General features: G+C 42.6%; 5 protein-coding genes across 14 annotated transcripts in view; 1 reads left to right on the plus strand and 4 right to left on the minus strand.

Annotated features, from left to right (window-relative positions):
- The window catches only part of LOC121569427 (choline transporter-like protein 2), an 18,434-nt gene extending 12,474 nt beyond the window's left edge, over positions 1-5,960 (minus strand). For both annotated transcript variants that reach the window (XM_041880375.2, XM_041880374.2), the window contains exon 1: positions 5,797-5,960. In XM_041880375.2, the coding sequence (XP_041736309.1) occupies positions 5,797-5,830 (34 nt within the window). In that variant the 5' untranslated portion in view covers positions 5,831-5,960. The remainder of the gene's footprint in view (positions 1-5,796) is intronic.
- Positions 5,961-15,034: 9,074 nt separating this feature from the next.
- Positions 15,035-32,281, plus strand: LOC121569429 (glutaryl-CoA dehydrogenase, mitochondrial-like). Of its 4 annotated transcripts, none has more exons than XM_041880377.2 (13): positions 15,035-15,143; positions 16,300-16,326; positions 17,320-17,439; positions 19,101-19,136; positions 19,259-19,399; positions 19,584-19,646; positions 20,783-20,953; positions 21,060-21,189; positions 29,961-30,177; positions 30,294-30,397; positions 30,550-30,675; positions 30,845-31,005; positions 31,278-32,281. In XM_041880377.2, the coding sequence occupies exons 3-13, from the start codon at positions 17,337-17,339 to the stop codon at positions 31,349-31,351; spliced, it is 1,326 nt and encodes a 441-aa protein (XP_041736311.2). In that variant the 5' UTR covers positions 15,035-15,143; positions 16,300-16,326; positions 17,320-17,336; the 3' UTR covers positions 31,352-32,281. The 4 variants fall into 4 exon arrangements, with proteins under 4 accessions (XP_041736311.2, XP_041736315.2, XP_041736313.2 ...); XM_041880379.2 differs by lacking the exon at positions 15,035-15,143 and adding an exon at positions 15,177-15,194; XM_041880381.2 differs by lacking the exon at positions 16,300-16,326.
- A 718-nt stretch (positions 32,282-32,999) lies between these two features.
- Positions 33,000-34,552, minus strand: LOC121570507 (synaptonemal complex central element protein 2). The gene is made up of 5 exons (XM_041881968.1): positions 34,456-34,552; positions 34,057-34,143; positions 33,822-33,910; positions 33,528-33,744; positions 33,000-33,381 (listed from the first exon to the last, which is right to left on the minus strand). Exons 2-5 carry the CDS (start codon positions 34,138-34,140, stop codon positions 33,187-33,189), a joined length of 585 nt encoding a protein of 194 aa, XP_041737902.1. The 5' UTR covers positions 34,141-34,143; positions 34,456-34,552; the 3' UTR covers positions 33,000-33,186.
- Positions 34,553-43,736: 9,184 nt separating this feature from the next.
- LOC121569430 (phenylalanine--tRNA ligase alpha subunit-like) lies at positions 43,737-53,257 on the minus strand. 2 transcript variants are annotated; one of them, XM_041880383.2, is made up of 13 exons: positions 53,062-53,257; positions 52,051-52,188; positions 51,761-51,859; positions 51,414-51,532; positions 48,711-48,803; positions 47,989-48,117; positions 47,767-47,882; positions 47,488-47,572; positions 47,287-47,386; positions 46,988-47,150; positions 46,209-46,286; positions 45,930-46,044; positions 43,737-44,459 (listed from the first exon to the last, which is right to left on the minus strand). In XM_041880383.2, the coding sequence occupies exons 1-13, from the start codon at positions 53,206-53,208 to the stop codon at positions 44,354-44,356; spliced, it is 1,488 nt and encodes a 495-aa protein (XP_041736317.1). In that variant the 5' UTR covers positions 53,209-53,257; the 3' UTR covers positions 43,737-44,353. The 2 variants fall into 2 exon arrangements, with proteins under 2 accessions (XP_041736317.1, XP_041736316.1); XM_041880382.2 differs by having other exon boundaries at positions 46,988-47,156.
- Positions 53,258-59,882: 6,625 nt separating this feature from the next.
- Positions 59,883-70,759, minus strand: part of LOC121569431 (interleukin enhancer-binding factor 3 homolog) — a 20,185-nt gene continuing 9,308 nt past the window's right edge. For 4 of the 5 annotated variants that reach the window (XM_041880385.2, XM_041880384.2, XM_041880387.2 and 1 more), the window contains exons 6-19: positions 69,963-70,054; positions 67,573-67,668; positions 67,214-67,325; positions 66,998-67,095; positions 66,795-66,906; positions 66,497-66,610; positions 66,129-66,334; positions 65,819-65,992; positions 65,556-65,693; positions 64,914-65,054; positions 64,668-64,788; positions 63,080-63,130; positions 60,777-61,175; positions 59,883-60,682 (exon numbers count right to left, since the gene is read on the minus strand). In XM_041880385.2, the coding sequence (XP_041736319.1) occupies positions 60,552-60,682; positions 60,777-61,175; positions 63,080-63,130; positions 64,668-64,788; positions 64,914-65,054; positions 65,556-65,693; positions 65,819-65,992; positions 66,129-66,334; positions 66,497-66,610; positions 66,795-66,906; positions 66,998-67,095; positions 67,214-67,325; positions 67,573-67,668; positions 69,963-70,054 (1,985 nt within the window). In that variant the 3' untranslated portion in view covers positions 59,883-60,551. Of the gene's footprint in view, positions 60,683-60,776; positions 61,176-61,349; positions 62,190-63,079; positions 63,131-64,667; positions 64,789-64,913; positions 65,055-65,555; positions 65,694-65,818; positions 65,993-66,128; positions 66,335-66,496; positions 66,611-66,794; positions 66,907-66,997; positions 67,096-67,213; positions 67,326-67,572; positions 67,669-69,962; positions 70,055-70,759 lie in introns of those variants that run through there. The other variant, XM_041880389.2, reaches the window with a different exon arrangement.

Below are 70,759 nucleotides of genomic sequence, written 5' to 3' on the forward strand. Positions count from 1 at the left end.
CTGGCGACTGCAAGATGTAAAGGCCTGTCAATGCAGGCCTACAATATTATACTCGGTGTGCAACACATTGCATCCGGAGGACACTGATCAAATTCTGATCGGAGTAACCTAATGTTAGATATTGTGATTTTTGCGTGATTGTTTTTTACTTGTCCATTCGGAGAACTTAATCTATATTCTTCTTGTCCGACAATTGTTTTTCCTAGATTCCTAACGATCCAACCATTATGAAACTTCTATTTGATCAAATAAGCCTCACGTAGCAAATTTGTAATTACATTTGGTCACACTTTATTTGGATAGAGCATCTACAGATGGACTATCAAAATAAAGTGTAACCTTACATTTTTTGTTGACCAAATTCAACACTCATTGACCTCCATAAGAAAATACCTCACTTCGTGGGCTTATTTTCATGGACATATTTTGGGCTGAGTAAAACCTCTCACTTCGCCTATTCCTCTCTGTTATATCCAGGTGTGTCCTCTCAGAGCTATTGCATGTCATATTCATAGGTCTTTTCTCCCCTCTTGTGGGAACATGACTGTATTACATTGGGTGGTTTCACCTAGCCTGGCTGGACATCCACATATCCATAACCACATCCTGTTGTGCCATTTCCTCTGCTTAAACTAGGTTTGCACGCTAGGGGGATATTAGACTATTTTTATTTTAAAACTTTTAGCAGTGAGCAATGAAAAGCAATCTCTATAACAATTCAAATTAGTTTGCCTTTGTCTGAACCCAACGGGATGCTGTGTATGCTGATGATACAGACAGATTATGGGGAAATTGAGTATGTTTCATGATGAGCTGGAAAATGGCTATTGATGAGAAGCTTCTGTTGGAATCCCCCCGTACTCTTTCCAGGCAGTGTTGTCACTTGTTTTGGCCAATGGGATAGCCTATGTCATTCTGGTAAGGGCCAATTTTCCATTCATTACAAGTTAGTGAGAGAAAGAAAAGGCTCCCTCTGTCTTCATTTTCTGTAAAACCCTACTGGCCCCATTATTACAAGCACAGTAGCAGACTGTTTACAAGCTACCAGCACAAAATAGCAAATCAGCAACAGTCTCAACATCTCGATGGGTTATGCACAGGGAGGATATTTCACCCTGCAAGAGTTGGATCTCCACTGAATACAAATAGGAGTATGACATACATTCCCACATTTCAGTGTCACATTTTCTCTACAACAACTTTAAAGCTTGAGAAAATATATACAAAAAACAACAGTACATTAGGAACAAGAGCACAACGTGGTATGCTGTTGGGGAAGCAAGGTGAGTGGGAGTGTGCTGTCATAGGCCCAGTCAGCTTTAATCCATTAATGCATCTTTTCTTAAAGGGGTGCCTATGGCCTCAGCTTCAGGACAAATGTTATTTGCTACATCAGTTGTTGTAATAACTTTATTAGGGTACGCTACTGTAGCTAGATGTTTCCCAAGAATCTGCACAAAGAAATTGATGTATCACTGTTTCTCTTGTGGAAAGAAAGCTCATTGTATAGTGTACTACACAAGGTCCAAGGCAGTTTTGCTTCTGGTTTTCCTGACCTTCAGGTATTTGCTTTGGAACTTTTCTAGTGTTTCCTGAGTCGAGTTTCCCCTCATTAGTATCCGTCTTCCCTAGCCTCTCCTCCTCTCATAGTGAAAACGTCCATAAATAAAGTCAACCTTCCATGACATTCTTTATCTGTCCACCATGCCTGTATTACAGAATATAAAGTACTCTTGCTCATTTATGCAATAGATTATGACTATCATGCTGAATGTGTGTATGCACATATCCGGAGAGAACAGAAATAATGTATTTTGTTTGGGACTGGTGAACAGCACTGCACTTAAACAGTATGCACTTATCCAATGTGCACTTCTCCTGAGTCGACTACCATATACCCCTGAGAAAAGAGAAGCATGATGTCCTATCAACACAGTAGGCTATAGTAGCAGCTTCCCCTCCTCAGTCTGTCTCTCATTACAGTAAGTGCAGTAGTAGAGTGTTGATGGGTGCAGTATTTGTGACCGTTTCCCTCATAGTGAGTTTTCAACACTCTTTGTTGTTCTCTCCATTGTGCTCATAGCAGAGATAGATGCCAGAGCCTCAGCACCAACCCATTAGACAACGTCAATTAGATTACTTGGCTACGTTTTGATAACATTGACAAAGGAATCACGATTACATTCTCAAAAAGTCTGCTAAATGAATCTCATTTTCCAAAATAGTGCTCTATTTTTGTAACCCTTACTCATTGCTCTGGCTCAGCTACGGAAATCTACAAAACAATGCAGAATTCCAAAGAGTATAGGTTTTTTTCACCTTCCAAACATCCAGAAGTGACAGACCAGACAGGCTGTGGGAGGGCAGCCAAGTCCAACAGCCATGACTAGCAGTCTGAAAGAGGAAGGCCATGGCACACAAATAGATGGGGGTTCCTGATGGTCCCAGCAAGGGTAGTCCTATAACTTCTCTTCTCCTCAGGCCCCATGACCCTAATAACTTACCCTAATAACTTACTCTAACACTCAGGCTGTCTGCTGTCTGACTGGAACAAAAACGTAACTGCTGCTGGGTTAATAAGTCACATGAGTCTGTTTGGACCAGACTGTGATCAAGCAGATTAAACAATAATGGGGTCTAGCAGGGGAAACATTTCTCCTTCCCTAGGGGCATGCCACTAGGCACGGACGTCAATTCAACGTCTATTCCATGTTGATTCAACATAATTTCATTTAAATGACATGGAAACAACGTTGATTCAACCAGTGTGTGCCCAGTGGGATGCCTGTTCATTCAATACAGTTGTTGAGTAAAGTGACAATGTGGGAAGTGGTAACACGATGACAGCTGTTGTAATAGAAAACAGCTGGACTGGGCCTCAAATTTAAATGTTCATGAATAGCACAAAACTACATTATTGCTACACTCTTAGAAAAAAAAGGTGCCATCTAGAACCTAAAATGGTTATTCAGCTGTCCCCATACAAGAACCCTTTGAAGAACCCTTTTTGGTCCAAGGTAGAACCCTTTTGAGTTCCATGTAGAACCCTTTACACAGAGGGTTCTACATGGAACCCAAAATAATTCTACCTGGAATTAAAAAGGGTTCTACCTGGAACCAGAAAGGGTTATCCTATGGGGACAGCCAAAGAACCCTTTCGGAAACCCTTTTTTCTAAGAGTGTAGCTAGACCTTGCCAGAGCTTGAAATAAAGATCAGAGAGACTCTGGATCAAGTTTCAAACCACTCTCCTAAATATGTCTTATAATTACACATAATCTAAGACTGCACAGGGCTGTAGGATGTCTCTGATCCTGTCAGTGTCCCTGTTATTGAGGTTTCCTGATATACGTTGGCCTGAAATTACTCCATTATGTAAATTGGGCATGGCTTTGTTAGATCGCAGCCTAAATCCCACTGTGTATTTCTGAGGCAGTCCTATTGTACCATGAAAACCTCAATTAGAACCGTATGAATGCATCTACAACATTCGCACATGGGAGAGTCAGGGTCAAAGGAATGTTGAGCAATGCTGGAGGAGATATTGAAAACAATTTCTTCATAAACACAAAAACGATACAATCTAAAACCAAGTGAGGGCTGTTCCTTTCTGCACTGTGGTAGCCTGTGTCAAACTCCCCATAGTTATGTTTTTTGTCCTTCGCCTTCTTATGTGAAACCCTGACAGATTTCCATGAAATGCAGAAAGACTTCATTCGACTGCAAAACACACGCACAAGGAGCTTACAATGAAGAAGAAAAATGAAGGGCCTCTATAAGTCCTCTGTCTACCAATCATCACCCTCTTTATAACCACACAAACACATCATTCCTGATTATCACTAAATATGTTTCCTACTGCTCAGATTCCAATACATCTGCACCTCCATCATTGTTTTCATTTAAGAGTACTACACTGAATTTGACAGTCATTTGGGAGAGTCATTTGAGTCACAATATAGTGCTAGAAGTCATTAACCCTACAGCTTTTCACAGAATGTCTTCAACTGTATTTCCTGCCAAGTCACCGCTTACTATTCCCACAATGCAGTTTGTTGCTCAACTGTCTTTTCACCCCATCAAAATCTTGCTCTGGTGTTGACCTGACTGCTTGTTTGTATGAGGGTTATAACACATTCCTAAATCCTGTATAGAGGGAAGAGGCAAACAGTGCTGTATACAAAATAGTAGCCTATACTGAAGGTTGTAAAATGAGTATGCATTGTGCCAGGAAGAGTGGAAAAAGTCTCAGATAATGAAAGAGAGGGTTTTAAATAATAAATGAGTCATCATAAGACAGGCAGAGGGAGGAAAAGGCTGTGTGTGGAAGAAATAAGAAAAACAGCTTTCATATAGCTGGAGAGGGGAGACAGCTAACAAGTCAACCATCAAACTCGCCTTATTCCTCCTCCATGTTTTTCACAGGGCCCTGCAAACCCCACATAAAACCAAAACACAAACAGTGAAAACAAGAAAATCTGTCTGTGTTTCTACATCTTGTGGACAGAGTTGACCCTGAAAACAATATTTTAGCTTACAACAAAGGGTTCCAGATGTTGGTGATGCTGCAGGGAAGTCTCAATTTGGAGTGAATCTCATCATTTCTTTCTTCTACTGGTTTTCACCATGCTATGCTGTACTAGAATTTCAATGCTATAACTGCAGGTGGCAGTAGCATACCCTGCCATATGACTGGGTGTGCCACTACTAACACATTTTGGAGGTATATATTTTAAGTCCAAATTACAACTATGGAGTCAGACTCTATCATTTTGACAGAGGTTGGCCTACTCCAGCAGATTCTTGCTCTTTTTAGGCAGCATAAATTAAAGTATTATGAGAACATATCTTCAATGAAAACCCTTTCCTTTACATGAACAACAATTGTTTGGATCCATTAACCTACCAACACCTTTATATTGCAGGGAATAGCAGGTTTTTGTTGACAATAGCTGAAACAATACACACAGTATCTTCTCTAAATTCAGATTCAGACCTACCATGAGGCATTTATTTATTAACTAATCTATATTTGGATGGTGGTCATATTTCTGTCACAAAGCTGGTAAGTCATTCTCTAGAGAGCCATACCAGGCTGAGGAATGTAGCATCTGGACATGCAAAGGCTGAGTAGGGACACTAATATTTTCAGTTAATCAGTAGTAAGCATGTAGTTTGCTATTAGGGTTAAACTGTAAAGTCTAAATCTGAGAATTGAAAGAAACTTAAAATCCCACCGTCTATTTGAGAATCATATTGTATGATAATTTGAGATAGGCTACAGTATTTGCATTTGCATACAAGTGTGCATTTATTGTATGGAATGTTGTAGGCCCTTATACCACTAATTTCTCAGCAGTCTCATTGTTTGGCACAGGGATGAGACCTGGGCGTGGGAGTGTGCGAGAGGCAACAACAACATAGGCTAATCGAATGCAATCTGTAGGCTAGCCCAAAACAGAAGCATATACCAACAGTCCCGATTATGCATGGGAATGATGGCTCAAATTGTGAGAGTCAATTTCCATTCGTCTATTCTCTGAAAGGGAGACAGGCAAAAAGTTGATTGAGTTAGGCTACTTCAATGGGGTAAATGAAATATGCAGTAGCCAAATGCTGAGTTAAATTGTTACGTGCATCCAGCACACACCAATAAAATGTTGCACTCCACGATCCAGTCCTCTTGATATATGAAATCGAAACTATATGGGGCTGGTCGGCTTGCTATCCCAGGACAGTGAAAGCGCTGTTAAAGAGATATGGTAACCTATATAAACTAAACAAGCTAACAACTTACCATACTTCGGTTTCTCACCCTCCAGTTCCATCATGAATTAGTGAGTCCACTTGTAAACTAAAATTGTAAGACTACATATATCATAATTTCCAGTCCAAATGGATAGCCTACCGATAAGGTTACTGCGCTGAAGTCCACTCCAACTCTGAACCAAACTCATAACATTTAGCGAGACGTTCCTTGGTTTAAAAAGTTGACCAACGAATGCCAACAAACTTTGAATGACGGGCAAATAGACGAATCACTGGACGTGGGTGGGAGCACGATGACACACTGCAATTATAACGGTAAATCAACGTGACCATATCACATACAGTATAGCCTATGTATTTATTTTCATATGCAGATCACAGGGACATGTTTTATACAGTATGATACAGTGTGTCAAGAAGAGAAGCTGCAAGATTTCCTAAAATATTAAATACCAGTCAGGACTGGAGTAGAAAAGCCGCTGTGAAAAGGGACTAGGAGTACGATACAGGTTAAGCCTACTTGCTCAGTAATTTGTTTTCTAATTTATCTGATTAATTGACCTACACAAAAAAAGTTGTAAGAACTGTGTTGGACGTGCAGTCAAGCTAAAATATTATTTTCAAAAGAAAGAAGAAAGCTGGGATTGGTGCCTATCTATCCAACTGGTAAAAAATTGAAGTGTGGAAAATGCATGGGGCCACAGGTCCATATGCAGTGGTGTAAAGTACATAAGTAAAAATACTTTAAAGTACTACTTAAGTAGTATCTTTACTTTACTTTACTATTGATAGATTAATTATTAATGACTAATTATTACACCCTGAAACTGTGTATAATGTGTTAGAAATGTGTGAGTGTAGGACCAGTAAAGGCTATGGCATTGAGCCACTATTTAGCAATGTGAGTAAGAGTTAGGCCAGACAACAAAGACAACTGAGAAACTAAGATAAAGAGGCCTCCCAATTTAGGGAGGGGAGAAACTGTTATGAAAACATGGTGCAGAATATTGTGAGAACGGCAATAACTGAGTAAAGCAGGGAGTAGGATATGTGTGTGTGTGTGTGTATGTATGTGTGTATGCATGTGTGTATATGTGTGTGTGTGTGTGTGAACTGAAGGTCAGTAGAGCAGTTTTAGAGTGGAAAACTACAGCCCACCTACAGAGGGGAGGGATTTATTTTTGTATGACGTATGAGTATAAAAGATGGACTCTGAAATTGTGATGGCAGAATTCTCAATAAATAAATATCTCTGACTATGCAGACCGGGACTCTGTCCGTTACTTAAATCCCAAAAGACTTACAACCTTTTGGGAGACGCACAGAGAAACTGAAATAGTTTGTTAAATAATTCACATAACAGCTTGGTCCTTCTGAGCCGGACTCCAATACCCTGTTTCTGTCATTCCAGGTAACTCTGAAAACCGTCGACGGGCGAATGATACATTCGGAAATAGAAAGTCCTGCACTTTGACATTAAGGGTTAAAACAGGCCAGAGGACACCTGATTAATGACAGAGACGGTGACGGAATCCAAACCTACATTGAATCTCGGCTGCAAGGATAAGGTCAGTAGTCTTTATCCATTACTTGGTGAAATTGATTTGAGAACTTGCTAAAATATTGAAAAGTAGCAAATTGATCAATGCGTAGCCATTTTAAGTGAAATGTAGGGGACTGTCAGGAATTATCAAGATTACATTGTGAGGATAGACTCCTCCGTAGAGTAGGAGATAATTCTGGGGGACTAGTCAACCTGTTGGTGGGTCCGTAATGATTCACGGTAATAGGCCATTACCAAAAGAAACTACCCGGTGTTGGAACTATTAAAAGTACACCTATGGGATGGAACCTGTAAGAGATGATTGAACAGTCAACAAATAATCCGAGTTAAACAAATACAAAAAGTACACCAGAAGGAATTAAAATAGCATGTGTGAGAAATAGAATATTAGTAAAGTCAAAAGTCACAAACAATTGTCAGTTCTGGAGCCTTATAAACTCCAGGTTACCGATATAACACCAATAATCATGTATGGTTGTATACGTGTGAGACCTAATGTTTGCTCAAAAGTCACATCCTATGAATAATTCCAGGTGGTTGTATAGAGGAGGGAGAACCCATTCCTGTTGTATGAGACTGTCAGGAATTATCAAGATTACATTGTGGGGATAAAATCCTCCGTAAAGTATGAGATAACTCTGGGGGACTAGTCAAGATTACATATACAGGAAGGGGTGATTCAAGGTGTTGTTGTGTGAAGCTATTTTGAATTACTTGTTAAATTGACTTGTTATATAGAAGAGGTGGCTAAGGGATTTTTAACAGTACCAACCATGGGGGGCAAATCCTCACAAGAGGTCCCAGAATTTACTGGGGACGAGAAATACTTGATGTAATTAAAATGGAATCCAGGGATAGATGAAATCTCCATTATGTAACCAGGTGGAGGGAGAGGTATGGTTTTGAGGGACGTCTAGATGCAGATAAACTCAAATCCATGCTTAAACAGATACATAAGGTGTGTAAAGGAGAAAGAAGCAGTGAGAGAGAGAGAGAGTAGGAGGGGGCCAGTACCCACTGTAAGCCTTACCTAATCTATTGGCAGGGAATGAAAGGGGCCCCAGCAACCTTAGATGTATACAGTAATAATAATAATATGCCATTTAGCAGACAGGCCATGAACACAGAGGACGTGGCCAGAGCGGTAGAAGGAATGACCCACCCCAAAACAGGAATAGTAAGGTTTGGGCTGCCGTTAGAGGGCAGTGGGTTTCAGGGGATGCCCAGAGGACACTTTTGCCATGGGCCGATCACGGAGAGTATGTTGGGAAAATAACTGAATTGTGTAATAGCCTCAGAGAGACATGCAATCCATCATGAGCAGAATAACAGACAGGACAGAGCCAAGAAAGAAGAGGAAGATGCAGAGTAACTAATTGCCACTCTGGGAGAGATGGCGGGTAGAACTAGAAACTTAGGAGAGAGAGGAGATAAGGCAGGAAAGAGTGAAGGCCACGGGGGGGGAATAGGGGCTTTAACTGTAACAAGGGAGGGCACTTCGCCAAAGAATGTGAGGCCCCGTGTAAATACTGTGGCAAGATAGGCCATAACTTTTCCCGCTGCAAACATAAAGGAGAGGGCAAGAAGGGAAACCGGGGAGAGAAAAGAGAGAAAAGAGAGAAGAGCGAGAGAGAAGTCCATCCCCCAGCTTTGAGCGTGAGGAAGAGGAAGATAAGGCGTGACTAGTCCTTGAGGGAGAAATAGTAGACTCTAGTGAGGGGAAGACTAAGGAACCCTTTGATCCAAATTGTGAGGTGTTTGAATTGGCTACTATTGACTTAGCACTTCAACAGGAACAGAAACCTTATTTGACATTGACAGTAATGGGTAAGAAAATTAAATTCCTTTGTGATACGGGAGCCTGCAGGACAGCAATCTGTGCAACAGACAAGCCAGATGGAGTCAGGATTGATGGGGAGAAAATCATAGTGCGATCTGCCTCTGGTCATCAATTTATTGAAAGGTTATCAGCCCCAATAACCCTAAAACATGACCAATCAGGAGGAGAGGCAACCATACCCATCCTGATATCTAAGCTGTGTCCGGTAAATTTACTAGGACGTGATGTAATGACTAAATTGAATGTGGCTGTCATTTCCACTGAGAGGGGAATGAAAGTACACATAGTCAGAGACAATATGGTGGTCTGTGGGGAAGGGGAGCCATGTTATTGGTATAGGCAAGATTTGTTAAGGCGGGGAATAACTGATATTCCCCGAACCTTGATGGAACTTGCTGATGATGTAGTACCAGGCCCCACTAAAATGTCCCCCGATGACCTACACTGTACTCTCTGGTATAGCAAACACCCAGGTCCAGATGCAATCTATGAGGAAGCATTATTTACAACCACAGAAAGGACTATAGCCTTGAAATGGTTTCACTATGACAACACCCACGCAGCAGTGGAGGTGGAACTAGGGCCCCAAAGTTCAGGGAAAGATGGAGCCCATATGTGTCCCTAGCAAAGGAGCCAGCAGAGTACTGGAAAGACATGGGCCAGTGGGTATCCAAGGGTAAGAGGATCACTGATTGGGTCAATATTGTGAGTGGCGATCAACACAGCCCATCCAGATAGTACATTTAGATGAGAATGGCAGATGCTGAGGAGAGGAATACCTGTTGACAGAACAACAGGAGTCAGACTTAAAATAAGTTCCAGAGCATTTGTGGTCCCGGGGTCCAGCAGACGTAGGATTAATAAAAGGGGTAATTCCAGTACAGGTGATACCCAAATCTAATCATAGGCCATATCAGAAGCAATACCCTATGAAATCAGAAGCAATAAAAGGTTTGCAGTTTACCAAGAGCAGATTGGGAGGGACCTTGAGGGAGGGCCAATTCCCGGGGAGATAGTGAGGCCAGAAACAAAGGTGCAGTGTCCTGGAAATCACAGTCTGTTTAGTTTTTTTCAGTTCTGCTGGGAGTACATTTGATGATGGGGTTTTGTGTTGAATTAGAGACAGTGAGACTATTAGTCAATACCTAGGAGAGAAGAGAGGTTACGGTAGCAAAGACAGACAAGAAGGAAATGGTAATAGTGGAGACAGGAGTGAGTGGAAGTGTTACAATTGTGACAAAACGGGACATTTTGCTAGAGAATGTGAGGAACCGTGTAGTTACTGTGCAAGGAAAGGGCACCAGTTAAGAAACTGTAGGCTGTTTGGTTGTTGTTTTTTAATTGGGGTTTTCAAATAAAAAACAACACACCTAGTATAATGTTTATAAAGGGTTGTTGTTTCAATTTTGGGGGGTTTTCAGCAGGTCAAGGGTGATAGGTCTTGGAGGAGCACGCACAGTGACTTTTATGGAGTTTTTCGGTTTGGGCTGAGTTTGGGGTATATATGATTTCTTATGAGAATGAATGTCATGAGGACTTAATGAACACTTGGGATAAGTAACATGTATTAAATATTTAGAATAATGGTAATGTTTGGTATACTATGGGATGGAATTTCAATTGCCTCTGAACTCTGTTTTAACTTTCTGGTGTTAATTAATCATCCACACTGGTAAATTCTAAAGGCATGAGAGGAGGACTTTAAGATAGTTTATTTTACCAATAAATAAAAATAAGGGATGGCAATTGGATGATAAATTACCAATATTACCTAAGTGATTGTTTAGATAGGTGGTAATATTGACACATGGGCAGTGACATGTGTCAAAAGGAGGGATGGATGGTAGAACAGATTAGACAACACTTTGTTGCACATGGGATTACTAATTATTTAAAAAAATAAAAATAAAAATAAAAAACTTTTGTTCAAGATGTGTTATCTGTGCTCAAAATAATCACCAGGGCAGACAAAGGGCACCTCAGGGTGAGTATCCTCCGGCTAAGTACCCTTTCCAGCAATTGGAAATGGATTTTATATAGTTATCACGGAGTGAAGGAAAGAAATTTAGAGTAACCCCAGATAAAGATGGGTTATCCCCCTTTGAGAAAGTGTTTGGAAGACCTTACAGAATGCCACAGTTGGCAGGACCAGACAGGCAGACATAGAACTAGAGAGCACCCTAGCAGAACACGTGAGAAGATAATTTATTAACCACACCCGTATGTCAGAGGTTCTGTGCCCCACAGGTGAACTAAAGGAGAAGGTGACCCACTCTATCTAACCAGGAGACTGGTGAGCATCCAGTCCCTAAAAGAAGAAAAACTGGAAGCAGGCCTGTTGGGAAGGGCCCTACCAAGTCCTATTGGTTACTGCCTTTGCCAGCAGAATAGCTGAGAGATCCATCTGGGTGCATGTCACACACTGCAAAAAGGTAAACCCAGTTACACCTGACGAATAAACACAGAGTTAGGAGAAAGAACTAATCACCACTAGGGCTCGGGGGTTGGCTCCTTAACGAAGATTCCCTTACCCTGTCTGATCATCCCTGTGTGAGTTCGATAGAAGGTGAAGCAATGGGTTGGCCTCTGGCGTCTGACATGTTCTCAGGGCGAGGGTGGGGATTCACAGGTCTCCTGACGGTAGGTAGCTGTCTGATTGTGGGGGCCATATTCCTAACACACTCAAACCCTCCTGATCCGCCAGAAGTAGTAGTTAACCTAACAACAAGTTGATAAAATAATACCTTAACACAGTCTATGAAGGCATAGGAGACAACTAGACGTAGGGAAAGGGGGAAGTACTAGGGACTGTAGGGAAGGACATCACCATATGTATGTCACCATGTATATCCTGGGACTATGTAGTTGCTCATACCAAGCGGGGGGATATGTCAATCTCCATACACAGTTTAAGGACAGGTGTAGTATTGTGAAAGTAGGGAATTACCAGAAATGGCAGTGCGACCCATATAAGGGTAGGTACTGTCTGAAAGTCTGAATTACGCTAAAACAGGTTACAGACCTGAACAAGTGAGATATCCTCTTCAACTGGGGCACCCTATATTGTAAACCTCTCTGAGGGAGGTAGTCAGACCGGGGCTGTGGTGAAGGAGTCTTGTAGTAACTTGCACTATCTGTATCCCCCGATAACAAAGTCACCCCGACCTAGGTTGCCTCCGTTTGAAGTCTCAGGGGATTCTTATTGTTTTTCTAGGACTAGTAAGATAGGATACAGGGTTGGGCATCTTAGCTCCTGCTCCCACACAGAGAATGTCACAACTAAAGAGACCATGACTAATCTCTCCTCTTTGTTGCAGCCAGAGGATTTTAGGAACCAAAACCAGGCCCGTGCTGACATCTGATGGTTGTGTGGTGATAACAGATTGTGAACTCACCTACATACGCAAACAATCAAACGTGTCAGAGACTGGTGAGTTGTCACGTAGAAAGTGGGACCTCCTCCCGGGATCCTTTGATGAAAGGATATATATTGATGGGATAGGAGTACCTCGAGGGGTTCCAGAAGAATTCAAAGCTAGGAATAAAATCGCAGCTGGGTTTGAATCAAGTATTTTCTGGTGGTCAACAATTAATAAAAGCGTAGGTTGGATAAATTATATGTACTATAACCAGCAAAGATTTATAAACCACACTCATGATGCAATAAAGGGATTAGCTGAGCAGACAGCGGCAACTAGCTTAATGACATGGCAGAATAGAATAGCTTTAGATATGCTTTTGGCTGAGCGGGATGGAGTTTGTGTTCTGTTTGGATCTATGTGCTGTACTTTCATCCCCAACAATACAGCACCGGACGGGTCCATGACCAAAGCGCTTCAGGGACTCACCACGCTGGCGAACGAACTGGCTGAGAACTCTGGTATTTATAGCTCCCTAAACGGTTAGTTTGATAACATATTTTGTAAATGGAAAACTATTGTTGTAACTATTCTGGGTGAAGTTATAGCTTCTATGGGTATACTTGTTCTTTGTGGATGTTGTCTTATTCCCTGTGTCTGAGGGTTGGTGAGCAAGGCGGTTTCCCAACAGATGGTGAGATACGGCCCAATCCCGGACTCCGACCTAAGGAATGAAGGATATGACCTACCAGGCTTGGTGGAGGACGACGACCGATCCAGATAATTTGAGACTGGATGTTTTCCTAGAACTATAAATCTCTAGTTTAAAAGTTATTGTAATGATCTTTTGTGTATTAAAGTCTCGTTTTAAGTATGATGTACTAGTTACCATTGCTAAAAAAGTAACGTTACGCTTTTAATCATGGGGGTAACCCTGATGAACCTGTAATGTTTTTATATGCAAACCAACTTATATACTTCAATGAGTGTGATTCATTTCTATAACAACATATATTTTGTATGTGTGTAATATTTAGTCAAAGGGTGGAATTGATAGATTAATTATTAATGACTAATTATTACACCCTGAAACTGTGTATAATGTGTTAGAAATGTGTGAGTGTAGGACCAGTAAAGGCTATGGCATTGAGCCACTATTTAGCAATGTGAGTAAGAGTTAGGCCAGACAACAAAGACAACTGAGAAACTAAGATAAAGAGGCCTCCCAATTTAGGGAGGGGAGAAACTGTTATGAAAACATGGTGCAGAATATTGTGAGAACGGCAATAACTGAGTAAAGCAGGGAGTAGGATATGTGTGTGTGTGTGTATGTATGTGTGTATGCATGTGTGTATATGTGTGTGTGTGTGTGAACTGAAGGTCAGTAGAGCAGTTTTAGAGTGCAAAACTACAACCCACCTACAGAGGGGAGGGATTTATTTTTGTATGACGTATGAGTATAAAAGATGGACTCTGAAATTGTGATGGCAGAATTCTCAATGAATAAATATCTCTGACTATGCAGACCGGGACTCTGGCCGTTACTTAAATCCTAAAAGACTTACAACCTTTTGGGAGACGCACAGAGAAAATGAAATAGTTTGTTAAATAATTCACATAACAACTATTCATATTTTTGACTACTTTTACTTTTACTTCAATACATTCCTAAATAAAACAATATACTTTTTACTCCATACATTTTCCCTGACACCCAAAAGTACTCGTTACATTTTGAATGCTTAGCAGGAAAGGAAAATGGTCCAATTCACGCACTTATCAAGAGAACATACCTGGTCATCCCTGCTGCCTCTGATCTGGGGGACTCACTAAACACAAATGCTTAGTTTGTAAATCATTTCTGAGTGTTGGAGTGTGCCCCTGGCTATCCACCAATAAAAAAAAAACAAGAACATTGTGCCATCTGGTTTGCTTAATATAAGGAATTTGAAATGATTGATACTTTTACTTTTGATACTTAAGTATATTTAAAACCAAATATTTTTTACCCAAGTACTATTTTACTGGGTGACTTTCACTTTTACTTGAGTCATTTTCTATTAAGGTATCTTTACATTTACTCAAGTATGACAATTGGGTACTTTCTCCACCACTGTCAATATGTTCTGAAAATAGTTATGAACATGAGGTCAATGCATGAACAAAACCCTCTCATAGCCACGCCTTGAATCTGCACGCCCCCATTAATTAACCTATCAGAGATTAGTAAAACATTACGCGACAGCATGGAGAGACACTAGAAAGCAACCATAGTGAGTGATGAAAAGAGAAAAACTAAACTAACAATGCTTTTGCACAACAACAAAAAACGTATTAGATGTTCATAGTAATTTACTTTCCACTATCAGTTCATAGTAATTTACTTCCCACTATCAGTTACATTTGGTTTCAGACATTCCATGAAAATGTTATTTTATCATTCTAAATGTGGATTAACCTCCATTTGCCACACTCAAAATGGCGACAGAACCTAACCATTCCTGACCTACTTTACGCAGGTGCCTGTGTTGACGTTTGTCCTCTTTTACCTTGTCAATCTGGGAAGAACTACGGAGCACTGGGTCATTTATCTCCAGCACTGTAAATTACAGGTCAGTCTATGTATTGAAATTAGCCAACATCTTTGGGACATTGATGAAACAGTAAGCCTGGGCTCGTGTCTAGTCTGTAAACAAACTCGATACTATGCTTTTCCAGCTTGATAGTCGAGCAAGACTGACTGACTGGCTATCAAGCTAGCTAATAGTATTAATTTATCTGCATGTAGCAACTAGCTAAATAGCTAGCTAGCTAGCTCTTTTAGTTATCGCAACTAACATTTTAACCTCAACTAACGTGGCCAACACACACTGAGTTGAGTTAATTGCTGTAATTTCAGTTGCCTGCAGATCGACATTTAGCTAGCTATAAAGAGTTAGCATACCTACTAGCTAATGCTAATGTTATCTTTTGTAACAACTTGTCTGCCTACCACCACATCGTTCTTTCAACATTCTCGAAACTAATCATGACTTATTTCACCTCTCAAACTATCCTATACAGCTACATGAGGTCAAATTGCTAGTTGCTTTCTCTGGTTGAGCCACCTTCTCTCTCAATTGTATTTATTTTATTTATTTATTTCACCTTTATTTAACCAGGTAAGCCAGTTGAGAACAAGTTCTCATTTACAATTGCGACCTGGCCAAGATAAAGCAAAGCAGTGCGATAAAAACAACAACACAGAGTTACATATGGGGTAAAACAAACAAAGTCAAAAATACAACAGAAAATATATATACAGTGTGTGCAAATGTAGCAAGTTATGGAGGTAAGGCAATAAATAGGCCATAGTGCAAAATAATTACAATTAGTATTAACGCTGGAATGATAGAGATGATGTGCAAATAGAGATACTGGGGTGCAAATAAGCAAAATAAATAACAACATGGGGATGAGGTAGTTGTGTGGGCTAATTTATGTTAATTATTAATGCATAGTCACTTTAACTCTACCCACATGTACATATTACCTCAACTAGCCGGTGCCCCCGCACATTGACTCTGCACCAGTACCCCCCTGTATATATAGCCTCCCTACTGTTATTTTATTTTACTTCTGCTCTTTTTTTCTCAACACTTTTTTTATTAAAAAATAAATGCATTGTTTGTTAAGTGCTGTAAGTAAGCATTTCACTGTAATGTCTACACCTGTTGTATTCGGCGCATGTGGCCAATAACATTTGATTTTATTTTATTTGAATTTCAGATGGGCTGTGTACAGGTGCAGTGATCGGTAAGGTGCTCTGACAACTGATGCTTAAAGTTAGTGAGGGAGATAAGAGTCTCCAGCTTCAGAGATTTTTGCAGTTTGTTCCAGTCATTGGCAGCAGAGAACTGGAAGGAATGGCGGCCAAAGGAGGTGTTAGCTTTGGGGATGACCAGTGAGATATACCTGCTGGAGCGCATACTACGGGTGGGTGTTGCTATGGTGACCAATGAGCTAAGATAAGGCGGGATTTGCCTAGCAGTGATTTATAGATGGCCTGGAGCCAGTGGGTTTGGCGACGAATATGTAGTGAGGACCAGCCAACAAGACCGTACAGGTCACAGTGGTGGGTAGTATATGGGGCTTTGGTGACAAAACGGATGGCACTGTGATAGACTACATCCAATTTGCTGAGTAGAGTGTTGGAGGCTATTTTGTAAATGACATCGCCGAAGTCAAGGATCGGTAGGATAGTCAGTTTTACGAGGGCATGTTTGGCAGCATGAGTGAAGGAGGCATTGTTGCGAAATAGGAAGCCGATTCTAGATTTAACTTTGGATTGGAGATGCTTAATGTGAGTCTGGAAGGAGAGTTTACAGTCTAACCAGACACCTAGGTATTTGTAGTTGTCCACATACTCTAGGTCAGACCTGTCGGGAGTAGTGATTCTAGTCGGGTGGGCGCCAGCAGCGTTCGATTGAAGAGCATGCATTTAGTTTTACTTGTGTTTAAGAGCAGTTGGAGGCTACGGAAGGAGTGTTGTATGGCATTGAAGCTCGTTTGGAGGTTTGTTAACACAGTGTCCAATGAAGGGCCAGATGTATACAAAATGTGTCGTCTGCGTAGAGGTGGATCTGAGAATCACCAGCAGCAAGAGCGACATCATTGATATACACAAATGACATGGTTGTTGAAAGTTATAACCTATCATGTCTTTGAAATGACAACTATTAGGGTTTGTTGCATTGTTTTATGGATTATTTGCTCCTAAATGTTTTCCTCCTTGTTTTTCTCTCATAGAAATCTATCTACCAATCATGGCACTGAGAAGCGCTGTGTGCCGTCTGCTGGTCAACCCCCAGAGATGCGCCATCATTTCAGCATCAAGATCACAGGGATCAGCAGCGCCTGCACAAAAGGGTATAACATTACCCAATAATGACCTTGCCATCATGAGAACACAATGGTAGCAGTTTTACAAAGCCATTCTTACAATCATCATGCCTCTATTTACATTTACGTCATTTAGCAGACGCTCTTATCCAGAGAGACTTACAAATTGGTGCATTCACCTTATAGCCAGTGGGATAACCACTTTACAATATGTATTTTTTTTGGTGGGGGGGTAGGGGGGTAGAAGGATTACTTTATCCTATCCCAGGTATTCCTTAAAGAGGTGGGGTTTCAAGTGTCTCCGGAAGGTGGTGAGTGACTCCGCTGTCCTGGCGTCGTGAGGGAGCTTGTTGCACCATTGGGGTGCCAGAGCAGCGAACAGTTTTGACTGGGCTGAGCGGGAACTGTGCTTCCGCAGAGGTAGGGGGGCCAGCAGGCCAGAGGTGGATGAATGCAATGCCCTCATTTGGGTGTAGGGACTGATCAGAGCCTGAAGGTACGGAGGTGCCGTTCCCCTCACAGCTCCGTAGGCAAGCACCATGGTCTTGTAGCAGATGCGAGCTTCAACTGGAAGCCAGTGGAGTGTGCGGAGGAGCGGGGTGACGTGAGAGAACTTGGGAAGGTTGAACACCAGACGGGCTGCGGCATTCTGGATGAGTTGTAGGGGTTTAATGGCACAGGCAGGGAGCCCAGCCAACAGCGAGTTGCAGTAATCCAGACGGGAGATGACAAGTGCCTGGATTAGGACCTGTGCCGCTTCCTGTGTAAGGCAGGGTCGTACTCTCCGAATGTTGTAGAGCATGAACCTACAGGATCGGGTCACCGCCTTGATGTTAGCGGAGAACGACAGGGTGTTGTCCAGGGTCATGCCAAGGCTCTTCGCACTCTGGGAGGAGGACACAACGGAGTTGTCAACCGTGATGGCGAGATCATGGAACGGGCAGTCCTTCCCCGGGAGGAAGAGCAGCTCCGTCTTGCCGAGGTTCAGCTTGAGGTGGTGATCCGTCATCCACACTGATATGTCTGCCAGACATGCAGAGATGCGATTCGCCACCTGATTATCAGACGGGGGAAAGGAGAAGATTAGTTGTGTGTTGTCTACGTACCAATGATAGGAGAGGCCATGTGAGGATATGACAGAGCCAAGTGACTTGGTGTATAGCGAGAATAGGAGAGGGCCTAGAACTGAGCCCTGGGGGACACCAGTGGTGAGAGCACGTGGTGCGGAGACAGATTCTCGCCACGCCACTTGGTAGGAGCGACCGGTCAGGTAGGACGCAATCCAAGAGTGAGCCGCGCCGGAGATGCCCAGATCGGAGAGGGTGGAGAGGAGGATCTGATGGTTCACAGTATCAAAGGCAGCAGACAGGTCTAGAAGGACAAGAGCAGAGGAGAGAGTTAGCTTTAGCAGTGCAGAGAGCCTCCGTGACACAGAGAAGAGCAGTCTCAGTTGAATGACCAGTCTTGAAACCTGACTGGTTTGGATCAAGAAGGTCATTCTGAGAGAGATAGCTTAGAGAGTAGGCTAAAGACGGCACGCTCAAGAGTTTGAGAGAAAAGAAAGAAGGGATACTGGTCTGTAGTTGTTGACATCAGAGGGATCGAGTGTTGGTTTTTTGAGAAGGGGTGCAACTCTTTGTCAGGGGAAGTACTCAATCTGTCCTTCAAGTGTAACCTTGTTTCCACAGATGCAGAGAAAGCTAGTGAGAAGAAGACTAAAGCACGTATGTCGATATCAACTCCATTTCAGATCAGTCATACATATATTGCCCTTCTATTATTTTTGGGGTCTGATGTCTATTCAATTGTGCTTCTCTGCTCTATGATCCCTCTACTGAACCACCAGCCAAGGTTCAGTTTAACTGGCGGGATGGCCTGGAGCTGGAGGGTCAGCTGACTGAGGAAGAGATCATGATCCGAGACTCGTTCCGTGACTACTGTCAGGACAAACTCATGCCCCGCATTCTGATGGCCAACAGAAACGAAGGTGGGTCTGACTCTTGAGACACACCATCACCCAGGCAGGGCCCATTGGGCTATTTATGCCAATAACCTAGGAAGGAACCCTTAAGGATCAGTTTTGCCCTTTAAGATGGAATGTCAATATTATGAATTTTGGCAGTTATGCAAACCGTGTCAACATAACATGCTGCCTGTTTTGTCTCGCTTAGTGTTCCATCGGGACATTGTGTCAGAGATGGGGGAGCTGGGTGTCCTGGGCCCAACCATTAAAGGTGAGTCAATACCTTTGCGATCTGGAGGGCGGCCTTGCCGATATCATGGACAGTAATGGTTTAAGAACATTCCAAGATTTGAAAGACATACATTACACATTACCAGGTAAATCCTTGTTTCTATATTTACAACTTAGGTCAGCTATGCTGGCCTATGGAGTCCCTTGGGAAACCCAACTACCAAACCATCCAATGATGGGATTTATAAATAAATTATCTGGGCTCCCAAAAAGACTGATCTCTATAATATATAAACAACTTTTGGAAAACTCATATTCTGAGCTAGCTATTAAAAAAGTTTGGTTCACAGATCTTGTTGAATCTGAACAACCCTTTAACTGGAACAGAATATGGAAAAATATGGCATCCCGTAATCCGAACCATCAAAAGTTTGTTCACAGACTGCATTTAACTCCAAGGGAACGTTTTACGATGAAATTGGCCCCAACACCATATGCTGTGGGAGTGCCCTGCAGTTAAATGCTTCTGGGGCAAAGGTACAAGTGCGAAGTGCATTAATGTAAATATTAAATGCTTTGCATATATTATGTTACCTAACGATGATAGCTCCTTGAATCTTAATCAATCAGAGACGATTACTGGCTCTTAGATGGCAATCACCTCACTCTCCCAATTCGCCAGTGGATACAGTTACTATTAGAAGTTATAACATTAGAATTATCGACAGCTAGAATGAATGGTGCTAGTCAAATAACAATTGAGGCTTGGACAAATGTACTTGACTGTAAACTGATGAGCGGGACGGGAAGGGGATGTATTTCTTACTTTTCTTTTGAGTGGCAGCCTACAGGTACATGTTTTATAAACGTATGATTTGAAATGGATAATGTACCTGTAAGCCCCCCGGGGGTTATATCAATTCTCTGAAAGCTTTCTAAGAGTGATTTTGTTTTCTGTGAAATTGACTGATCATTTTGATCACAGACAGTTAAAGACTATTTGTTTTTCAGAATCAACTATATGTGTGATGCCAGAAACACTCAAATATAGATCATGTAAATTAGATAACTGGATAGATAATGTAAATTCACTTAATTCCCTTTTAATATAGGCCTACTGTTTGTTTGGAGGTTATTGCCTATGATGTGACCTCTCTCCCTCCACACTCTGACCAGGCTATGGCTGTGCTGGGACGAGCTATGTGGCCTACGGTTTGATCGCAAGGGAAGTGGAGAGGGTGGACAGCGGCTACCGCTCTGTCATGAGTGTGCAGTCCTCCCTGGTCATGCACCCTATCTACGCATATGGTACCGAAGAGCAGAAGGAGAAGTGGCTGCCCAGGCTGGGTAAGGAGGAGGGGACATCCACATCCCCTAGGCCTCATCTTAAATGAAGCACAATCCTGTTTATATCTGGGTGTATTTGTCCTGTAATGCGTCCTCTACCTCCCAGCTCGTGGAGAGATCCTGGGCTGTTTTGGGTTGACTGAGCCCAACCACGGCAGTGACCCCGGTGGAATGGAGACCCGGGCCAAGTTCAACCCCTCCAGCCGCACCTTCACCCTCACCGGCTCCAAGACCTGGTGAGTAGGACTGGGAGACTGTATTTCACTATATAGTAGTGATGGGGGAAGAAATCGATACAGTTACATATTGCAATATTATTATGGGCGATTATTTTTATATATATATATATATATATATATATATACAGTATCTCACAAAAGTGAGTACACCCCTCACATTTTTGTAAATATTTGAGTATATATTTTCATGTGACAACACTGAAGAAATGACACTTTGCTATAATGTAAAGTAGTGTGTACAGCTTGTATAACAGTGTAAATTTGCTGTCCCCTCAAAATAACAACACACAGCCATTAATGTCTAAACCGCTGGCAACAAAAGTGAGTACACCCCTAAGTGAAAATGTCCAAATTGGGCCCAAAGTGTCAATATTTTGTGTGGCCACCACCATTTTCCAGCACTGCCTTAACCCTCTTGGGCATGGAGTTCCAGCACTGCCTTTGACACCATCGATCACCACATTCTTTTGGAGAGACTGGAAACCCAAATTGGTCTACACGGACAAGTTCTGGCCTGGTTTAGATCCTACCTGTCGGAAAGATATCAGTTTGTCTCTGTGAATGGTCTGTCCTCCGACAAATCAACTGTACATTTCGGTGTTCCTCAAGGTTCCGTTTTAGGACCACTATTGTTTTCACTATATATTTTACCTCTTGGGGATGTTATTCGAAAACATAATGTTAACTTTCACTGCTATGCGGATGACACACAGCTGTACATTTCAATGAAACATGGTGAAGCCCCAAAATTGCCCTCGCTAGAAGCCTGTGTTTCAGACATAAGGAAGTGGATGGCTGAAAACTTTTTACTTTTAAACTCGGACAAAACAGAGATGCTTGTTCTAGGTCCCAAGAAACAAAGAGATCTTCTGTTAAATCTGACAATTCATCTAGATGGTTGTAAAGTCGTCTCAAATAAAACTGTGAAGGACCTCGGTGTTACTCTTGACCCTGATCTCTCTTTTGACGAACATATCAAGACTGTTTCAAGGACAGCTTTTTTCCATCTACGTAACATTGCAAAAATCAGAAATTTTCTGTCCAAAAATGATGCAGAAAAATTAATCCATTCATTTGTTACTTCTAGGTTAGACTACTGCAATGCTCTATTTTCCGGCTACCCGGATAAAGCACTAAATAAACTTCAGTTAGTGCTAAATACGGCTGCTAGAATCCTGACTAGAACCAAGACATTTGATCATATTACTCCAGTGCTAGCTTCCCTACACTGGCTTCCTGTTAAGGCAAGGGCTGATTTCAAGGTTTTACTGTTAACCTATAAAGCGTTACATGGGCTTGCTCCTACCTATCTTTCCGAGTTGGTCCTGCCGTACATACCAATACGTACGCTACGGTCACAAGACGCAGGCCTCCTAATTGTCCCTAGAATTTCTAAGCAAACAGCGGGAGGCAGGGCTTTCTCCTATAGATCTCCATTTTTATGGAACAGTCTGCCTACCCATGTGAGAGACGCAGACTCGGTCTCAACCTTTAAGTCTTTACTGAAGACTTATCTCTTCAGTAGGTCATATGATTGAGTGTAGTCTGGCCCAGGAGTGTGAAGGTGAACGGAAAGGCTGGAGCAACGAACAGCCCTTGCTGTCTCTGCCGGGCCGGTTCCCCTCTCCACTGGGGTTCTCTGCCTCTAACCCTGTTGCAGGGGCTGAGTCACTGGCTTGCTGGTGCTCTTTCATGCCGTCCCTGGGAGGGGTGCGTCACTTGAGTGGGTTGAGTTACTGACGTGATCTTCCTGTCTGGGTTGGCGCCCCCCCTTGGTTTGTGCTGTGGTGGAGACCTCTGTGGGCTATACTCGGCCTTGTCTCAGGATTGTAAGTTGGTGGTTGGGGATATCCCTCTAGTGGTGCGGGGGCTGTGCTTTGGGCGGAGTGGGTGGGGTTATATCCTTCCTGTTTGGCCCTGTCCGGGGTTTCTTCGGATGGGGCCACAGTGTCTCCGGACCGCTCCTGTCTCAGCCTCCAGTATTTATGCTGCAGTAGTTTATGTGTCGGGGGGCTGGGGTTAGTTGGTTATACCTGGAGTACTTCTCCTGTCTTATCCAGTGTCCTGTGTGAATTTAAGTATGCTCTCTCTAATTCTCTCGTTCTCTCTTTCTCTCTGAGAACCTGAGCCCTAGGACCATACGTCAGGACTACCGGGCATGATGACACCTTGCTGTCCCCAGTCCGCCTGGCCTTGCTGCTATTCCAGTTTCAACTGTTCTGCCTGCGGCTACGAAACCCCTACCTGTCCCAGACCTGCTGTTTTCAACTCTTTAATGATCGGCTATGAAAAGCCAACTGAGAGACCTGAGCCCTAGGACCATACGTCGGGACTACCGGCCGTGGTGACTCCTTGCTGTCCCCAGTCCGCCTGGCCTTGCTGCTATTCCAGTTTCAACTGTTCTGCCTGCGGTTATGGAACCCCTACCTGTCCCAGACCTGCTGTTTTCAACTCTTAATGATCGGCTATGAAAAGCCAACTGAGATTTATTCCTGATTATTATTTGACCATGCTTGTCACTTATGAACATTTTTGAACATCTTGGCATGGTTCTGTTATAATCTCCACCCGGCACAGCCAGAAGAGGACTGGCCACCCCTCATAGCCTGGTTCCTCTCTAGGTTTCTTCCTAGGCTTTCGCCTTTCTAGGGAGTTTTTCCTAGCCACCGTGCTTCTACACCTGCATTACTAGCTGTTTGGGGTTTTAGGCTGGGTTTCTGTACAGCACTTCGAGATATTAGCTGATGTAAGAAGGGCTATATAAAATAAAATTGATTGATTGATTGAGTTCACCAGAGCTTCACAGGTTGCCACTGGAGTCCTCTTCCACTCCTCCATGACGACATCACGGAGCTGGTGGATGTTAGAGACCTTGCACTCCTCCACCTTCCGTTTGAGGATGCCCCACAGATGCTCAATAGGGTTTAGGTCTGGAGACATGCTTGGCCAGTCCATCACCTTTACCCTCAGCTTCTTTAGCAAGGCAGTCTTGGAGGTGTGTTTGGGGTTGTTATCATGTTGGAATACTGCCCTGCGGCCCAGTCTCCGAAGGGAGGGGATCATGCTCTGCTTCAGTATGTCACAGTACATGTTGGCATTCATGGTTCCCTCAATGAACTGTAGCCCCCAGTGCCAGCATCACTCATGCAGCCCCAGACAATGACACTCCCACCACCATGCTTGACTGCATGCAAGACACACTTGTCTTTGTACTCCTCACCTGGTTGCCGCCACACACGCTTGACACCATCTGAACCAAATAAGTTTATCTTGGTCTCATCAGACCACAGGACATGGTTCCAGTAATCCATGTCCTTAGTCTGCTTGTCTTCAGCAAACTGTTTGCGGGCTTTCTTGTGCATCATCTTTAGAAGAGGCTTCCTTCTGGGACGACAGCCATGCAGACCAATTTGATGCAGTGTGCGGCGTATGGTCTGAGCATTGACAGGCTGACCCCCCCACCCCTTCAACCTCTGCAGCAATGCTGGCAGCACTCATACCTCTATTTCCAAAAAACAACCTCTGGATATGACGCTGAGCACGTGCACTCAACTTCTTTGGTCGACCATGGCGAGGCCTGTTCTGAGTGGAACCTGTCCTGTTAAACCGCTGTATGGTCTTGGCCACCGTGCTGCAGCTCAGTTTCAGGGTCTTGGCAATCTTCTTATAGCCCAGGCCATCTTTATGTAGAGCAACAATTCTTTTTTTCAGATCCTCAGAGAGTTCTTTGCCATGAGGTGCCATGTTGAACTTCCAGTGACCAGTATGAGGGAGTGTGAGAGCGATGACACCAAATTTAACACACCTGTTCCCCATTCACACCTGAGACCTTGTAACACTAACGAGTCACATGACACCGGGGAGGGAAAATGGCTAATTGGGCCGAATTTGGACATTTTCACTTAGGGGTGTACTCACTTTTGTTGCCAGCGGTTTAGACATTAATGGCTGTGTGTTGAGTTATTTTGAGGGGACAGCAAATTTACACTGTTATACAAGCTGTACACTCACTACTTTACATTGTAGCAAAGTGTCATTTCTTCAGTGTTGTCACATGAAAAGATATACTCAAATATTTACAAAAATGTGAGGGGTGTACTCACTTTTGTGAGATACTGTATAAGGGGAAAAAAGTATTTGATCCCCTGCTGATTTTGTACGTTTGCCCACTGACAAAGAAATTATCAGTATATAATTTTAATGGTAGGTTTATTTGAACAGTGAGAGACAGAATAACAACAAAAAAATCCAGAAAAACGCATGTCAAAAATGTTATAAATTGATTTGCATTTTAATGAGGGAAATAAGTATTTGACCCCCTCTCAATCAGAAAGATTTCTGGCTCCCAGTTGTCTTTTATACAGGTAACGAGCTGAGATTAGGAGCACACTCTTAAAGGGAATGCTCCTAATCTCAGTTTGTTACCTGTATAAAAGACACCTGTCCATAGAAGCAATCAATCAATCAGATTCCAAACTCTCCTCCATGGCCAAGACCAAAGAGCTCTCCAAGGATGTCAGGGACAAGATTGTAGACCTACACAAGGCTGGAATGGGCTACAAGACCATCGCCAAGCAGCTTGGTGAGAAGGTGACAACAGTTGGTGCGATTATTCGCAAATGGAAGAGACCCAAAAGAACTGTCAATCTCCCTCGGCCTGGGGCTCCATGCAAGATCTCACCTCATGGAGTTGCAATGATCATGAGAACAGTGAGGAGTCAGCCCAGAACTACACGGGAAGATCTTGTCAATGATCTCAAGGCAGCTGGGACCAAAGTCACCAAGAAAACAATTGGTAACACACTACGCCGTGAAGGACTGAAATCCTGCAGCGCCCGCAAGGTCCCCCTGCTCAAGAAAGCACATATACAGAGCCGTCTGAAGTTTGCCAATGAACATCTGTATGATTCAGAGGAGAACTGGGTGAAAGTGTTGTGGTCAGATGAGACCAAAATCGAGCTCTTTGGCATCAACTCAACTCGCTGTGTTTGGAGGAGGAGGAATGCTGCCTATCACCCCAAGAACACCATCCCCACCGTCAAACATGGAGGTGGAAACATTATGCTTTGGGGGTGTTTTTCTGCTAAGGGGACAGGACAACTTCACCACATCGAAGGGACGATGGACGGGACCATGTACCGTCAAATCTTGGGTGAGAACCTTCTTCCCTCAGCCAGGGCATTGAAAATGGGTTGTGGATGGGTATTCCAGCATGACAATGACCCAAAACACACGGCCAAGGCAACAAAGGAGTGGCTCAAGAAGAAGCACATTAAGGTCCTGGAGTGGCCTAGCCAGTCTCCAGACCTTAATCCCATAGAAAATCTGTGGAGGGAGCTGAAGGTTCGAGTTGCCAAACGTCAGCCTCGAAACCTTAATGACTTGGAGAAGATCTGCGAAGAGGAGTGGGACAAAATCAAACCTGGTGGCCAACTACAAGAAACGTCTGACCTCTGTGATTGCCAACAAGGGTTTTGCCACCAAGTACTTGTCACTATTCCGTCGTGGATGTGGTGGAGGAGTCAAGCGCAGGAAACAGAGGTTTAGTCCAACAAGACTTTTAATAGTCTCAATAACACGAGCACAAAACCCCGACCTCGAAAACACGAAGTGGCGAGGGAGAATTACGCACACGCGTAAAACACTAAACATGAAAAAATGACACGGAAAACAAACACGTATCATCAACACAGTGGCAACAGAATAACAACACACAAATACCCTAGATCACAACACGGAACTTATAAGACACGTAATCAACTCCCAAACAGACACAGGTGTGACAGACAGACAAAAGCAATCAAACACAGAAACATAGAGCGGTGGCAGCTAGTACTCCGGGGACGGCGAACGCCGAAGCCTGCCCGAACCAGGAGGAGGAGCAGCCTCGGCCGAAACCGTGACAGTACTAAGTCATGTTTTGCAGAGGGGTCAAATACTTATTTCCCTCATTTAAAATGCAAATCAATTTATAACATTTTTGACATGCGTTTTTCTGGATTTTTGTGTTGTTGTTCTGTCTCTCACTGTTCAAATAAACCTACCTTTAAAATTATAGCCTGATCATGTCTTTGTCAGTGGGCAAATGTACAAAATCAGCAGGGGATCAAATACTTTTTTCCCTCACTGTATACTATTTTTTTTGCTAGATAGTTTTAGTCAGCTGTACCTGCACCAAAACTCTGGTATTTTTCATCCTATAGCTTGTTCTCCATCATTTTAAATAGTGAGCCAACATATTTTTAGCACTTTTATTTCCATGACTGATCAAAACTCATTTTCTCATTCTCTGTCTTGTCTCTGCAGCAGACATATAGTGAGCAATATGTTTGGAATATAAAATCGCAATAAAATCGCAGTATTGAATCACAATACATATAGAATCATGAAAATTGCAATACATATTGTATCGGCACCTAAGTATCGTGGTAATAGCGTAGCGAGAGGTCCCTGGCAATTCCCTGCCCTACTACATAGTGAAGGAAACAGTTCATCACCCAATGAGCATGAGGACTTCAGGACTGACTGGACAGTGCTGTGTGTAGCTGGATAGCAGGCATTAGGGGAACCTTGATGTACACTACTGTCAAAAGTTTTAGAACACCTACTCATTCAAGGGTTTTTCTTTATTTTTACTATTTTCTACATTGTAGAATAATATTGAAGACATCGAAACAATGAAATAACACATGGAATCACGTAGTAACCAAAAGTGTTCTTCAAGATTCTTCAAATAGCCACCCTTTGCCTTGATGACAGCTTTGCACACTCTTGGCACTCTCAACCAGCTTCACCTGGAATGCTTTTCTAACAGTCTTGAAGGAGTTCCCACATATGCTGAGCACTTGTTGGCTGCTTTTCCTTCACTCTGCGGTCCGATTCAGCCCAAACCATCTCAATTTGGTTGAGGTCAGGGGATTGTGGAGGCCAGGTGCAGCACACCATCTCTCCTTCTTGGTAAAATAGCCCTTACACAGTCTGGAGGTGTGTTGGGTCATTGTCCTGTTGAAAAACAAATCATAGTCCCACTAAGGCCAAACCAGATGGGATGGCATATCGCTGCAGAATGCTGTGGTAGCCATGCTGGTTAAGTGTGCTTTGAATTCTAAATAGATCACAGACAGTGTCACCAGCAAAGCACCCCCACACCATAACACCTCCTCCTCTATGCTTTACGGTGGGAAATACACATGCGGAATTAATCCGTTCACCCACACCGCGTCTCACAAAGACACGGCGGTTGGAACCAAAAATCTCCAATTTGGACTCTGTGAAGCATTTATTTGGGCTGCAATTTCTGAGGCTGGTAACTCTAATGAACTTATCCTCTGCAGCAGAGGTAACTCTGGGTCTTCTATTCCTGTGGCGGTCCTCATGAGATCCAGTTTCATCATAGCGCTTGATGGTTTTTGCGACTGCACTTGAAGAAACGTTCAAAGTTCTTGAAATTTTCCGTATTGACTGACCTTCATGTCTTAAAGTAATGATGGACTGTCGTTTCTCTTTGCATATTTGAGCTGTTCTTGCCATAATATGGACTTGTTCTTTTACCAAATAGGGCTATCTTCTGTATACCCCCCCACCTTGTCACAACACAACTGATTGGCTCAAACGCATTAAGAAGGAAAGAAATTCCACAAATTAACTTTTAAGAAGGCACACCTGTTAATTGAAATGCATTCCAGGTGACTACCTCATGAAGCTGGTTGAGAGAATGCCAAGAGTGTGCAAAGCTGTCATCAAGGCAAAGGGTGGCTATTTGAAGAATATAAAATACACTTTTTTTTGGTTACTACATGATTCCATATGTGTTATTTCATAGTTTTGATGTCTTCACTATTATTCTACAATGTAGAAAATAGTACAAATAAAGAAAAACCCTTGAATGAGTAGGTGTTCTAAAACTTTTGACCGGTAGTGTATGTACTGTGATGTAGTCAGTGTTTTGGTTTTGAGTTTGAGCCCATGCGAAGAACTTTGGAATTGCTTCCTATAAATAGCCAATGGATCATATAACAGAACAAACACCTACAGACATTGATGAATGCTACCTTTATCTCAACACCTTGGAATGCATTCCTCTGCTCATTGAAAAGGCAACCTATTAATGAAACGTCAAGAATAGGCTACTTCCAAAATTTCGGAAGAATAGGAATATGTGCTTTCTATTATACAGAAATCTTAATTCGATTTTATATTCATTAGAGCATTTTTTTTTTATAAGTCTTGTTCAAATAATAAACCCAAGATCAAGCGGTTTGGCTCTTGTATAAATTGTTAACAACATTTCGCTCTGTACTAGTCCACAGGGTGGTAGTAAATGGCAACTTAGGTTTCCCTCAGTTGCCATTTACTCAGGTTTCACAGAGTGTTATGATTCTGAACTGAGAGAAGTCAGCAGTGACTGAGCACTGAACTGGACTTTGGTTGTATTCTTAACCATTGAGTGCATTGGCCCTCACAATTGCGTAAGCTTAACACTGAATAAATAAATAAATGTTAATTGGTAACTTGGGCCTGTAGTTCAGGTTTTAGATATTTTATGTAACACTGTTTCCTCTGGGGGAATGCAGCTTCCACAACTTCAACCAAATGCTTAGTTTGACATTGAGTACGTGGTTCTGCTCAATTTTACCATCACGTCTTGTGAAACTTTTGCGAAACTGTCCTCATATAGCCCTAGAAACCAGGCTCACTCTGTAGCATACTCATAAAATGGCTCCTCCTTAAATTGCTATATCTTCCCTCATCTCCTTCACCTTCGTCAGGATCACCAACTCCCCTGTGGCAGACATCGCTGTGGTCTGGGCCAAGTGTGACGATGGGAAGGTGCGTGGCTTCATCCTGGAGCGCGGTATGAAGGGCTTCACCACACCCAAGATCGAGGGCAAGTTCTCCCTGAGGGCGTCTGCCACCGGCATGATCATCATGGACGAAGTGGAGGTTCCTGAGGAGAACCTGCTGCCCAAAGTCTCTGGCCTGGGGGTGAGTAGAGGCCAGGATACCACTGTCATGTACTGACTTTTATGTGGATGGCCAGACCTCCTTATGTTGTTTAATCCTGTTGTTATAAATGTTTTGTCTGTTCTCTTTGGCTCTAGGGTCCCTTTGGTTGCCTGAACAACGCCCGGTATGGCATCGCCTGGGGTTCACTAGGTGCTGCAGAGTTCTGCTTCCACACGGCCCGTCAGTACACACTAGACAGGTGAGGATTCTGCAGCTACTATTGGTATGAGATGTTGTTTTGGATGTGAAGGACCGAGCAATAGTCTGTAGCTCTTCAATCTTACTTTGTCTTCTCAGCCTTTCTGAGTGAACTTAAGATATTCTGCTACTCATGATATTTGTTCATCTCAGAATCCAGTTTGGAGTGCCCCTGGCCAGAAACCAGCTGATGCAGAAAAAGATGGCCGACATGTTGACAGAGATCACCATTGGCCTGCAGGCCTGTCTACAGCTAGGGAGACTCATCGACGCCAAGATGTAAGAGGGAACTGGAAATGATGTGACATAATCATCTTGTAGTGTGACAATCCACTTTTTAACAAAGAACCACACACCATAGGGGAACTACAATTTCTGGTTTTTTCAGAGTGACTAGAACATGAGGAGGAGACTTATCTCATATTTTTCTTCTTTTCTCCTCCCTCAGGGCAGCCCCTGAGATGATCTCTATGCTGAAGAGGAACAGCTGTGGGAAGTCCCTGGACATTGCCCGGCAGGCCAGAGACATGCTGGGAGGAAACGGCATCTCTGACGAGTACCACATCATCCGCCATGTTATGAACCTGGAGGCCGTCAACACATACGAAGGTGAGGAGAAAGAAGGCCATAACCAGGTCTAAGATGATATGGATGTGTCAATGCTATGGATGTGGAAGCAAATCATGGTATATTTCCTCACCAGTAGAGGTCAGTAAATGTAATTACAATAAATAAATAGGGCTGCTTGGTCACATGGGGAAACCATTGAATTTTCCAAGATTTTTTCAAAGGAAAAAAACAGTCTCTTCTTATATATTTACTCAACTTTAGCATCAGCACTGTTCCACAGGGTTCCTTATATTGTTTTCTTTGTGTTCCAGGTACCCATGACATCCATGCCCTGATTCTGGGCAGAGCCATCACTGGACTACAGTCTTTTACTGTTAATAACTAACAGCCTGCTGCTAGTGCTCAAACAGACCACTAACAGAAACCTCAAGTCAATCTGTTCCTTAAGCAAAGGACAAGTAGTTCTACACTGCTTTGACTGCTTGTCATCTACAGTAACACTAACGCTAATGTTTCCTGTCTCTTGAGAATATGCACATTGAGTGCCGGTTTCCCGGACACATATTAAGCTTAGTCCTGGACTAAAAAGCATGCTCTATGGAGAATCTGAAATAGCTTTTTAGACCAGAACTAGGCTCAATCTGTGTCCGGCAAACCAGTATTTTATGCAAAAGACCAGGTAGGGTTTTAAAGGCAAGTCTATCATTGGTCTCATGGACAATTCATGAGTGTAATTATTTCAATTTATAAAAACAAAGCTATTTTTCTACTTTGTCATAAAACCCTAGTGCTTACTGGTTGTTTTGCACAATTTCGGACTACAATGTGTTTGTAATAGTTCACTATACGGTGGAAGTTAAGATGGTTCAGAATGAATAGCTTGTTTCCTCACAGAAATTGTAGTAAAATGGTTGTTGGACAAACATTTTAAAATGAGGTCAAGATCAATATGTATGTCCTGAGTTGTTAGAACTGTGATGGTACTAATGACCAATTATTGGTCATTGAATGCCAAATAATGTATACTGCATTTACTGTTAGAGTTTTAAAAAATAAGTTAAATCAATTGAAGTCAAATATAAGTTATATTAAATAATCATGCCATTGCTTTTTTAGGGGGGGGATATTCCACAAAGTGTCTTTTGGGTCCCTTTGACATTTTAAATATAAATTGTACGCCAATATTGATTTTTAAAAGCCTGTTACATGAAATGAAGTGCTCTTTAATATAGACCACATGGAGAATTCAATAAATCTGATTTGTATTATGAATAAAGACTTGCTAAATTGCCTAGATTCAGCATGTTGACATGTCCCTCTGTGCACTCTGTGACTTCTGGAAGATTTTAACTCACTTAACCCCAAAATGTCTCCCAAGTTTTCGCCATCATTGTAAAGCCCTAGTTATTTTGTTGCTTTGACAAGGTCATTCCCGAAGATTATTATTTATTTAATTTATATCTGTACATTTTAAGGTCAACCCTGTTACGTGAACTGAACTCGTTTTATATATTTTTTCTAAACATTGAACATTAAGTCAAATAGTGTAAAAGAAGGTGAGTAGGTTCTACTCTTTTTGGCAATTTTCTGGTGTTTTGTGATGGAAAACTGAGTGGGTCGAGCATAACAAGTCAACCCTGTTACCTACCATGGATAGACAGACTAGAAATGTTTTAACAATTTAATTTGTTGGGTGAAGCTTGCATTCAATTGCCACTGTTGCACACAAGCTTCCATTCCCCGTCACAAGGGCATTTATGGCTGATTTAAGATGTCGTCAACCCTGTTATGGTCCACCCTGTTACTTTATTTGGCACTTAATATGCACTTACTATAGTATTTGTATTTATTTAAAAAACTTTTTTTTATTAAGTTCTCTGTGTTCCTTAATGCATATGTGACCCATATGCATTAAGGTGAATGTTTTGGATTCTAAACTGGGCACAAGTAAATATTCTGGCCCATTAAATATATTGTTCTATAATGCTATTTGGTCACATGGTGATAGGTATGAACAAAAATATCCACACAAGTTATGTAATAAATAATTTATAAACAAAAGCTTCTTCCAACACCTGCTCAGTTTACAACCACTGTTTTATGTTCTAGTTTACATATACCACAGTCAAACAAACACAAGGCATTGCTTTAATTATGCTAGACCTCCCAGAAGTGGGGATGCTATAAGGCAGTTAAAATAAATTAATGGCTGGGTAGATGTCAGTGCTCAGCTGTCTGCTGCAGGCTGTTGTTGATGGCTGATAAGGTCTGACTGGCTCCCTGCAGCTCCATACTGAGCTGACTGCTCCTCTCCAGCACCTCAGACAGCTCCTGCAGATTAGCCTCCATCCCACAGCCATGCTCCTCATAGCTGCTGAACATCTGCTCCTTCACCTGCTGGCACACCTCACTCACCTGGGGAGGGCGGCAAACACGCAGATACACACTAGTCACAGTCACACTCCTCCACATAAACATTAAGACTCAATCTCAATGCATTCTTTTTTAACTACAGAAAAATATGACCATGTGCTTTTTACTCAACAGTAGAACAGTGATACCTTATTAATTAACTTGTTCTCGAAGGTGGTCATGATTTCCTGGTCCATGGCTCGGCTCTGGTTGATTCTCTCTATCAGATCCTGGGCCTTCTTCCCTATCTCCTCTATCGTTGAACTGACAACATTCGTTGTCTCCTCACCTGGGAGCTCGCTGGAAGTACTGTTGTGTACATCACCTCTATCGGAGATGTTTGAAATGTTGATGCCGGAGTCCTCACTTCCATGAAAAAAAACAACGTTAAATACTGAACAGAACACATAATGAATAATACTTTAAACCCAGTAACTCCATACCTTTGCTGTCCATGGCTATCGTCCAGTGTCACAAACGAAAATGTCTCATCAGGGATGTCCTGGTCTGGCCCATGTCCTTTATCAGTGTCCTACGGATACAGGGAGAAATGTCAATCAAACCATAACATTTTCTGAAAGCATACAGTTGTCAACAATAAGTAGCAAAGGATTCACAGGTGCAAGATATCAGTCATTCAGAGTTGAGCTGGACATTCTAATTTTTTCCTTCATTTACCATGGGTGATGAGGGATGATGATGACCGGGTTTTGGTGTAGACTGAGAGGTAGGGGCTGGCTTTCCAAAGAAGAGCTGGGACATTTTCTATGAGCAAAATGGTGCATAGGAAAAATAAATGCAACCGATATGGAAGTTAGCTAATTCTGTAACATCTCAACCAAAACCATTTTCTCTAACCTTCTCTGACTCAACTAACGTTACATTAGGCTATGCTAGCCAGCTAGCCTAGCTAGGCATAAAGCTAACCTCAGTCTGATCTGATCATGACAAAACCAAGTAGGTATCCAGTCTCCACAGAGTTTTGTCAAGGGTAACTCATGTGGTGGTAACCAAAATATTAGGAATATTTAGCGAAACTCCATTGGAAACAACAAAATACTGTTGCTGGCTACTTACCAAAAAAATATATATATTATTCAGTTGCACTGTCTCATAAAGGTTTTCGTCAGAACTGTCTGGCCAACTCGAAAAATGCGCGCGAAAATGCGCTCTGGAGGACACGTGCTGTGAAATGGTCAGCTGTTCAACTAGTGTCAAAGTCGACTCAGAACAATAATGCATCACGCACCCGCACGCATTCTGAATGATTTAATGCATATTCTTTCAAATCATTCTCAAACAAACAAATGTTATCAAACATATGACATATTCAAATTAAATGTAAACTGTGAGGCTGGGGTCTGGTCAAGACAGTGGGGGAAAACATTTAGAGAGAGCACCAGAGATGGGGTATTTTCAGGATGAACTTTGTGTGATCAAACAAACTTTAAAGTGCATCCAATCTGAGCTCAGACAATGTGAAAAGGTTTTGATATCTGGGGATTAGGCCTACTAAGGTTATGCCAGTGGGATTTAAACAGAAGTGATCAGCAAACTGAAAAAAATACAGAAAAGAGAGGGGGAGCTGGGAAGAAGTTAAAACAACGTCAAACCAAGGGCTGAATTTCATGTAAGGCAGTTCCTAAAATAGACAAAACACCTAGCACCAGAAGGGTGAACAGGATGATGCAGAGCAGATGGTGTGACAGACTGAGGAAGCTATAGGGTCTTCAGTCTGAGACCTGAACTCTAGAAGTTTTATGCACTCTAGGGGTGTTTTCTCCCCTTCCCCACAGTCAATAGAGCTATCATGCTTCACATGTGCAGTGGCCTAATCTGCTTTGGCGACTTTGACGCAGTGTCTGGGTCAAATTTATATACAGTTGAAGTCGGAAGTTTACACACACCTTAGCCAAATACATTTAAACTCAGTTTTTCACAATTCCTGACATTTCATCCTAGTAAAAAATCCCTGTCTTAGGTCAGTTAGGATCACCACTTTATTTTAAGAATGTGAAATGTCAGAATAATAGTAGAGAGAATGATTTATTTCAGCTTTTATTTCTTTCATCACATTCCCAGTGGGTCAGAAGCTTACATACACTCAATTAGTATTTGGTAGCATTGCCTTTAAATCGTTTAACTTGGGTCAAATGTTTCGGGTAGCCTTCCACAAGCTTCCCACAATAAGTTGGCTGAATTTTGGCCCATTCCTCCTGACAGAGCTGGTGTAACTGTGTCAGGTTTGTAGGCCTCCTTGCTCGCACACGCTTTTTCAGTTCTGCCCACACATTTTCTATAGGATTTAGGTCAGAGCTTTGTGATGGCCACTCCAATACCTTGACTTTATTGTCCTTAAGCCATTTTGGCACAACTTTGGAAGTATGCTTGGGGTCATTGTCCATTTGGAAGACCCATTTGCGATCAAGCTTTAACTTCCTGACTGATGTCTTGGGATGTTGCTTCAATATATCCACATCATTTTCCTTCCTCATGATGCCATCTATTTTGTGAAGTGCACCAGTCCCTCCTGCAGCAAAGCACCCCCACAGCATGATGCTGCCACCCCTGTGCTTCACGGTTGGGATGGTGTTCTTCAGCTTGCAAGCCACCCCCTTTTCCTCCAAACATAACGATGGTCATTATGGGCAAACAGTTCTATTTTTGTTTCATCAGACCAGAGGACATTTCTCCAAAAAGTATGATCTTTGTCCCCATGTGCAGTTGCAAACTGTAGTCTGGCTTTTTTATGGCGGTTTTGGAGCAGTGGCTTCTTCCTTGCTGAGTGGCCTTTCAGGTTATATCAATATAGGACTCGTTTTACTGTGGATATAGATACTTTTGTACCTGTTTCCTCCAACATCTTCACAAGGTCCTTTGCTGTTGTTCTGGGATTGATTTGCACTTTTCGCACCAAAGTACGTTAATCTCTAGGAGACATAACGCGTCTCCTTCCTGAGCGGTATGACGGCTGCGTGGTCCCATGGTGTTTATACTTGCATACTATTATTTGTACAGATGAACATGGTACCTTCAGGCGTTTGGAAATTGCTCCCAAGGATGAACCAGACTTGTGGAGGTCTACCATTTTTCTTCTGAGGTCTTGACTGACTTCTTTTGATTTTCCAATGATGTCTAGCAAAGAGGCACTGAGTTTGAAGGTAGGCCTTGAAATACATCCACAGGTACACCTCCAATTGACTAAAATGATGTCAATTAGCCTATCAGAAGCTTCTAAAGCCATGACATAATTTTCTGGAATTTTCCAAGCTGTTTAAAGGCACCGTCAACTTAGTGTATGTAAACTTCTGACCCACTGGAATTGTGATACAGTGAATTACAGTGGGGGAAAAAAGGTTTTAGTCAGCCACCAATTGTGCAAGTTCTCCCACTTAAAAAGATGAGAGAGGCCTGTAATTTTCATCATAGGTACACGTCAACTATGACAGACAAAATGAGAAAAAAATATCCAGAAAATCACATTGTAGGATTTTTAATGAATTTATTTGCAAATTATGGTGGAAAATAAGTATTTGGTCAATAACAAAAGTTTCTCAATACTTTGTTATATACCCTTTGTTGGCAATGACACAGGTCAAACGTTTTCTGTAAGTCTTCACAAGGTTTTCACACACTGTTGCTGGTATTTTGGCCCATTCCTCCATGCAGATCTCCTCTAGAGCAGTGATGTTTTGGGGCTGTCGCTGGGCAACACGGACTTTCAACTCCCTCCAAAGATTTTCTATGGGGTTGAGATCTGGTGACTGGCTAGGCCACTCCAGGACCTTGAAATGCTTCTTACGAAGCCACTCCTTCGTTGCCCGGGCGGTGTGTTTGGGATCATTGTCATGCTGAAAGACCCAGCCACGTTTCATCTTCAATGCCCTTGCTGATGGAAGGAGGTTTTCACTCAAAATCTCACGATACATGGCCCCATTCATTCTTTCCTTTACACGGATCAGTCGTCCTGGTCCCTTTGCAGAAAAAACAGCCCCAAAGCATGATGTTTCCACCCCCATGCTTCACAGTAGGTATGGTGTTCTTTGGATGCAACTTAGCATTCTTTGTCCTCCAAACACGACGAGTTGAGTTTTTACCAAAAAGTTCTATTTTGGTTTCATCTGACCATATGACATTCTCCCAATCCTCTTCTGGATCATCCAAATGCACTCTAGCAAACTTCAGACGGGCCTGGACATGTACTGGCTTAAGCAGGGGGACACGTCTGGCACTGCAGGATTTGAGTCCCTGGCAGCGTAGTGTGTTACTGATGGTAGGCTTTGTTACTTTGGTCCCAGCTCTCTGCAGGTCATTCACTAGGTCCCCCCGTGTGGTTCTGGGATTTTTGCTCACCGTTCTTGTGATAATTTTGACCCCACGGGGTGAGATCTTGCGTGGAGCCCCAGATCGTGGGAGATTATCAGTGGTCTTGTATGTCTTCCATTTCCTAATAATTGCTCCCACAGTTGATTTCTTCAAACCAAGCTGCTTACCTATTGCAGATTCAGTCTTCCCAGCCTGGTGCAGGTCTACAATTTTGTTTCTGGTGTCCTTTGACAGCTCTTTGGTCTTGGCCATAGTGGAGTTTGGAGTGTGACTGTTTGAGGTTGTGGACAGGTGTCTTTTATACTGATAACAAGTTCAAACAGGTGCCATTAATACAGGTAACGAGTGGAGGACAGAGGAGCCTCTTAAAGAAGAAGTTACAGGTCTGTGAGAGCCAGAAATCTTGCTTGTTTGTAGGTGACCAAATATTTATTTTCCACCATAATTTGCAAATAAATTCATAAAAAATCCTACAATGTGATTTTCTGGAGAAAAAAATTCTCAATTTGTCTGTCACAGTTGACGTGTACCTATGATGAAAATGACAGGCCTCTCTCATCTTTTTAAGTGGGAGAACTTGCACAATTGGTGGCTGACTAAATACTTTTTTTCCCCACTGTATAAGTGAAATAATCTGTCTGTAAACAATTGTTGGAAAAATTACTTGTGTCATGCACAAAGTAGATGTCCTAACCGACTTGCCAAAACTATAGTTTGTTAACAAGAAATGTGTTGAGTGGTTGAAAAACAAGTTTTAATGACTCCAACCTAAGTGTATGTAAACTTCCGACTTCAACTGTATGATTGGTGTTGTATTGCAATAATTCCATAGCAAACACTGGGAAAAGGGTATTTGGCAGGGTCATCTGCACAGTGATTTGACCTGGCAGGGGCTCAGCTGTAATTTAACCCATGCAGTGTCCTTTCAGTTCCATTCTCAGTAAAGCAGATTCAATCCGGACTGTGGAAGATCAGTGTTATAGCGCGCTTGACATTTAAATGCTGAAAAATGATTTTTGCCAGTGCTACAGACGGCTATGTCGGTCAGCTAATACAGGACTAGTAAAGGCCCAGTGCACTACTTTTATACTGCAGCACCATCAGCACCCATACTTCCCTCGGCTTTTGGCACGCATGAACGAAAGCAGGTGGCACGTGCATTCACACACACACACACACGTGTACATGAAGCATACACAATGTGAGAAGTCCTCGTTCTGTTGCAATATGTAGATATATTGAACCAACAGAACAAAACGCCCTCAAAGTTCAGGAGATAATCTCTGGAGGTTTTCCAGTGGCTCTAGCAGTTTAAATCCATCAGGAAATGAGGGAAATGGGGTAGGCATATAAAGGCTTGTCTCATAAAGGGAATACAACCTCTAATCTTTTCAGATTCTGCTTCTTTGCATGTCTACTGCTGCTTTGAAATAGGGAATTATGAAACAAAATAAATCCCTATACATGCCCAAGCCTGCTCTCTACATAAGGAAATAGAAGTCTGTAACTGAACATGAACCAACATAGCTCCTATTTTGGTAGAAATGATTAGTTTTAACAGGGAGCCAAATAATAATATATTTATTTGATAGGGACAGCCTACATTGACACATCGAGGCCATGAACTATGTGCTTATTTCCAGTTAGGATTTGGCTCATGAGGATGAGTTTCAAAATCTGCTTACAATTAGTTAATCCTGTCTATGGTGGGAAAGCATTGAAGGTCAAAGGGCAGGGCTGTGCCCTGAATTATGCCCAGTGGATGGAGAAGTATATTCCCTCTAAAATAATCTAGTGGAGGTGAACAACTACATGTTTCAAAGATGATAGTAGGCTTATATTGAATATGAAGAGCTCTTCAGTATTTCCTAAACAACATGGATTAACCAAATAGGCCCACTACATGCGATCGTGTGTCGATTAACTATCTCCTGGAAAGGTTCTAATTCGCATGAGAATCTTCACGCCATGCCTCCTTAGTAAATTTAAGAAGACAACATTTCTTGGTAATGTAAATCCATCAACTATAGAATTAAGGGCACACTATCAACTACATCTAGCTGATACGAGTTGGCTGTTTAAGTGGAGGCGGGTTAAAGTTTATCCCTTTAGTGTTGAACAGTGGGCGGTCTAGGAATACTACGGTTTACTATTTGAGAGCGTGAAAATTGGTTGGGTTCACTTAAGCACCAAGGACAGAGACAGAGGGATGACAAAGAAGCGCGTCGAAAGAAAACTCCAGGGGGATTGACTTCTGAACATGGAAATTAATTTCAGATAGACATCAAAAAGTTATATTTTCTCAAATTTATTTTTTAAATTTTTTTAATCAAAGCAAAGCCAGTTTGTTTAATCAAAACAGCAGTCGTCCAAAATCGTCCAAAATCAAGGTATGCGGCTAACGCTTGTACTGTCAACATTTTGAAATTGTTTGGAAGTAATATCTCCATAAAAGAAAATTATATTTGGTGGAGTTGTGTTCACCTCCAACTCCACTGAGACATTAACATATATACATGTTTCATGCTTTTCAATCTCCTTTAGGATCATTCGAACTGAGACATCAATGAATTGGAGACTTGAGCGTTGCACGGATACAAGAATCACCACCAATCAAGTCCTGGTCATGGTGTTGGGGGAGGGGGAAACATTGCCTCATCTCCGGACATCTGCGAGTTTATCATCATTATAGCTATATCGCTTAGGCTACTTTTCCATAATGAATGGCCTCAATTTCACCAGTTTTAATTTCAGTGATGAGGCACATGCTTCCCCACTAGTCTCCAAATTCGACGTACTAGTCGGGACGGAAGAGCCGCTGTACAAGGAGTATAAACCGGCGGTCCGGGACCTCATTCCGTTGCCAAAGGCAGTGGTGTACCTGCTGATTGCAGCACTGGTAGTGGTAGGAGTCGCCTATGCTATTGTTGGACATCTGATCAAGGACCTGGCCCTTGATATAACAGGTAGGAACTTAAAATGTTTTAAAATCAGGTGGAAATTTAACTAATCTATGTAGTTGTTAGGCTGTTCCATCGCAATGTATAAGTGTACCAGATAACTTGTGACAAATAGGCTTAGGCCTAGGTTTTCTTTGCAAAATGGCAACATGACTAGCTAACACATTAGAGATGATCAGGGGCACCAGTCATGAAGCAAAAGTGCTTATCTCTCCTGTGTCCCCTCTGTTTAACCCCTTTCATCAGAATGTCTTCTTGGCCCTACTGAGGAGGACCTAGAGAAGAACAGAAACCCGCAGTGCTTCATTCCCAGACACCCTCCCATAGTCCTGACCCACAATGCCTTCCACGTGTGGGACACAGATGATGTGGGCTTCCCCATGCCCCTGGATGAGAGCCCACCGGGCAGCCCTTTGCTGTTTCCTTTAATCCCCTACATCCCCTTCTTCCCCACCCATGGCACTGGCAACAACAACAGCCCTGCTGCCCTGGCCATAGACAGCAACCCCGGGCCTGGGCACTCTAACTCCCTCCCCAGGGAGATCTGAAAGGAGCCAGCACCACCTCCTTCCAGCCCTGTGGTCACTGGTTGGTTCTGATTACACCAAGCACGTCACAGGACTCAACAGACCTACTTAAGATTATTAACAAGACAACTAAATGGGTTGTTATGTTAACACCCCACAGCAACCAAAGCTTGACAAAGGAGAGTTTGAAGATTACTTTCATGCTGGTGCTATACAGTATCATCCTGTATTGACACTGAGATTTGTCTACTGCAGGGTTTCTAAATTAAACTATGGGTTGGGACCCTGAGTGGGCCCTGGGTATGTGAAAGGTGGGTTGCAAGTTATGAGAATACATCTACAATCACACACTATTTATTCTTATTTTGGGTCGTTGGAGGACGATTTGGGTCATGGGAGGACGGTCAATTTCTCATTTTGGGCTCGAGCTGAAAAAGTTTAAGAACCCATGGTTTACTGAATGGACCATGTGCAGGAGAGGGGTTAATCAGTGGCTATTGCCATGAGAAGATGATTTAAAGACGTGCAACACATTCAAAATGATCCAGACTGATCCCATAGAAAAGGATTTGCCATGTCTCATCCCAAACCTATCACAGTCACCTGCCTGCACCAGCCCCCTTTCTTATATAACATTTAAATACGGCTTCAGTATCCATCAAAACATGAAGAGATTTGGGGGCCTCTAAAAACTACTATTCCTCTGTAATAAAAATCTTGAGCTGCTTCATTTCAAGATCAAAGGGGAATAATGAGACCTATAGGGTGAAGGCTAAACAAGGGAACTGCTTATTACTAAATCTGAACTAAACTACTTTAAATAAAGCTTTCAGCAAGTCTCATGACTTGGTAGATCATGTTTTGAGAACTCCTAAATGTATTAATCATTGACTTGACAAAATGATTGATTTTCTGATCAATGCAAAGCATTGCATGCATGGTGATATATGTGGAACTGTGCAAAATGACTCCCAGAATGAGAGTATGAGGGTGAACAAGATTAAGGACCAGCTAATGGGTTTGTCCACTGGTTGTGCCAACTGAGAAACTTGACTTTCCGGTCTGTATCTACATAATATGAAAAGGGACTACAATTTTACAGTACCACATCAAAGCTGAGATGTTCATTGAAGTAGTAAATATTTGTACTGAGTTCAAACTAATGGCTATTACATCTGTTATTATTGATTTGGGTATGTAGTGTAACTTCTGCAAGTTAGAAAGTGCAAACATGATATGATGCAGGTGAACACACAGGATCAGATTGCGCAGGATTAAAAAATATATAAGTTGAAATATGCATATAAAACTGGATTCAAATACCTATGAAGCATTTTTTATATCCCAGTGCTTGTGAAGATAGTTAGGACTCTTTTGTGACAGTTAGGACCAGGTAGGAAAAAATTGCATCCAAAAGTATGTTCCAACTAGAATTAGAGGTTCTACAGAGAAACTTGGTTGATCTGTTCTGTATATAGATTGTTTTGTTCTGGGGAACCCTTAGCTGGACTCCCAGACTCTGGTTTAAAATGTTATTTCCAGACGTTGAAAGATTAGCCGAACAGAAAGACTTAAGGAGTTCTTGCAATTGATTAAGGAAACAACACCTAATCCTGTCTGTCCATTATTGCAGCCGACAAGATTTCCCAGTCTTGGCAGAGCACACAACAACATTCTCTTTATCATAAACTTTCAACAGCATCTATTCTGGGCACTCAAGTCAGCTTCAATAGCATGCAAGGTTTTTTAAAGACTCCCGAATTCAGAAATTCAGTTCCATGTAAGTGTCTAAAGACAGCACAGGATGCTCAGGAAGATTTGCATGTACCACGACATTGCTGTGCCAGGTTCATTGGAGGAAGCACAAGTTTTCAAGAAAAAGAATTCCAGTGAAGGGATTACACATGGCTGAAGTACAACTTCAATAATGCTCCTCAGCAGGATACTGATTTGCATTACAACGTACAGTCTGTGATTCAGACTACGGAACACTTACATTATACATAACAGTAAAGTATAGAACATCTCATCTTCACATTTATTCAGAATCTTGCAGGGATTAGGAATGAACTAGGCTACCAGCAAAAAAGATATCCAACGTACCGTTGCCTAAAACAAACTAACAGGAATAGACTTGAATCTTTATTTAGTATCATTGCAAACCATTCAGTACCATAGCAAATTATTTTAGGTTACACTTACAACCAAAGTGCTCTAATGTGTTAACCTAATTATCTCCTGTACACACAGTACACACACAAAGCTAAGAGACTACCCTGTGTACGATGACATGAGATTTAGAGGCAATGAAGGTGATTCGTAATCCCACATTCACTGGAATGACACAAATAACTCCTAAATCCTCTGGGTTAAATCTTGTCACACATCATTCAACACGCCAAACCACGTTACGTACCAGCCACAACAAGGAGAACAAGAATGTTATTCTGACAGGTTAAAACCGGACCTAGCACAGCCAGAGCAGAATAACAAACACTCAGCATTACCAGTGGTGATTACATTAGATTGACAACATAAATCGTGGTACTTTCAAACATCTTTATTTGACCATTTCTAATTTGTCTCATGAACTGAGTGGACACAGCACAGAGTTGGTTGGTTTTGTATGGAAGGCTAAAGGGCTTCAAGTTAGCATCTTTATTGTACAAGCATTTCATTCCATGGGAGCGCAAAAGGTAGCCTCTGTGCAGTTTTCTAACATTTAAATTAAAAAACAGACTCACTGGTGAAGTTTCTTATGCTCTGATGTAGTGCACACATCAGCAGAGGAAACAGTACTAGCACTACCCCTCAGCACATGCATAGCTGCTGGTTAGGACTAAAGAGGAGTTATGTTTCATAAAATAGGTTTAAAGTATAACCTGTGTATCACGTGGCTAAACAATGGCAATAATCCAGCTAGCATCCCAGACAAGCTATAAGGAGAAAAGTAAGTCCTCTTTCCCTCCCTCTCTTTTTTCTCTCCCTCTCAAACAGACAGATCTGTCTCTCTGGCAGTCTCTGGCCAGGGTACATTAAGGGTTCATGGGATTGTTCAGTGTTCATATGGTTACTAGGGAGCAAAGGGGTCCTGATGACACAGGCCTTGGATGGGATGTGTATGGTAATGTGAGCCTGTCCAAGAGGAAGCCTGAACAGAATCTAAGAGTCCAGTCGACACACAGGGCTGTCGTAGACCATCTGTAGGTTGACCTTGTGTCCCACCAGCTCACGGATGTTGTTGATACCATACTTGATCATGGTGGGCCTGGAGGAGACAGAGGAGGGCAGAGGAAAGAGTGTCAGGAAGATGACATAGTACATTATAAAGAGAGGTAGAAGAGAGCAGAGAGAAAGCGGGGACAAACAGGGATAGAGACAAAATAGAGAGAAAAGGTCTGTATGGACAGAGCGGATGGAGGAGGGGGTTACACAGAGTAGATGATATGGTCCCTCCCTGCTCACTGACTATAACCATTAGCAGTGATTGTTCTCATAGATACAACTCCTCAGTGTCACCAGCGATCAAGCACCCGCAGTAGAGCACAAATATATCTAAATGGTCAGTTCTGACCTGCATCTGAAGAAACCATTATTCTAGGCTCATTAGGCAATATGGTGTTTTATGCTCATTGCTCAGATATAACAATCCAGAAGTAAACATGTCAACATGTGGGCCAACAGACTGGTGGCGTGTGCTAGAAGCATGGCTGCACATCTGGGGACATGATGTCAGATACTGACCAGACACCGCACTACTGTCCACCTTTAACCCCTTTATGGGAAATCACACTGGGATTACAGGCATAACATTGTGTATTTTCACATTATGGACACTTTTTCCTACTGAAATCCCATGTCCCATTCTAGTATACTAACAGTTTCTCATGCTCTCTCGTCTCTCTGCAGCAGACATACACGGAGTACAACAAAAATTAAGAACACCTTCCTAATATTGAGTTGCACCCCCCCTTTTGCCATCAGAACAGCCTCAATTCTTCGGGTCATGGACTGTACAAGGTGTCAAAAGCGTTCCACAGGGATGCTGGCCCATGTTGACTTTAAATGCTTTCCACAGTTGTGTCAAGTTGGCTGGATGTCCTTTCGGTGGTGGACCATTCTTGATACACACGGGAAACTGTTGACCGTGAAAAACCCAGCAGCATTGCAGTTCTTGATACAAACCGGTGCGCCTGGCATACCCCATTCAAAGGCACTTAAATATTTTGTCTTGCCCATTCACCCTCTGAATGGCACACATACACAATCCATGTCTCAATTGTCTCAAGGCTTAAAAATCCTTCTTTAACCTGTCTCCTCCCCTTCATTTACACTGATTGAAGTTGATTTAACAAGTGACATCAATAAGGGATCGTAGCTTTCACCTGGATCCACATGGTCAGTCTATGTCATGGAAAGAGCAGGTGTTCCTAATGTTTTGTACACAGTGTATGTTTGGAACATAAAATCGCAGTATCGAATTGCAATAGATATAGAATTGTGAAAATGGTGAGAATCGCAATACATATCATATCGGCACCTAAGTATCGTGATAATATTGTATCGTGAGGTCCCTGGCACTTCCCAGCGCTAGAGACAGGGGTCAGAGAGAGTGGAAGTGGGGTAGGCCAGGCCAGGCAGAAGGGGTTGTGTAATGCCACTCTTGTATTAGACAAATGTCGGTCAGTCAATTCCATTACATCACCAGGAGCAGTGTGTTTCTTTGTCATTGACTCACCTCTCCAGAGACAGCCCCCAGGCAATGACCGTCACCCCCTCAGGGAGCCCCATAGGCAGCAGCATCTCTGGCCTGAACACCCCAGAGTTCCCCAGCTCCACCCACTTCTTCAGCCCTGGAGAGAGCAGGAATGGACAAATTAAGATGGATTCAGTGTGGATAGGACTGCATCATCTATGGGCTTTTGGGTTTGAGAGTGAGACAAAAGCCCAAGGCTTATACACACATCACTCAAATGTGACAAATGCCAGGGTTTGAGGATATTCACAAGAACTGTACCTTCATGATAGCTGAACACTTCCATGCTCGGCTCGGTGTATGGATTGTAGGCAGGTTTGAAGCGTAATTTGGTGATTCCTGGAGAAAATTGAAAAAATATTTACTTTCTCAGAAATACTATAACTGACAGACAGAGAAATAAGCTCATGTTGGACTACAGGCATTCAGATGCATTAGAGGCCACTTCAGTACAGACAACTGAACCCACTGTAAAATAAATACATAATAATAATAATCAAATAAGAAATGAGGTACTGGTAGGAGGGTGTGGGTCAATTCCAATTTAATTTGAAATTCCAATTCAATTCTTGAATTCACTCATTCATGAGAATGTACGTTGAATTACATTCGAATGTAAAACAAATCTTCAAGTTATGGAATTGGATTGAAATTGTAAAAACATTTCATCTTTAGAATTGAATTGGAATTAAATATTTCCCAGTTAATGGAATTAATGCATATAATATGAAACACTTACTGTAGGATTTGTTTTGAATCACTTCCATCTGTATTCCGATATTTCCACTATAGCTAGGCTGTCTGAACAGGGACATGATCATCCTGAAAGCCTGAAGGAATTGAATTTCGAACTGGAATTTGTGGAATTGTTGGGGATAATATTGCATTTGGAATTGAAATTCTTGGAATTAAGAGGAATTGAATTTTCTCTTAATTCAAAGACTGACATGGAATTTGAATTGAATTACATTTCCTGGGAGATAATTGCATTAGAATTGAATTTGTGGAATTGCCCCAACCCTGACTGGTAGAGCCCTCACCTAGTTTATTGAAGAACTGATGAAGGATGCCCATGAGGTCACCCAGGGTAAGGCCATAATCGGCCACCACTCCCTCAATCTGGTGAAACTCTGCCAAGTGGGTAGCGTCCAGAGTTTCATTACGGAACACTCTGTCGATGGAGAAGTACTTGACAGGGGTGAACTTTTCATGGTAGAGAGAAATGTACATTTGAAATAGTTACAGAGGAAAGTTGCTCAATTGCTGCACAGTTAGAATGTAACATCACCCTCATGCAATTGCTTTCTAATTCATGAAAAAAATGTATATAGTGGGTTACCTGCTGAGCGAGTTTGTACAGCATGCGAGCGCTGACTGCTGTGGTGTGAGTACGGAGGATGTTCTTCTGAGCCTCCTCAATCTTCCAGTCATACTTGTACCTGTCAAACACAGACAGCGTTAAAAATAGAACAGGTTGTGGTCATGGTGAGTGTGCGTGTAAATGCATGCGTATGCATGTGTGTGGAAGATTAGCTCTCACCCCTGTGATCCAAAGCCTCCCTCTGAATGGACCTTCCTCACTCTCTCCAGGTAGTCCTGGGGAAACTCATGGGCCTGAGCTGGGTCTGAGAAATATAATAGTTAATTGGAAATAATACTGATGGTATATGATGAAAACAGGTGAGTTATATCTAATGTAAATCTAGAGTCTGTTTTAGCTAGGGAAATCACATTTCCCTTTCAGCATATCATCAATAATGCACCATTGTATCTTATCTGGGCATCAAGTCCAGACACACAGAGAAACCCAGTCGCTCACCAGACAGGAAGAAGGTGTCGTGTTGGTCTCTGGCCGGGTGCTGCTGGGGCTGGAACAGGGAGTCAAAGTTCCAGAAGGAGCTCTCAATGAAGTTGTTGGTGGGCATCTCAGTGAAGCTGAAGAAGACAGGAAGAGTGAGTACACACAGGTCTTAGATATAGGGTACTGTGTGTATATACTGATGGTGTCCTGCAAGGGCAGAATAGAGGATAGGACACTCACCCCATCTCCAGGAAGATCTGTCTGAACTGCGTGCGGACCTTCATGAGTGGATGCAGGTGGCCACAGTCTGGGGCCACACCCATGGCCTCAAAGTTATAAGGCTTGAACTTCTTCTCCTTCCAGCTCCCACTGTCACCGACCAGAGAAAGGTCAATTTGGAGGAGAACATATAATATGTTCTAGAGAACATCAAATGAATGAGTGTATATGCCAAACACAAGCAAAGTCTGTGTGCAGATAAAACGTGGAGGCAAATAAACAAAAACACATTTAATTTTTGGGACACCTGAATTCAGTTCTGTGACAAATCCCCTCATGTGATATTGCAGACCAGGAGATGGTGCATTTTCATTAAGCTGTTTTGGGGTATGAGAACTAACAAACTGTTTCAGACAATCACATGAAAACCAGACTTGGTCAAGAGATCAGCTGCATTTTGAGAGAGACTGTAGTTTCCAGGTAAAACTAATTGGATCATGTGCGGTACCTGATGAAAACACTGCCAATTTCACTAGAACAGGCAGTGATATGAATAGAAATGACACAGACATCACTGTGAGAGATTTAACCACTTTAGGCTAACATACATTTGCCTTAGGACAGGGTCCTTAGCAGCAGCGTCCAGGTTAGAGATACAGAATGAGGAATCCCCAGTCCATCTAAGCAATCATAGAGCGACCATGACAAACTTAACAGGAAAGGCAAAGCAGAGCAGGACTCACCTAGCGATCATCTCTGGGGTGAGCTCTGTCTCCTGCTTGGTGATGGTGGTGCTGAAACAGCTGCCCTTAGTGATCCAGTACGACTTGACCGTCCTAAAATTCACAGAAATAAATACTAAATACAATAATTCTCATTCAAACTTCATAAATGTGGTCATTTGAATGTGTTATATCAGATGAGTCACAAAAGGCCACAAGAGGTCTTATCTTGGGGAACATTGGGGATTGGGACACTATTAAGCAAATAGGAAGTAGACAATCAACAATCTGTTGCTCAGGGTGTCTAAACTCTGGACGCGGGGAACATCGCAGGGTTGAGTTCTCATACTGCTGTCCATTTGTGATATTAAAACCGAACAAAGCTTGGGACTGGAAGCAGGCCATTTAGGGCACAGATATACAGAGAGCAAACGAGAGAGAGAGCGAGACCGAGAGAGATCTACCTCGGGGAACAATGGCCTGAGCTAGTGACGGAGCCAACATTAATATCACCAGGTACAGTATAAACCTCACCACTGGGATCATGCCTGACTGGACCCAGAAAAGTGCTTGTGGTCTTTTAGCTGGTGCATTCATTTAGTGGACATTTTCGTGTAGTCTGTTTGGGTGAACTCAATATTGTATATAAACACAGGGTTAGGGTATATATACAGTTGAAGTTGGATGTTTACATACACTTAGGTTGGAGTCATTAAAACTTGTTTTTCAACCACTCCACAAATTCTTGTTAACAAACTATAGTTTTGGCAAGTCAGTTAGGACATCTACTTTGTGCATGACACAAGTAATTTTTACAACAATTGTTTACAGACAAATTATTTCACTTATAATTCACTGTATCACAATTCCAGTGGGTCAGAAGTTTACATACACTAAGTTGACTGTGCCTTTAAACAGCTTGGAAAATTCCAGAAAATGATGTCATGGCTTTAGAAGCTTCTGATAGGCTAATTGACATAATTTGAGTCAATTGGAGGTGTACCTGTGGATGTATTTCAAGGCCTACCTTCAAACTCAGTGCCTCTTTGCTTGACATCATGGGAAAATGAAATCAGCCAAGACCTCGGAAAAATAATTGTAGACCTCCACAAGTCTGGTTCATCCTTGGGAGCAATTTCCAAACGCCTGAAGGTACCACGTTCATCTGTACAAACAATAGTACGCAAGTATAAACACCATGGGACGACGCAGCCGTCATACCACTCAGGAAGGAGACGCGTTCTGTCTCCTAGAGATGAACGTACTTTGGTGTGAAAAGTGCAAATCAATCCCAGAACAACAGCAAAGGACCTTGTGAAGATGCTGGAGGAAAGAGGTACAAAAGTATCTATATCCACAGTAAAACGAGTTCTATATTGACATAAACTGAAAGGCCGCTCAGCAAGGAAGAAGACACTGCTCCAAAACCGCCATAAAAAAGCCAGACTACGGTTTGCAACTGTACATGGGGACAAAGATAGCACTTTTTGGTCTGATGAAACAAAAATAGAACTGTTTGGCCATAATGACCATCGTGATGTTTGGAGGAAAAATGGGGCAGCTTGCAAGCCGAAGAACACCATCCCAACCGTGAAGCACGGGGGTGGCAGCATCATGCTGTGGGGGTGCTTTGCTGCAGGAGGGACTGGTGCACTTCACAAAATAGATGGCATCATGAGGAAGGAAAATTATGTGGATATATTGAAGCAACATCTCAAGACATCAGTCAGGAAGTTAAAGCTTGGTCGCAAATGGGTCTTCCAAATGGACAATGACCCCACGCATACTTCCAAAGTTGTGGCAAAATGGCTTAAGGACAACAAAGTCAAGGTATTGGAGTGGCCATCACAAAGCCCTGACCTCAATCCTATAGAAAATGTGTGGGCATAACTGAAAAAGTGTGCGCGAGCAAGGAGGCCTACAAACCTGACTCAGTTACACCAGCTCTGTCAGGAGGAATGGGCCAAAATTCACCCAACTTATTGTGGGAAGCTTGTGGAAGGCTACCCAAAACGTTTGACCCAAGTTAAAGGATTTAAAGGCAATGCTACCAAATACGAATTGAGTGTATGTAAGCTTCTGACCCACTGGGAATGTGATGAAAGAAATAAAAGCTGAAATAAATCATTCTCTCTAGTATTATTCTGACATTTCACATTCTTAAAATAAAGTGGTGATCCTAACTGACCTAAAACAGGGAATCTTTACTAGGATTAAATGTCAGGAATTGTGAAAAACTGAGTTTAAATGTATTTGTCTAAGGTGTATGTAAACTTCTGACTTCAACTGTATCATTGGGTGAACTAGACATCTCGACTCAGACAAGATGACAACATTGACTCACATCTGATCTGTGAATATTATGTAAGTAGGATGTAACTATGATGTAAGACAGAATTTATATTCTAATCCAAATCTTATATATTTTATATAATTTCTCAGCTGTTATTCAACTAAAGACTTAGGGGTCAACAAGTCAGAGAACATCATCAGCATGATTAATAAGCTCAAATAGGAGTGTGTATGAAGTTCCAGCTGGACTATGCTGAGGCTAGTTGTGACTGGGGCATCCTGAACATGCCTGGATGCCAGATGAGTGAACACAGTGTTGTACTGCTGAATGCCATCTATTGCCATCTACTGGTAGATATCAGTTAGGCCTATATTTAACATTTCACATACTTTTCACAGTAGTCAAATATTATCAACAGGTCTGATTCTTACACTTCAGAGAGCAGTTTGCGTTTCTTCAGCTCATTCTTCTCCTTCTCCTCCAATTGAGACGCCTGGCCTTTCTGTACCAGGAGCAACTTGTCCCTCACCAAGTCCTCTAAGCTCTCCACCTGGGTACACACACAAACACGCACGCACACACACACACACGCACACACACGCGCACACACACACGCGCGCGCACACACGCGCACACACACGCGCGCGCACACACACGCACACACACACGCGCACACACACACGAGATTGATGTTTGTGTGTGTCATACTTATTTTCTCCATTATAAAAGCAACACTCAATCACAAAGCACACCTAGTCAGATGTGAAGATAAACTCACAGTCTTGAAGATCCTGGGGCCGCCCTCGTGGCCTTTGTCCAGACGGATCCACTTGTTGGACATGGCCTTGCTGAAACCCACCTTCCCAAAGGCTAGTTTCTAAACAGACAGAGACAAAACAATCCGTAAACACTGCCTCCATGCTCCAAGTAGAGAGCATATACTGTATTGCTATGACCCAAAATCACAATGTAAAGCTCAACTTTCATTACATTATGTTTTTCATCCAAATAAACATCACAACAACATCATGGTATATATTTATCCAGGTACCCTGCAGGTCCTCTCACCATGAGCTGGCTCTGAGGCATCCCTTCCTCTGGGATGGAGCTGACGACTCGGGCCTCATGGCTGCCCTGCTCGGCTATCTCACAGCCTTCCCCAGTCAGCTCCCAGTGCTTCGAGGAGCACTGCTCAGCTGAGATAACCTGCACAGGGAAACAAACAACCATGATCAAAATCATAATGGAGCCTTGAAGCAGAGGACCACGCATTTCTCATCTTCTCAAGGTCTGACTGGTGTACACATCATGAATTAGCTATCACTGCATATTATACGTTTACCATGGAAAATGTTTTACATCCAGTGACAATAACAGCTCCCAATTTATTAGCTCAGTCGAATTTCTCAATGTTGACATTCAATTACCATCCTATACAAGTAGTAGCCAGCTAGGCGTATCAGACGTTGGTAGATAGCTTTTATTGAATCATCATTAAGGCAAATGTCTACAAGTTTTTGGTCAAGTCTGCTGACTAGCAGTGCAGTGGAACAGTCACCACTGCATTGGATTGTAGTCACCATTGCATTGTTGGATTGGATTGGATTGCCGTGTCTCTTGACAGGGACGCAAGTCTGTAATAGCATTGTGACTGTATTCAATAAGGGTAGCTAAATGTTGTATATATATATATATATATATATATATATATATATATATATATATATATATATATATATACACACACATCATGATCTACAATTATTTATTCTTCACAATAGAAGGTTGCTAACTAGCTGGCTAACATGATCCCGTTTACGTCCCTATTGCATCACTTTCCTATCCAATCGCCCATCATCATCGAATGAACATGAAAGGGCTATATGGACACGCTTGACTCCCAAACCGATATTTCATTTCAGAATTAAAATGAGGTTGGGGTTAAGGGTTTGGTTAAGGTAAGGGTCAGTTTTAAGTTTTTGTTAGTCGGTTTAAGCGTCACCTGTCCTAGTCTGCCGAATGAACACAGTCAGTGGACGGTCTCTTAACTTCTGCTTCAACACCGGCAGGTAAACTCACATCACCAAGTGCCTGTAGGCTCTTCACAGCTCCGACGATGGCTTGGTGGTCCACCCCAAGACTGGTCGCAACATCCTGACTGTCGAGACCACCGTCCACCTTTTCCACCCGCCGAAGAAGTGTTTCTACAAGACCAGTGTCAGCCATGCTTGTCACAGCGAAGCCGAAGAGACCGGTAGTGAGCTCATTATTGCATATGTCGAAAGTACTGGAATACAAGAGCCAGTATTTTCAAATACCGTAAACCCCTCAGAACAAGCGAAAATTAATACCCGAATTGACATCTTGAAGAATTTAAAAAAATCCCCTACACACTTGATTTATCCCATGCATTGCATGCAATGTACTATCAGTGACTGAATTGCGACTGAGGATGAGAATGATTAGCACTTCACATGAATGGATATAGTTGAATGACTGATCTGATGTATCTTGGAAATATTGTGCTTGCTGTAGGTAGGTGAAGTTTAAATGGAAGTAGAATCATACAGAATTGTCCCACAAAAGGAGACTATAAACGTGTTTGCCTGGAATTGGAACGAATATTTAAATATAATACAATTTTACTTCATACAAAAACAAATTACTGCACATCTTCCTTGTTGAGAGATTCAAAAACGACAAATGGAAACAGACAGAAATCCAGATGGATAGCTGTACCAAAGATGGAAGTATACTGAAAAGAAATATAAAACACAACATGTAAAGTGTTGGTCCCATGTTTCATGAGCTGAAATAAAAGATCCCAGAAATGTTCCATACACAGAAATAGCTTATTTCTCTCAAATTTAGTGCACAAACTTGTTTACATCCCTGTTAGTGAGCATTTCTCCTTTGCCAAGATAATCCATCCACCTGACAGGTGTGGCATATCAAGAAGCTGATTAAACAGCATATCATTACACAGGTGCACCTTGTGCTGGGGACAATAAAATGACACTAAAATACGCAGTTGTGTCACACAACACAATGCCAAAGATGTCTCAAATTGAGGGAGCGTGCAATTGGCATGCTGAGTGCAGGAATGTCCACCAGAGCTGTTACCAGAGAATTGGATGTTAATTTCACTACCATAAGCCGCTTCCAACGTCGTTTTAGAGAATTTGGCAGTATGTCCAACCGGCAACACAACCGCAGCCCAACACCTCAACATCCGGCTTCTTCACCTGCGGGATCGTCTGAGACCAGCCACCCGGACAGCTGATGAAACTGTGGGTTTGCACGACCAAAGAATTTCTGCACAAACTGTCAGAAACCGTCTCAGGGAAGCTAATCTGTGTGCTCGTCGTCCTCAACAGGGTCTTGACCCGACTGCAGTTCGGCGTCGTAACCGACTAAAGTGGTCAAATGCTGACCTTCAATGGCCACTGGCATGCTGGAGAAGTGTGCTCTTCACGGATTAATCCCAGTTTCAACTGTACCGGGCAGATGGCAGACAGCGTGTATGGTGTCATGTGGGCGAGCAGTTTGCTGACGTCAACATTGTGAACAGAGTGCCCCATGGTGGCGTTGGGGTTATGGTATGGGCAGACATAAACTACGGAAATTGAACACAATTGCATTTTCGATGGCAATTTGAATGCAGAGATATCACAACTACAGTATCTCACAAAAGTGAGTACACCCCTCACATTTTTGTAAATATGAGTATATATTTTCATGTGACAACACTGAAGAAATGACACTTTGCTACAATGTAAAGTAGTGAGTGTACAGCTTGTATAACAGTGTAAATTTGCTGTCCCCTCAAAATAACAACACACAGCCATTAATGTCTAAACCGCTGGCAACAAAAGTGAGTACACCCCTAAGTGAAAATGTCCAAATTGGGCCCAAAGTGTCAATATTTTGTGTAGCCACCATCATTTTCCAGCACTGCCTTAACCCTCTTGGGCATGGAGTTCACCAGAGCTTCACAGGTTGCCACTGGAGTCCTCTTCCACTCCTCCATTACATTTACATTTTAGTCATTTAGCAGACGCTCTTATCCAGAGCGACTTACAGGAGCAATTAGGGTTAAGTGCCTTGCTCAAGGGCACATCGACAGATTTTTCACCTAGTAGGCTCGGGGATTAGAACCTGCGACCTTTCGGTTACTGGCACAATGCTCTTACCCACTAAGCAACCTGCCGCCCCTTCAGGTTGCTTAGCTTCACAGGTTGCCACTGGAGTCCTCTTCCACTCCTCCATGACGACATCACGGAGCTGGTGGATGTTAGAGACCTTGCACTCCTCCACCTTCCGTTTGAGGATGCCCCACAGATGCTCAATAGGGTTTAGGTCTGGAGACATGCTTGGCCAGTCCATCACCTTTACCCTCAGCTTCTTTAGCAAGGCAGTGGTCGTCTTGGAGGTGTGTTTGGGGTCGTTATCATGTTGGAATACTGCCCTGCAGCCCAGTCTCCAAAGGGAGGGGATCATGCTCTGCTTCAGTATGTCACAGTACATGTTGGCATTCATGGTTCCCTCAATGAACTCTAGCTCCCCAGTGCCGGCAGCACTCATGCAGCCCCAGACAATGACACTCCCACCACCATGTTTGACTGTAGGCAAGACACACTTGTCTTTGTACTCCTCACCTGGTTGCCGCCACACACGCTTGACACCATCTGAACCAAATAAGTGTATCTTGGTCTCATCAGACCACAGGACATGGTTCCAGTAATTCATGTCCTTAGTCTGCTTGTCTTCAGCAAACTGTTTGCGGGCTTTCTTGTGCATCATCTTTAGAAGAGGCTTCCTTCTGGGACGACAGCCATGCAGACCAATTTGATGCAGTGTGCGGCGTATGGTCTGAGCACTGACAGGCTGACCCCCCCAGTTCTTCAACCTCTGCAGCAATGCTGGCAGCACTCATACGTCTATTTCCCAAAGACAACCTCTGGATATGACGATGAGCACATGCACTCAACTTCTTTGGTCGACCATGGCGAGGCCTGTTCTGAGTGGAACCTGTCCCGTTAAACCGCTGTATGGTCTTAGCCACCGTGCAATCTTCTTATAGCCCAGGCCATCTTTATGTAGAACAACAATTCTTTTTTTCAGATCCTCAGAGAGTTCTTTGTCATGAGGTGCCATGTTGAACTTCCAGCGACCAGTATGAGGGAGTGTGAGAGCAATGACACCAAATTTAACACACCTGCTTCCCATTCACACCTGAGACCTTGTAACACTAACGAGTCACATGACACCGGGGAGGGAAAATGGCTAATTGGGCCCAATTTGGACATTTCCACTTAGGGGTGTGCTCACTTTTGTTGCCAGTGGTTTAAACATGAATGGCTGTGTGTGGAGTTATTTTGAGGGGACATCCACAAATGAATACATACCATACGAAACGTAGCATATCATACTAAATGGAGTGTCTCGGATTTACGTGCAGAATAATACGAAATGCTCCGAGACCATGTTTGAGAGGTGTACAAACACCTAAAATGATTTAAATGAAAAATCAGGCTGAGGTAGAGGTGAAATATCCTCCTCCAGTGATGACCACGACACCAGTATGGGGAACAAGTCAAGCTAATCTATGAGCCACATTCACTCTAGTAGTTATATTTTTTACTTGCATCATTTTACAGAAAAATGTAACAGATGTTATAGCCTACCTACAGTGTCCTCAATTGTAGTTGGGAGGTTCACATGTTTGTTTTTTCATACCTCTTATCTGCATAATCAGCCTTGTCTTTATCATCTCTGGATCCACCCAGCATCTACGACCAAGGACTCGTAAGCCAGGGAGCGTTTGATAATTATCAGAGCTCTTTGGGCCAACATTATGGTCCAAAGAGCTCTGATAATTATCAAACACTCCCTGGCCTACGAGTCCTGCTCTAGCCTGAAGTCTCCATCTGAGGTGGTGGTAGCCCTTGTCACCAAGCTGATCTCGGCCATAATGGCTTGGCAGTTCGGCCAATCAAACCTCAATCCCCATAACTTTCCTATAAAGGCCCTGAGTGACAGCCGTGGATATGGTGCTGACTGTACTGGAAAACCTCAGTGTTGCTGTGAAGTCCGCTCAGGCATGAGGTGCGTTCACATTTGCGAACGCTAGCTAACATATTAAAAAAACACTGTTAGCTTGATGTTGACCGTTACTTTTTGCTAACGTTAGCTAACAGTTTGAAATTGTATTCTCCCGGAATCATCTTCAATCCCATCAATAGCGACTGCTAGTAGGGGAAGCAGTGCTTCAATTAGATGGGGACCAAAATAAAATAAAACATCCACAATTGCTCTAGCTGCAGCAAGCACAACTGCTCTTCTTGCCGCATCCATTTCAGTTTTGCAAAAAAATAACAGAAACTAACAGAAATTGAACATTGTTGAAAACAAACAAAGTTAGCGTTTGGAAACGGAAGCCTTGTTGAATGCACCTCTAGTTTTCCATACCTACTGCTGAGAAGATCATCCAAACAAATGCTCAGGAAGCTAGAGCACCTGTTTGGCACTACTAAACTCCTGACTTACAAACTAAACACAGGTGGCACACCTGGTCAACACCATTACTGCGGAGATCACAGCTAAAGTTAAGAATGTGTTTAAGGGTCCCAGCAGTCTCCCTGTAACAGTCAGCACTACCCTCAGCCTCTTATCAGAGGCCACTAGGAATAGGACTCCAACCGAAGAAGAGGTCTTGCTGGTTCACTCAGACACTGTGAGGTGCAATGTCTTTCTCTTGCTCATTCAGATCTACGATGACACCCAAAAAGACAAAATCATAGACTTGCATGAGTGGCAGCTCATTGATTGTGTTGTGAGCAAGCTAGATTTATTTTCAGGAGTCACAGTATTGAAAATGATGGCCAACCTCCGTCTTGAACCAAGGCAAGTTGTAGAATTTGTAACTTCAACTTCTGTCCATAAGAGACTGTTGGTACACCGGGGAAACAAACTAGCCCTGCAAGATGCGGTTTTAGCTATGAGTTTGTCCTCAAATACATATTGTGCAGATTTGTAGGGAGGATCTACCCTGATGCACGGATCACAGACCAAAAGCTATAGCTGAACACCTGCTTACCTTGGTTCTGGGCTTCGTGTCAAGAGCTCATATGAGCAGAGCATTTGTGAGATCTGGCAAAACTGTATCACCAGATTCATGGCACAAATGACAAGATACCTGGCATGCTGTACGACGATTACACAAAGTTGTTCCCCCTGGAAAATAGCCATAAAATCGAGACCTTCATAGCAGACATAGAACGGTGTTTGGTGGTGGCTAACATGATCACGCTGACAGTCCAGCGTTTTTCCAAGCTTCCTCCGACTCCATCGAAAGACATCAAGACTGAGCAGGTAATTCCTGATGTGGTGATGGTACCAGAGCCCGTCTCCACTCCATCTGTAGGTACAAACACCTAGCTGGCATCCCACCGTGGCTCCTCGAGACTGACAGTCAGTGCTGAAGCAGAAAGAGAGGGGCAGAGGGAGACATCCAGATCAGCTCAAAATAGGGTAAGCAGAGTATGCTGACCACAAATGGAAAGGCCTTTTGGTTAGACTGTAAATGGTATTAATCGAATCAACCATTTTGGAATGTAATGCCATTGCTTTTCTGCTTTCAGTGGGCTGTGGCACAAACAATTACCACAGACAACTCTGATGAGGAATCAGTTGATACCCAACCAAGTACTACTTGGTTGTAAACTGTCTTTCCTTGTTGTATCAATACACATTTTAACACTTCAAGTACCCGATTCCTAGATTCCTCCAATCTGTTTGACACTTAATGTCATGTAATTTGTAGGAGTTGGTCGCAAACCAAAGAGCTGGATCAGAAGCCCCAGCATTGTAAGGGAATAGGCTGATATCCCGGTTTCTGATTAAATTGCCGGAGCATGACACTTCATCACAATCCACCACGTTCACCTCATTCAGGCTACAGCTGAACATGATCAACCTCATATTACAGAATTACTAAAAACATGTTTAGACAATCAATAAAACTTACGTAGGCAGCTGAGTGAAAACAGAGAAAACTAAACTTCCGAAGGACCCATTATCCTCACTTCCTCCTCTGTATCCGCCGCTAAAGCCACTTATCACTCAATTTCAAGCTTCTGCCTTTAACACCTCCGCGGACAACTTTGTCAACCACTTTGAAAAGGAGGTTGAGAACGTCCACTACTCATTCACTCAACCTTGAGTCCACTGGACCCACACAGAGCTACCGTACGCCATGACCTTTCTCTCCAGATGAAATGCTGCTACTAGTGTTGTCCGGCAGCCTGACAACCTGCCCACTCGACCCTATCCCGTCCTCCAGACCTCCCATTCCTCAACTCAGCCCTGACCACTGGCTGCAGCTACCCCCCCAGACTTCAAAATGGCCAGTCTCTCCCCTCTTCAAGAAACCAATACTCAACCTTTCTGACATCAAACTAGACTGGTATCCCATCTTTTCGAAACACTTGAGCGTGCAGTCTCTGACCAACTCGCTCATCTCAGAGCAATCTTCTTGTCCCTAATGAGTCATGCTTCAAGATGGGTCATTCAACTGACACTGCGCTCCTCTGCCACGGAGGCTGTCAGCACTGCAAACACTGACTTGTGAAATAACACCTGCCCTTGACTTTTCCCTACTAGCACCGACTTTGCTGATAGCTACTTCGAGGAAAAATGTACTTTGACAGATGCAGTTGTCCCACCTAGCCATCTTAAGCTGCACTAATTAAGTCACTCTGGATAGCAGCGTCTCCAAATGGACAATTTCATTGCACAATGTTGGCTTCAAATGTATTTTCCGATATCTGGGAGGGAACATAAGGTTAGTAGAGACCATCTTTCATGAAGTGAAATGCTTGGTCAACACACAAACAATGTAGTTTCCTCCAAAATAAAAGTCCTTTATTGATACAAACACCACACTTTCTTATACATGGTTATGAGAAAAAATAATCCCACCACCCCAAATCTACTTTGACCAGAAATGTGATTGACATTTAAAAATGTCTTTCTAGTAACTTCCTACATTATTTGTTAAAATTAAACTACAGAAATACGTCAAGTAAAACATTGAAAAATAAATGTCTAAAATTACAAGCAAATACTTCAACAAGCAAGCAGTGCTCCAGGCCCATTGTATTGTAAAATGAAAATTTAAACAAATTCTCAGCCAAAAACAACTAGATGTCAACATAGTTAATTGTTTGCGTATGGACAGAAATAAAATCATAACTATGCCATTCCCTCTTTTGGGGTGGTGGTGATGGTGGGGGGAATTGGTGGAGTGCATACAAAGAAAAGAAAATACAACATTTAACACTGGCCAAACTGATGAAATAGACCATTTGATTCAGCCATGAGGAGCTGCCAACTAATAAATCCAGTTTATTACTTTAAAGTTAAAAAAAAATAACCAAATGCACGCAGACATGGAAAAACCATGGATCATAGGACAGCCACCATCGCTTCTTTGGAGAAGGCTTGTGACAGGGTTGTGGGGTGGTACTGTGGGGCTCAGATGGGGGTATGCCGAGGGCGGATTCAGTCTATCTGTACTGGTAGTTCATGGTGGGGTCTCCCCTGCCGTATCCTACTGGGTTGTGGTATGGAGCTGGATTTGCACCATAGCTCTGGTTGGCTCCTACCTGTGCGTTGTAATTTGACTGATTTCCGTAACCTATGGAAAAGAGGAAGTGGATTAGTGAAACTGTCGATAAAACAGCTTAGGTTATGGTGTACTTGTGTTCCCCTTTGCCGAGAATCCATCTAACCTTCGTAATTGTAGTCTTGGCTGGCAACAGCGCTGCCCGTCACCTGGCTGGGGTAGGCAGTGCTGTAAGGATAAACCCCTGCTCCTGCCTGGTTTTGATTGAAGGTTTTATTGCCTTGCCCATAGCCCTGGCCATACTGGTTATAGGCACTCTGGCCAGGGGTGGTCTGGTAGGCCCCTTGGGCCCCCCCACCAACTCCTGGCGGTCCAGGGAAGGGTGACTTGGCCTCCTTTTTGACAGGGGCTTTGGGGGCTGGAGGAGGGGTGGAGTAGCCTCCATCGTTCTGGTAGTATGAACCGTAGGTTCCTGCAGCTGCCACGCCTGTAGTGCTGGCCGCAGGGCCATCAGTAACGGTGCCAGCAGCTGCAGCTCCACCATTTGCTCCACTATTGTAGTAATCTAAAAGCAAGAGGCATTAGATTAAGAGGGGGTTTGTAGACATTTCTACTGCTGTCACACCCATGCTTGTAAAGGCACTAAGATGAATACATAGCATTTTCAAGAAAGTGAAGTGTTTCACTAAAATTGTAGTACCACATTCTTGTATGGGATATCACATTTATTTATTTAAAAAAAAACATACAAGACTTTATATTTTTTCCTTCACAATCATAATGCAGAATGTCAAAGTTAGTCTTGTGCAGGTATCAACAACACCGTGGTTCTTTCATGCCTAAAGGAGCCTCACGTGAGGTAAATGAGGGGCATTGTGAACATTGTCATTTTCAAGGTAAGACTAGCATGTAACCATCATGCATCAATAGACATGATTTAGCAATTCTGCCATTAGAATAAAAAAACTGCACATATTCAAAGCAGCCTTATGATCCCATAAACTGCTAAATAAAAAAAACTGCCTAACAATGAGATGATTGATAATACATTTTCAGACAACAAAATGAAATAAAAGGCTGTTCACATCATAAGAAATTTAACTTTTTTTGTGAGTAGACATTCGAGACAGAACTCTGTGGATGGCCACAATGGGATCAATCTCCACAGTCTGACCCACTCCAATGTGCATGACATCATGGTGGGCCATTATCCATCAGACAACCACAGTTCTCCATAATGATCTGGTCTCAATTCCACTAAGGAAGGCAATCTATTGGGAAAGTGTGCCTGTGGCTTTTGGCATATCCGGTTGTCCAGGTACGTCCGAGGGTTGGCAGAGGGGATGGAAGGTGACCAATGGCAACATGCACTCACTGGCCTCCCATCTCTCTAGGCGTTGGGACATGAGTCGTTGGGGGTAAGCAAAGGGGACCGTTTTTTCCGGGGGCGTGATTGGAGTTCATGTTGCGGGAACACTATAGTTTGCTCCTCTTTCTCTACATTTTGTTTTGATTTAAAAGATTGGGTTGATCTATGTCGCAAACTCGTGGTAGCCATAGCAGTCTGAGACAAAGTCACCTAAAGAATGAGACAGAGCAGAGAAGGAAAAATAAAATTAGATTGGTTTGTTTTTTGCCATAAAAAGTGGCATGTGTCAATGACTTGGTCAAATTGTTTTCAAAACAGCTTTTTTGTTTGTTGGACTTTTAGATTTCTCTGCTCCTGTCACGCTCAAGAAGGTGTTTCCTCAGAACAGGCTGCTGGTAGGAGGGGGTCTCTCATATGGGGGGGTCAAAAAGTGATTGATTGAGTCCTGTGGCTTAACAAAGCAGAGAAATGTAAAATCATAATCGAACCAGGAATAAAAAAAGTATGAAAAAAAAGTATGCACTCACTAAGTTGCTCTGGATAAGAGCGTCTGCTAAATGACTAAAATGTAAAATGAATAAGAGCACTCAGGTTCCTTCTTAGGTAGTTTGTTTAGATGACATTCAATGACAAACAAAACACAAATAATATACTTTGAGTATAGATACAAAAATATTTTAAAAATAACTTTTCCAGGTCTTGTATTGTTGGGAACCTCCAGATAATAATAATAATATAATATGCCATTTAGCAGACGCTTTTATCCAAAGCGACTTAGTCACGCGTGCATACATTTGTACGTATGGGTGGTCCCGGGGATCAAACCCACTACCCTGCCGTTACAAGCACCGTGCTCTACCAGCTGAGCTACAAAGGACCACGATGTATGCCACTAACTCTCCTCCAAGATGGCTGAGCATGTTGTGCTCTGATCAAACCACACTGAACTTCTGCTAATATTTACAACGCGAGTAGAGTGAGAACCCCTCTTGTAGTGTCCTCATTATAAAGGTGGACATATCAAATAAAAACCAAAGACTAGGAGTCGCAAGACTATTCCATGGATTGGAAGATAAGTATAAGGGAAAATCAATACTCACTATAGCCTCCAGAGTTTCCATTGTTCCCATATCCATAACTTCCATAGCCACCTGAGGAGTTAAACAAACCAACCATTACATCTTAGCTGACGTGAGATGTTGCCTACCATTTAATATATTGAAGAACAGCATTTACAGGTATTTCAAGTAAATTCAGGGACAGAATACACATTAATATAAACTATAATGACATGTACAGTGCCTTCAGAAAGTAATTCATACCCCATGACTTAGTCCACATTTTCTTGTATTAGAGCCTGAATTCAAACTGGATTAACTGTATTTGTTTTCCTGACAGTCTACACACAATAATCCATAATGACGAAGAGAAAACATGTTTATGCACATAAAAAAATGAAATACAGAAATCTCATTTACATAAGTATTCACACCCAAGTCAATACATGTTAGAATCACCTTTGGCAGCGTTTAGCTGTGAGTCTTTCTGGGTAAGTCTAAGAGCTTTGCACACCTGGATTGTACAATATTTGCATTATTTTAAATTCTTGAAGCTCTCAAGTTGGTTGTTGGTCATTTGTTAGTCATTGCTAGACAGACACTTTAAAGTCTTGCCATAGATTTTTAAGCCGATTTAAGTCAAATCTGTAACTAGGCAACTCAGGAACATTCAATGTCTTCTTGGTAAGCAACTCCAGTGTATATCTGGCCTTGTGTTTTAGGTCATTGTCCTGCTATTGTCTCCCAGTGTCTGTGGAAAGCAGACAACCAGGTTTTCCTTTAGGATTTTGTCAGTACTTCACTCCACTCAGTTTATTTTTTAACCTGAAAAACTCCCCAGTCCTTAACGATTACAAGAATATCCGTAACATGATGCAGCCACCTCTATGCTTGAAAATATGGAGTGGTACTCCGTATTGTGTTGTATTGGATTTGTCCCAAACATAACACTTTAGTCAGGACAAAAAGTGAATTGCTTTGTCACTTTTTTGCAGTATTAGTTTAGTGCCTTGTTGCAAAAAGGATGCATGTTTTGGAATATTTTCTATTCTGTACAGGCTTCCTTCTTTTCACTGTCAATTAGGTTAGTGTTGTGGAGTAACTACAATGTTGTTGATCCATCCTCAGTTTTCTCCTATCACAGTCATTAAGCTGTAACTGTTTTAAAGTCACCATTGGCCGCATGGTGAAATCCCTGAGTGGTTTCCTTCCTCTCTGGCAACAGAGTTCAGAAGGACGCCTATCTTTGTAGTGACTGGGTTTATTGATACACCATCCAAAGTGTAATTAATAACTTCACCATGCTCAAAGGAATATTAAATGTCTGCTTTATTTTATTTTAACTCATCTACCAATAGGTGGCATTCTCTGCGAGACATTGGAAAATCTCCCTGGTCTTTGTGTTTGAATCAGTGTTTGAAATTCACTGCTCAACTGAGGAACCTAACAAATAATTTTATGTGTGGGGTAGTCATTCAAAAATTTGACATTATGGGGTATTGTGTGTAGGCCAGTGACAAAATATAAATTGAATCAATTTTAAATTCAGACTGTAACAACAAAATGTGGAAAAAGTAAAGGGGTGGGAATCTTTTCTGAAGGCACTGTAGGTAGAATATAGCTGTTTTACCTTGACCATAGCCGCCACCATTATTGAACCCTCGGCCCCTCCCCCTGCCACGCCCTCTACCTCTGCCCCTGGGAGTGGCTACCGGGTCACCAGTCGGGTCACCCATCATGCCAAACCCATGCTGTTGGAGAAAACACGAGAAGACTGAATGGACCGACTGGTCAGCAGCAAACCATCATTACTCAGTTAATATATTTGACAAACAATAGCAAGCAAAGATTTACAGTAAGGCATAGGGAATCTTACCATTGGGAGTTTCTTCTTCTTGGCTGCCTCAGTCACAGAGCCCTCTGGGAAGAGTTTGTCCAGGGCTGCCAAGGCAGCGTAGGCCTTGGCCACCTTCTTATTGGAGCCTGTCCCTTGGAACTTCTGTTCGTCTATCTCCACCTGGGGACAAGACAGGTCAATACACAGACTCAGACAAGAACAGGATAAAGCATGGGACCAAGAATGTGTGTCAAAGCCAAGCTCATTTTGTTGTTGTCAATGTTTAAAAAGGAGAAGTTCACTTTATTTGTTAGTGTCCATAAAGTTTATGGATTTCACTTTGTTTTGAGAAACGTACCCCACCAATAGACTTCCTTGTTGCTCGTTCTGCAGTATGGGGGCCACAGATAAACATGAACAAAGCTCCAAAAACACCCAAATGTATTTTTAGAAACAACAAAGCTCTCAGTATAGTGATGCAGGGGTACGTTTCTCAAAACCAAGTGAAATCGCAACAAACAAAAAAAAGTATCTAGACACCTCTATAAAATGTACATACAATTTAGATTTGGTCCATATAAAGTGAACTTCTCCGTTCATTGAAGCAGCTGGATAGATCCTAAAAGGCATCAGTCTGGTTGCAGGGTGGATGGGTACTTCTTCCACTCCTGAGACACTTACCTCCATGACGAAGCGTTTATCGTGGCTGCCTCCGGTCTCTGAGATGAGCTCATACTTGAGGCCGCGTCGCTTCTCGTTCAGCTCCATCACAGGGTTCTTCCCATGTTTTGTCAGGATTGGTCCCTGTTGACGAGCACTCTAAGAAAAAGAGAGACAGACATTGTAATTTCTCTGCAAACAAGACCAAAACATGAAACTGGTATCAAAACCAAGCCATGTCCAAAAACATTGTGTTGAGTTCTACTCAGAGTGAGGACCCATACCTCTGCACCGTCTGTGGCCTCTACGCTGTCCGCCCCTGTGGCTGCGGTGTCCATCGCGATGGGAGTGATGGAGGGTTTCACGTCCTCCACAATGGCCGTTGCCACCTCCTCAGTCTTCACTGGCTCAGCAGTCTTCAGCTCCACACCTGTTGGGAGGCCCATGTCCTGGAGGACCTATGATTGGGCCAGGCAGAAGATTGTAAAGTAAAATATGTGAAGCGCAGCAGACAATAGTTTCAATCTTCCGATTTCATGACAAAACACCAAACGCTTAGAACATCTATACCATTTACCATATACACCCACTCACCTTGACAGCAACGTGAAGCTTAGCAGTGCGTTTGGATGGGCCTGAGGCTTCAAAGCTCTTGCTGTCCACTTCCACAGCCATGGTGAAGACTGGTACGTGCACCGGGCCAGTCTGGGAGAGGAGTTTATACTGCAGGCCAGGCTTCAGCTGGTTCAGCCTCATCAGAGCATTCATGGCCTGGGGAGGTTCCGACTTCTCATCTGGGGCTGGGGGGAGTGAATATTAGGATTAAAAACACTGCCACTTACTAAATGTTTTAATACATTGTTTTGATCAAGCCAAGGGGGAAATTAAACAGAATAGTCGAATTTCCATGCTAACACCGAAGAACTGTGCTGAACAGGAAGAACTTAGTCAGCAACACCTACATTTCTTTTGCAGCTTCTTTTTCTTCTTGTTTGGGCTTTTGTCATCCCCTCCTTCCTCCTCCTCGATGGGCCTCTTCATTGGTGGGGCGTAGGTTGTACTGGGGGGGATTTGGACTGCAACAAAAACACAGGGACTGTTTAGCCTCTCCAAAATATGGACACTAAATGGTATGCACATGTCTGCATGAAAATGTATGAAGTATAAAAAAATAAATAAAATAAAAACTCACTGCAAGTCGCTCTGGATAAGAGTGTGTACTAAACGACTAAAATGTAAAATGTCTGCAGCCTGGCCTACCTGTGTAGTCAATGGGGGTCTCGCTCCTGGGTTTCCGGGGCATTTTGGAGGGAAGGGGGTCCATCCCTAGCACTTTGTGAAGCTGTCCAAAGGCAGACAGCCTTAAGGCATGCTGAAAACAGAAACAGGTGGTGATTTTTTCCATTCACTGCTGCGAACAGCCACCATATTCACACCCTGTCGTAGGTGTAGACGTGACTCACCTGTGCACTCTGTGTGAGGTCCTCCCTCTGCTGGAGGTCCAGGTGGCCAATAGCATCGGTCAGCTCCTTCTCACATGGATCACAGATTCCAGCTCCATCTAAAAACACACAGGCAAATTATGACATCTTTTGGCTTGTGATGTGGAATTACTACTATATTAAGTAGAGGGACAAAGGTGGGAGGGCATGTCGTCTCCGCTCTTTGAGACTACTCACCAGCCATCAGGATTCCAGAAGCCAGACACTCCAAAACTCTTCGCAGAGCCTCTCCTGCCCCCATTGGCCGGTTCCCTGTGCCGATTGCCTTCTCACACAGCAGCTCTATTGGCTATAAAGGGTGAAGCGAAGAAATGTTAATGGTTTAATTTTGTCCAGATGTTTGGCAAATTGGATAAAAAGGCTAAAACTAGCTGTAATTAAGAAATTGTTGCAGTTTGATGTACAAAGCCCCTTAAATTCCTATCTTACACATCAAATCTGACCACTGTAATTATGATGACATTTCTCAAACCAAATGTCAGGAGTCAGGGGGCGTTAGAAGAACCAGCTGGCAGACAATGCTGCTGGTGACTCACCCATCCATGCAGTGGGGCCCAAGTGGGGACGCGGGAGCACAGGTCCCTCAGTATGCGGATGACGATGACGCAGGACCTCAGCCCATTGGCCCTGGCCTGGAGACACAAGCAGGGAGGGGGAGGAGGGAGAGGGAGCCTTAGTCAAACAAGAACTCACAAAAACATGAAGAAGCAGCTACATCAAAAAGCCACACAGACTAACGGCTCTGCTTTGTCATTATTGTGGTACAGTATGGGAAGAGTGCAGCATGAATCTGATATTTGTTCTGTCTGCAGATGTGGTTATTGAATTTAATATACAACTCCATTTGTGTGAAGTAGAAAGCAGATTTGATCAGTGGTACAGTAATAGGCATGACAGATGTCCTTAGAGTGGTGATTGTTGAGCAATTGTGCTTCTTGCAGCTCCGTATCAAATGTCTCAACTTGTGATTCTGATAAATGATTAGAGGGAGAAGCGGAGTCAATGTAAAGCCAAATGCTGAAAGGGGAAAATGTAGGACAAGGACAGTTTTTACTATCTGTTTAGTTTAATGAGTGGTGATACCTTACAGCAGCTCTAAGGGTTATTGTATGGGGTACACCAGGGGCCTCATTTATAACCATTGTGTAAATGTAACACTAAATATCTGCACCATTTATAAAAATAAAAAAAAAGACTGCGCACGCACAAACATATGCACTTTCCCCGTTATAAATCAGACCTGTCATAAAAAAAAGTGTGCACGTTAACCGGCGTGAACAAGCAGTATAACTCCACCTAAAAACGCCCATAAATCACATTTTATGGTGACAATAACGCCCTTATTTGCTGTATACTAGTATTGGAATTAGGCCAAGACAGTATCTAAAGGGAATAGCAATAGCGAACGTAATCAAATGTCTTTGGTGTTGGCAGAATGTTTTCTTTTGCAGGGACATTTGCTGTATCTGACCGTTTCTGAAAGACAAAAACAATTGCAAATTGTTGTGGACCTGTAAACAGATAGTTTGAATGCAATAATGTTTTGCATTTACTTTTTTCCAAACCTAAATATGTAGCTCTGCCCGCGAATTCTGAAACAATGTCTACTCTGGAAAAAATGAAAACTACAGTAGGCCTACTTATAGTGGTAGCCTACAAACTTCAATGCAAAAGGTCAACTGTCTGTTCACCTGTTAAATTCTCCTGTTGGATGCAGAGCAAAAACTTGACATTATAATAGCCTGTCTAATAGGCCCAATTAAATGAGAGATGTGTCATGGTAATTTGTTGTATGGCTACTTCAGGAATATGAACTCAACCATCTTAACATGGCCAGAAAAGTTGAGAAATGTATAATGCAATGGTTATATATCTTATGCTTCTAAATGAAATATTGTCTTAACGAAAAATTTGACATTACAATATTCAGACGTAAGCCTACAAACGTCAATGAAAAGGTGAAGAGTGTTCTACAGTTAAACTGCGCTTTGGAATGGCTCACAGAGAAAATACTTGAAATAGCTTATCTATTTACTACTGTGACGTAAGTCCAATTAAATGAGAGATGGGAAGAATGGTAGCCTATACTAACTTGTTGTAGGCATTTAGGCTATTTCGCAAGTAGCCTATGAAATCACGACAGTCAGAAAAGGTGCATTTATTCTGCAATGATCGTGTAAATGAAATAGGAAATATGCCCATTCTCACACCGAGTTCAGTTTTCATAAATGCCAACTTTGGAGCAAAAATTGGCACACGCATGTTTTGGGGCATATTTTGTGCGTAAGCAACGTTTATAAATGAGGCCCCAGAAGACTGACTAGTGAATGTAAATTTCTAACTAAGGTGCAATATTCCTTTTTTGTGGCACATAGAAAGCTGAAACAGCCAGAGCATGGGGGATTGGTGGCTACACACTCTACAAGAACAGGCTGCAGAGATGGAGCGCTTACAGTTAAGAGCGAGAGACAGTTCACTATGATGACTAAGAATCAACGTAGTCCACAACGAGGAATCAACCTCAACACAATATGATGGTACAGAAAAGGGTTGTCGATTGATAGACTGATAATATTTGAGAAATATTGCACCCGAGTGTAGCAAGTTAGTTCCACATCTCTGATCAAAATTAAGACAATGGTTGCTTTGAGGGGATTGTTGAACGTCCTTTCTAAAAGCAGCATTGAACATTTTCAATGACACTGCAATCAAACCTGTTAAGTCAGCAGAGCATCTCTACAAGGTAATGACAAAGGTTTCCTTGGAAACGCTATAAAAACCATAAAGTAAGAAGTCTACTACAGGTGATAGATACACTTCGAAAGGACATTTAAGAATTAAAAACACAGAAAACGACCAAAGAAAGAAACTGCGTCAAATGAAAAAAACTCAACTACTTTAAGACAAATAAAGACAAGATGCAAACCTGGAACCACTTGGCGTGGCGAAGAGACGCCAAGGCAGTAAGGCATTTCTGCCTGTCCAGAACATCCGGGGGATCGTTGACTGATAGCGTTTCTATTGGCGGGTGGAATAAGAAGACAAGGTACAGTTTGACCAAGGGGGGTTCTGTCACACGGCCAGGGGGAGCAGGCAGCTTTCCCAAACCACAGGCAGGACGGGGAAGGGGAGGGGGACCCCCCCACCTGGAGAACTAATGGTCTGAACCTCCCAGTGAAACTGCAATTACACTAAAGACATGTAACTTCAACCCACTTCAGAAACTGCTGTTAAGTGGGTGATTTCTGAAGATCACTCCCGGTAGGACTATATGGAGAAAAATGTGTATGATGTAAGATTACAGTGGGAGTAAATTATCAAAAGGGAGGTTGTCTCCATTATGTTAACTCAATGTCAACTCGTATGCCTCAGTCCAGTTATGAAGTCTGAGTGCTTTGCTATCACAATGAGAGGTAGAGCCCCTCCCCTTCACCCCTATACTGGGTGTACTGCTTAGCCCCTTCCGAGACAGAGAGCGTCCAGTTGGTCAAAGGTCCAGCGTCCCTAAAAATTGACAAACTAGAAGGCTTGACAGAGAGAATCAGATGCACAAAATTATCAAAACAAGTCCACACTGCAGCAAAACTGATGGCCTTCAATGTTGACACAGTTATAGATAAGGCTAGGTTGATGCCTGGTGGGTACATCCAACTCCCTGTTTAGAACGTCTGAGAGGAACATGGGCCGCCACTGACTATTACCCTTTCCCATAATATAGTGCCC

Source organism: Coregonus clupeaformis, chromosome 7, assembly GCF_020615455.1.
Source record: "Coregonus clupeaformis isolate EN_2021a chromosome 7, ASM2061545v1, whole genome shotgun sequence".
Classification (NCBI taxonomy): domain Eukaryota; kingdom Metazoa; phylum Chordata; class Actinopteri; order Salmoniformes; family Salmonidae; genus Coregonus; species Coregonus clupeaformis.

What these genes read in the sequence shown, in the direction of transcription:
- LOC121569429 (XM_041880377.2), top strand. Translation starts at nt 17,337, where the DNA reads ATGGCACTGAGAAGCGCTGTGTGCCGTCTGCTGGTCAACCCCCAGAGA. An exon ending in TGAGAAGAAGACTAAAGCAC is followed by an intron (nt 19,137 to 19,258) that starts GTATGTCGATAT and finishes CTGAACCACCAG; the next exon opens with CCAAGGTTCAGTTTAACTGG. An exon ending in CGTCAGTACACACTAGACAG is followed by an intron (nt 30,398 to 30,549) that starts GTGAGGATTCTG and finishes TGTTCATCTCAG; the next exon opens with AATCCAGTTTGGAGTGCCCC.
- LOC121570507 (XM_041881968.1), bottom strand. Translation starts at nt 34,140, where the DNA reads ATGTCCCAGCTCTTCTTTGGAAAGCCAGCCCCTACCTCTCAGTCTACA. An exon ending in ATCATCCCTCATCACCCATG is followed by an intron (nt 33,911 to 34,056) that starts GTAAATGAAGGA and finishes CTGTATCCGTAG; the next exon opens with GACACTGATAAAGGACATGG. An exon ending in AGAACAAGTTAATTAATAAG is followed by an intron (nt 33,382 to 33,527) that starts GTATCACTGTTC and finishes CGCCCTCCCCAG; the next exon opens with GTGAGTGAGGTGTGCCAGCA.
- LOC121569430 (XM_041880382.2), bottom strand. Translation starts at nt 53,208, where the DNA reads ATGGCTGACACTGGTCTTGTAGAAACACTTCTTCGGCGGGTGGAAAAG. An exon ending in TGCCTCAGAGCCAGCTCATG is followed by an intron (nt 51,860 to 52,050) that starts GTGAGAGGACCT and finishes CTGTCTGTTTAG; the next exon opens with AAACTAGCCTTTGGGAAGGT. An exon ending in TCAGTTCTTCAATAAACTAG is followed by an intron (nt 46,287 to 46,987) that starts GTGAGGGCTCTA and finishes AATTTTCTCCAG; the next exon opens with GAATCACCAAATTACGCTTC.